General features: G+C 48.8%; 2 protein-coding genes across 3 annotated transcripts; both read right to left on the reverse strand.

Annotated features, from left to right (window-relative positions):
* Positions 1-6648: 6648 nt before the first annotated feature.
* cog8 (component of oligomeric golgi complex 8) lies at positions 6649-20531 on the reverse strand. The gene is made up of 5 exons (XM_079241190.1): positions 20115-20531; positions 13897-14104; positions 8229-9050; positions 7982-8150; positions 6649-7009 (listed from the first exon to the last, which is right to left on the reverse strand). Exons 1-5 carry the CDS (start codon positions 20429-20431, stop codon positions 6747-6749), a joined length of 1779 nt encoding a protein of 592 aa, XP_079097316.1. The 5' UTR covers positions 20432-20531; the 3' UTR covers positions 6649-6746.
* Positions 20532-30686: 10155 nt separating this feature from the next.
* On the reverse strand, positions 30687-37095 carry LOC306754605 (isocitrate dehydrogenase [NAD] subunit alpha, mitochondrial-like). Of its 2 annotated transcripts, none has more exons than XM_079238625.1 (11): positions 37004-37095; positions 36227-36292; positions 35729-35812; positions 35489-35603; positions 35231-35418; positions 34356-34489; positions 33395-33497; positions 33211-33275; positions 33053-33137; positions 31119-31271; positions 30687-31048 (listed from the first exon to the last, which is right to left on the reverse strand). In XM_079238625.1, the coding sequence occupies exons 1-11, from the start codon at positions 37031-37033 to the stop codon at positions 30965-30967; spliced, it is 1107 nt and encodes a 368-aa protein (XP_079094751.1). In that variant the 5' UTR covers positions 37034-37095; the 3' UTR covers positions 30687-30964. The 2 variants fall into 2 exon arrangements, with proteins under 2 accessions (XP_079094751.1, XP_079094750.1); XM_079238624.1 differs by having other exon boundaries at positions 36977-37043.
* Between the last annotated feature and the right edge of the window lie 34994 nt (positions 37096-72089).

The following is a 72089-nucleotide window of genomic DNA, read 5'->3' on the forward strand; positions in this document are numbered from 1 at the left end:
CCCAGTCCAGGTGTCCCGGTCCAGGTGTTGCAAATTAGGTGTCCCGGTCCAGGTGTCCCAATTTAGGTGTCCCGGTCCAGGTGTTGCAATTTAGGTGTCCCGGTCCAGGTGTCCCAATTCAGGTGTCCCGGTCCAGGTGTTCCAATTTAGGTGTCCTAGTCCAGGTGTTCCAATTTAGGTGTCCTAGTCCAGGTGTTCCAATTTAGGTGTCCCAGTCCAGGTGTTCCAGTCCAGTTTTTCCCAGTCCAGGTGTTCCAATTCAGGTGTCCCGGTCCAGGTGTTGCAAATTAGGTGTCCCGGTCCAGGTGTCCCAATTCAGGTGTCCCGGTCCAGGTTTTCCAATCCAGGTTTCCAAGTCCAGTTTTCCCAGTCCAGGTGTTCCAGTCCAGGTGTCCCAATCTAGGTGTTCCATTCCAGGTGTCCCAATCCACGTGTTCCAATTCAGGTATCCCAGTCCAGGTGTTCCAAGTCAGGTGTCCCAATTCAGGTGTCCCAGTCCAGGTGTTCCAATTTAGGTGTCCCAGTCCAGTTTTTCCCAGTCCAGGTGTTCCAGTCCAGTTTTTCCCAGTCCAGGTGTTCCAATTCAGGTGTCCCAGTCCAGGTGTTCCAATCCAGGTGTTACAATTCAGGTGTCCCAATTTAGGTGTCCCGGTCCAGGTGTTGCAATTTAGGTGTCCCGGTACAGGTGTCCCAATTTAGGTGTCCCGGTCCAGGTGTTCCAATTTAGGTGTCCTAGTCCAGGTGTTCCAATTTAGGTGTCCCAGTCCAGGTGTTCCAGTCCAGTTTTTCCCAGTCCAGGTGTTCCAATTCAGGTGTCCCGGTCCAGGTGTTGCAAATTAGGTGTCCCGGTCCAGGTGTCCCAATTCAGGTGTCCCGGTCCAGGTTTTCCAATCCAGGTGTTGCAATTCAGGTGTACCAGTCCAGGTGTTGCAATTTAGGTGTCCCTGTCCAGGTGTTGCAATTCAGGTGTCCCGGTTCAGGTGTTGCAATTCAGGTGTCCCCGTCCAGGAGTTCCAATCCAGGTGTCCCGGTCCAGGTGTTGCAATTCAGGTGTCCCTGTCCAGGTGTTCCAATTCAGGTGTCCCAGTCCAGTTTTTCTCTGTCCAGGTGTTCCAATTCAGGTATCCCAAACTAGGAGTTTCAGTCCAGGTGTTCCAGTCCAGTTTTTCCTAGTCCAGGTGTTCTAATCCAGGTGTCCCAATTCAGGTGTCCCTGTCCCGGTGTTCCAATTCAGGAGTCCCTGTCCAGGTGTTCCAATCCAGGTTTCCAAGTCCAGTTTTCCCAGTCCAGATGTTCCAATTCAGGTGTCCCTGTCCAGTTTTTCCAGTCCAGGTGTCCCAATCTAGGTGTTCCATTCCAGGTGTCCCAATCCACGTGTTCCAATTCAGGTGTCCCAGTCCAGGTGTTCCAATTCAGGTGTCCCAGTCCAGGTGTTCCAATTTAGGTGTCCCAGTCCAGGTGTTCCAATTTAGGTGTCCCAGTCCAGGTGTTCCAATTTAGGTGTCCTAGTCCAGGTGTTCCAATTTAGGTGTCCTAGTCCAGGTGTTCCAATTTAGGTATCCCCGTCCAGGTGTTCCAGTCCAGTTTTTCCCAGTCCAGGTGTTCCAGTCCAGTTTTTCCCAGTCCAGGTGTTCCAGTCCAGTTTTTCCCAGTCCAGGTGTTCCAGTCCAGTTTTTCCCAGTCCAGGTGTTCCAATTCAGGTGTCCCAGTCCAGGTGTTCCAATTCAGGTGTCCCAATTTAGGTGTCCCGGTCCAGGTGTTGCAGTCCAGTTTTTCCCGGTCCAGGTGTTCCAATTCAGGTGTCCCGGTCCAGGTGTTGCAATTTAGGTGTCCCGGTCCAGGTGTCCCAATTCAGGTGTCCCGGTCCAGGTTTTCCAATCCAGGTGTTGCAATTCAGGTGTCCCTGTCCAGGTGTTGCAATTCAGGTGTCCCAGTCCAGGTGTTGCAATTCAGGTGTCCCGGTCCAGGAGTTCCAATCCAGGTGTCCCGGTCCAGGTGTTGCAATTCAGGTGTCCCTGTCCAGGTGTTCCAATTCAGGTGTCCCTGTCCAGTTTTTGTCAGTCCAGGTGTCCCAATTCAGGTGTCCCAGTCCAGGTGTCCCAATTCAGGTGTCCCAGTCCAGGTGTTCCAATCCAGGTGTCCCAATTCAGGTGTCCCTGTCCCGGTGTTCCAATTCAGGAGTCCCTGTCCAGGTGTTCCAATCCAGGTTTCCAAGTCCAGTTTTCCCAGTCCAGGTGTTCCAATTCAGGTGTCCCTGTCCAGTTTTTCCAGTCCAGGTGTCCCAATCTAGGTGTTCCATTCCAGGTGTCCCAATCCACGTGTTCCAATTCAGGTATCCCAGTCCAGGTGTTCCAATTCAGGTGTCCCAGTCCAGGTGTTCCAATTCAGGTGTCCCAGTCCAGGTGTTCCAATTTAGGTGTCCTAGTCCAGGTGTTCCAATTTAGGTGTCCCAGTCCAGGTGTTCCAGTCCAGTTTTTCCCAGTCCAGGTGTTCCAGTCCGGGTGTCCCGGTCAAGGTGTCCCAATCCAGGTGTCCCGGTCCAGGTGTCGCAATTCAGGTGTCCCGGTCCAGGTGTTCCAATTTAGGTGTCCCAGTCCAGGTGTTCCAATTTAGGTGTCCTAGTCCAGGTGTTCCAATTTAGGTGTCCCAGTCCAGGTGTTCCAGTCCAGTTTTTCCCAGTCCAGGTGTTCCAATTCAGGTGTCCCAATTTAGTTGTCCCAATTCAGGTGTCCCAATTCAGGTGTCCCAGTCCAGGTGTTCCAATCCAGGTGTCCCTGTCCCGGTGTTCCAATTTAGGTGTCCTAGTCCAGGTGTTCCAATTTAGGTGTCCCAGTCCAGGTGTTCCAGTCCAGTTTTTCCCAGTCCAGGTGTTCCAATTCAGGTGTCCCGGTCCAGGTGTTGCAATTTAGGGTTCCCTGTCCAGGTGTTCCAATTCAGGTGTCCCTGTCCAGTTTTTCTCAGTCCAGGTGTCCCAATTCAGGTGTCCCAGTCCAGGTGTTCCAATCCAGGTGTCCCAATTCAGGTGTCCCTGTCCCGGTGTTCCAATTCAGGAGTCCCTGTCCAGGTGTTCCAATCCAGGTTTCCAAGTCCAGTTTTCCCAGTCCAGGTGTTCCAATTCAGGTGTCCCTGTCCAGTTTTTCCAGTCCAGGTGTCCCAATCTAGGTGTTCCAATCCAGGTGTCCCAATCCACGTGTTCCAATTCAGGTATCCCAGTCCAGGTGTTCCAATTCAGGTGTCCCAGTCCAGGTGTTCCAATTCAGGTGTCCCAGTCCAGGTGTTCCAATTCAGGTGTCCCAGTCCAGGTGTTCCAATTTAGGTGTCCTAGTCCAGGTGTTCCAATTTAGGTGTCCCAGTCCAGTTTTTCCCAGTCCAGGTGTTCCAATTCAGGTGTCCCAATTTAGGTGTCCCAATTTAGGTGTCCCGGTCCAGGTGTCCCGGTCCAGGTGTTCCAATTTAGGTGTCCCAGTCCAGGTGTTCCAATTTAGGTGTCCTAGTCCAGGTGTTCCAATTTAGGTGTCCTAGTCCAGGTGTTCCAATTTAGGTGTCCCAGTCCAGGTGTTCCAGTCCAGTTTTTCCCAGTCCAGGTGTTCCAGTCCAGGTGTTCCAATTCAGGTGTCCCAATTTAGGTGTCCCGGTCCAGCTGTCCCAATTCAGGTGTCCCGGTCCAGGTGTCGCAATTCAGGTGTCCCGGTCCAGGTGTTCCAATTTAGGTGTCCTAGTCCAGGTGTTCCAATTTAGGTGTCCCAGTCCAGGTGTTCCAGTCCAGTTTTTCCCAGTCCAGGTGTTCCAATTCAGGTGTCCCGGTCCAGGTGTTGCAATTTAGGGTTCCCGGTCCAGGTGTTGCAATTTAGGGTTCCCGGTCCAGGTGTTGCAATTTAGGGTTCCCGGTCCAGGTGTTCCAGTCCAGTTTTTCCCAGTCCAGGTGTTCCAGTCCAGTTTTTCCCAGTCCAGGTGTTCCAGTCCAGTTTTTCCCAGTCCAGGTGTTCCAATCCAGGTGTCCCTGTCCCGGTGTTCCAATTCAGGTGTCCCGGTCCAGGTGTTCCAATCCAGGTGTTCCAATTCAGGTGTTCCAATCCAGGTGTTGCAATTCAGGTGTCCCGGTCCAGGTGTTCCAATCCAGGTGTTCCAATTCAGGTGTCCCAATTCAGGTGTCGCAATTCAGGTGTCCCGGTCCAGGTGTTGCAATTCAGGTGTCCCGGTCCAGGAGTTCCAATCCAGGTGTCCCGGTCCAGGTGTTGCAATTCAGGTGTCCCTGTCCAGGTGTTCCAATTCAGGTGTCCCAGTCCAGTTTTTCTCAGTCCAGGTGTTCCAATTCAGGTATCCCAAACTAGGAGTTTCAGTCCAGGTGTTCCAGTCCAGTTTTTCCCAGTCCAGGTGTTCTAATTCAGGTGTCCCAGTCCAGGTGTCCCAATTCAGGTGTCCCAGTCCAGGTGTCCCAATTCAGGAGTCCCTGTCCCGGTTTTCCAATTCAGGAGTCCCTGTCCCGGTGTTCCAATTCAGGAGTCCCTGTCCAGGTGTTCCAATCCAGGTTCCCAAGTCCAGTTTTCCCAGTCCAGGTGTTCCAATTCAGGTGTCCCTGTCCAGTTTTTCCAGTCCAGGTGTCCCAATCTAGGTGTTCCATTCCAGGTGTCCCAATCCACGTGTTCCATTCCAGGTGTCCCAATCCACGTGTTCCAATTCAGGTATCCCAGTCCAGGTGTTCCAATTCAGGTGTCCCAGTCCAGGTGTTCCAATTCAGGTGTCCCAGTCCAGGTGTTCCAATTCAGGTGTCCCAGTCCAGGTGTCGCAATTCAGGTGTCCCGGTCCAGGTGTTCCAATTTAGGTGTCCTAGTCCAGGTGTTCCAATTTAGGTGTCCCAGTCCAGGTGTTCCAGTCCAGTTTTTCCCAGTCCAGGTGTTCCAATTCAGGTGTTCCAATCCAGGTGTCCTAGTCCAGGTGTTCCAATTCAGGTGTCCCAGTCCAGGTGTCCCAGTCCAGGTGTCCTAATTCAGGTGTCCCAGTCCAGGTGTCCTAATTCAGGTGTCCCAGTCAAGGTCCTAATTCAGCTGTCCCAGTCCAGGTGTCCTAATTCAGCTGTCCCAGTCCAGGTGTCGCAATTCAGCTGTCCCAGTCCAGGTGTCGCAATTCAGGTGTCCCAGTCCAGGTGTCGCAATTCAGGTGTCCCAGTCCAGGTGTCGCAATTCATGTGTCCTAGTCCAGGTGTCGCAATTCAGGTGTCCCAGTCCAGGTTTTCCAATCCAGGTGTCCCAATTCAGGTGTACCAGTCCAGGTGTTGCAATTCAGGTGTCCCAGTCCAGGTTTTCCAATCCAGATGTTGCAATTCAGGTGTACCAGTCCAGGTGTTGCAATTTAGGTGTCCCTGTCCAGGTGTTGCAATTCAGGTGTCCCTGTCCAGGTGTTGCAATTCAGGTGTCCCCGTCCAGGTGTTGCAATTCAGGTGTCCCCGTCCAGGTGTTGCAATTCAGGTGTCCCGGTCCAGGTGTTGCAATTCAGGTGTCCCGGTCCAGGAGTTCCAATCCAGGTGTCCCGGTCCAGGTGTTGCAATTCAGGTGTCCCTGTCCAGGTGTTGCAATTTAGGTGTCCCAGTCCAGGTGTTGCAATTTAGGTGTCCCAGTCCAGGTGTTGCAATTTAGGTGTCCCAGTCCAGGTGTTCCAATTTAAGTGTCCTGGTCCAGGTGTTCCAGTCCAGTTATTCCCAATCCAGGTGTTCCAAATTCAGGTGTTCCAATCCAGGAGTTCCAGTCCAGGTGTCCCAATTCAGGTGTCCCAGTCCAGGTGTCCCAATTTAAGTGTCCTGGTCCAGGTGTTCCAGTCCAGTTATTCCCTATCCAGGTGTTCCAAATTCAGGTGTTCCAATCCAGGTGTCCCAGTCCAGTTTTTCCCAATCCAGTTGTTCCAGTCTAGTTGTTCCAGGCCAGGTGTTCCAATCCAGGTGTCCCAGTCCAGGTGTTCTAATTCAGGTGTCCTTGTCCAGTTTTTCCAGTCCAGGTGTTCCAATTCAGGTGTCCCAGTCCAGTTTTTCTCAGTCCAGGTGTTCCAATTCAGGTATCCCAAACTAGGAGTTTCAGTCCAGGTGTTCCAGTCCAGTTTTTCCCAGTCCAGGTGTTCCAATTCAGGTGTCCCAGTCCAGGTGTCCCAATTCAGGTGTCCCTGTCCCGGTGTTCCAATTCAGGAGTCCCTGTCCAGGTGTTCCAATCCAGGTTTCCAAGTCCAGTTTTCCCAGTCCAGGTGTTCCAATTCAGGTGTCCCTGTCCAGGTGTTCCAATTTAGGTGTCCTAGTCCAGGTGTTCCAATTTAGGTATCCCAATCCCGATGTCCTAGGCGGTTCAGAAAACAACCGACTGATCACAGTTAAGTAGTTCCAGGAATGATCTGTATGATCCTTTGTCCTCGGACCTTCCCAACAGCCGATCAGGACAGAAACTGGGAGAGAACTGGGTATAATGGGTGGAGAACATGCCAAACTCTTGATCAGTGGGTTACGAGCAGAGTTTACCATCAAGCTCCGCACAAGTCTGCTCATTAAGTCAGACGTGTTGCAGCACCCCCCCCCCCCCCGGTCTCAGAACCTCCAGAATCGCTACAGAACAATATGCAGGACATAGAAGGAATTATTTAACCTTTTATTCAGCATGGTTTATGGTGGTCCCAGTCTGGGTCACAGACAAGTCAGAACCAGAACTCAGACGTAGAGACCTGTCATCCAGTTCAGTCCAACCAGAACCATGGAACCGGTCCTCTAGTCTTCATTCCTCCAGTCTCATCCCTTCATCGGGTCTTGGCTCTCTCAGACTGGGATGGGTGGACTCAGGTTCTGGATCAGTTGCTAGTTCTGGATCCGGATCAGTGGCTGGCTCTGGGAGAGTTGGGTTGGTTTGGAGGCGGCCCAGCTCGGCTGTGATGTCCAACGTGTCCCTCTGAGGCAGCAGGAAGTCCAAAGGCTCCAGAACCGCAGCCACGTCGATGCGACCCAAACTGTGGTACCGGTGCAGCTGAGAGGCTGGAACACCTGCAGACAAGTCACATGATCACCAAGTGGCCAATCAGGATGCAGCATCTTCCAACATAAACAGACTTCAGAACCACCGCCCAGACCATCAGAACCCCATCAGAACCGGTCCATCAGGTACGTCTTCTCTAGGACTAAAAAACTTCTGGTACAGATGGACCTGGTAGACCTGGAGGGCCTGGAGGACCAGCTTGACCTGGAGGACCTGAAGGACCAGCTAGACCTGGAGGACCTGAAGGACCAGCTAGACCTGGAGGACCTGAAGGATCTGCTTGACCTGGAGGACCTGAAGGACCAGAAGGACCAGCTAGACCTGGAGGACCTGAAGGACCAGCTAGACCTGGAGGACCTGAAGGATCTGCTTGACCTGGAGGACCTGAAGGACCAGCTAGACCTGGAGGACCTGAAGGATCTGCTTGACCTGGAGGACCTGAAGGACCAGAAGGACCAGCTAGACCTGGAGGACCTGAAGGACCAGCTAGACCTGGAGGACCTGAAGGATCTGCTTGACCTGGAGGACCTGAAGGACCAGCTAGACCTGGAGGACCTGAAGGACCAGCTAGACCTGGAGGACCTGAAGGATCTGCTTGACCTGGAGGACCTGAAGGACCAGAAGGACCAGCTAGACCTGGAGGACCTGAAGGACCAGCTAGACCTGGAGGACCTGAAGGATCTGCTTGACCTGGAGGACCTGAAGGACCAGAAGGACCAGCTTGACCTGGAGGACCTGAAGGACCAGCTAGACCTGGAGGACCTGAAGGACCAGCTAGACCTGGAGGAACTGAAGGACCAGCTAGACCTGGAGGACCAGTTAGACCTGGAGGACCTAAAGGACCTGGAGAACCTGAAGGACCAGGGTCTCAGAAGCGGATTCTCAGGCTTGGAACCTGGTTCTCCAGTAGGATGTTTGGCTCCCCCTGCAGGAACTCTGGTGGTTCTGATCCGAGAAGAGGAAGTGGGTCGGGTTCTTACCCAGAAGGAGTGCAAGCTGAGCCGGAGGAAACAGGACCTGCAGGCAGCGGTTCAGGAAGGGGATCAGGTCTTCAGCGAAGCAGCAGCAGAACCGGAGGAACAAGTCCTTCTCCCTGGCACTGAAGACGGTCTCTTCGGCCCGGTGGAAGACCAGAACAAGATGGGTCACCTGACAGAACCAACAGATATTCAGAACCAGAACCTGAGCTAGGACCAGGACCTAAGTTAGGCGGCGTGGCGTCCTCACCGTCTTCAGAGCGTCCTCCAGGGACGCCGTTACGTCCTCCACCAGGCCGAGCGGACAGCAGAGACGAAGCTCGTTGAAGCCGGTCAGGACGTTGTTCAGGAAGCAGGCGAGGGGCTGGAAGTCCAGCAGGGTCATGGGGGGCTGCAGGGTCCCGGGCTGGGCGCCGGGGAGCGCGGCGGTGACCGACCCCCCCAGCACCGCGGGCAGGGCGATCAGTGTGTACATGTTCATGTCCTCCTGGAACTTGCCCACCGCCTCCTGCAGAGCGCGGCAGAAGGCGTCCGCCGATACGCGCTGGAACATGGCGACCAGCTGGCCACGAAAGTCCGCCCCCACCCTGCTGAAGGACAGGCCGAAGTACATGCACTGCCCCAGCAGGGAGTCCAGCCGCCCCCCCACGCCGCGCTGCAGGTCTCTGTCCAATGTCTGCAGGAACTCCGCCACCTTCTGCACCACCCAGCCATGGAAGATGGCGCTCTCGTTGATGGCCTGGCCTGCGGCGGCGGGTAGCGGCGGCTCGTCGTCGGAGAAGATGGCGCGGTACTGCGTGATGATGTCGAACAGGTGGACCCGACACGCTTCGATGGTCTTTGTGATGTGGAAGTACGGGTCATCCTCAGAGATGCCAGCCAGGATGGAGGTCAGCCAGGCGCCACGAGCCTGCAGGAACTTGACCCGAAGCTCCGCCTCCGTGAACACGTCCATCCGCCGCAGGTAGCCAATCACGCGCAGGCACATAGGAAGCTGCGCGTTGCTGCGCAGCTGCTGCAGCAGCTGGTTAAGCATCAGCTGAGTCGACTGGCGCACCTCATGCACGATATCCTGCAGGGGTCAGAGGTCACAGTACGGTTACACCAGAGTAATCAGATTACTGCAATCTGATTAACGTCATCACATCAAGCTTGTTTACTTTCAGGCATGCGGTCATGGCGTTAGCCGCTAATGTGAGGGCTGTGAGCAAGCAGCAACATGCAGCGGTTAAAAGTGAATCCAAAAACTGCAGTTCCTCCTTCATCCACTAGGGGCTCCACACAGCAAATCCCCATAGACTCCCATGTTAAAAAAGATCAACTTTACAGCAGGAATAAACATGTTTACTGCAGGAATAAACATGTTTACAGCCTGGTATAAAAATCCATTTAAGGTTTAATAGGTCAGGTTTACCTTCATGACAACTGTGGGGGGAGTGAATTTTTTTTCTAACTCTCCCGTTTAAAAGTAATTTAATCTCCAAATTTGGCATATTTAGGGGCGTGTCCTTTTGATTGACAGGTACCCGATCTCCCGCTTCAAGTCAGAAAAAACGTAGAACGTAGGGGAGGTGCGCAGGTAAGTGAGAGAGGCGCAGGTAAGTGATGTGGCAGTGACGTAAATTTTGCGAGACGGCAGATTTAGTCAAGGCGCGTTAAAACAAATATTCATTTTACATCATATTCTTGCCAATATAATCTTAAAACTGTTTCTGGAAGCAAATAATTAAAAAGTCTTGTTTAAGGTAAACTCTGGAGCAAAGCGAGGAGGATCTCACCAGCTTGTCGGAGTTTACTGACGAGTGTTTCAACCGCATCGTCATGGGCAAGACAAGCCAAACACCGACTCCGTCTGCGCCCAGATCCGCTTCAACCTCCAAGAGAAGCCGGAAAGAAGACTCGCCCGGAGCGACGTCCTCTAACGGGGACGACACCTCGGACATCCTGATGTCCATTGACAAAAATCTCTCCAGCTTCGACGCTCGTCTGGGCCTGTTGGAAGTTCTCCACCGGGAGTTTCAGTCGCTGCGGGAGTCGCTGGAATTCAGCCAAAAGCAGGTGGAGTCTCTGGCCGCAGAGAACGCCAGCCTCAGGGAGACGGTGACTTCTCTCAACGAGGGAATGACTCGACTCACAGAGGAAAATAAAAAAATAAAGGAAACGGTGATCGATCTCCAGGCGCGCAGCATGAGGGACAACCTGGTCTTCGCAACAAGAAGAGGATCCAGAGCAAACAATCAGATCCTTTATCCAAACCAAGCTGAAGCTACCCGAAGACGCGGTGAGGAACATCTCATTTCACCGAGTTCATCGCTTAGGTGGGAAAAGACCGGACAGCCGCAGACCCAGACCGATTGTAGCCAAGTTCGTGAGCTACAAGCAGAAAGAGCAGGTGAGGGATCGAGGTCCGGAACTCCGCGGGACCGATTTTAGTGTAAATAATCAGTTTCCCAAAGAGATTCTGGAGAGACGCAGGGTCCTGTTTCCCATCCGAAAAAAGCTCAGAGACGAAGGATCCCGTGCAGTCATTGCGGTGGACAAATTGTTCGTCAATGGACAGCTTTACCGTGACATAAATACCCCCCCCCCCGGCTCTACTAACCTCAGGTAATATCTATCACTCATACAGCTAATTATTGTTCAATTTACATGTTAATCTGCTATAAGCACATTAATTATGGTCATCCAGAACTGTACATTTACTGCCAGTCTTTGTAAATTTGCTGTTGTTGTTGCTTTCGTTTTGTTCTGTTTTTGTTTTTTGGCCTTTTTTTCCCTGAGGTTTGTTACGTGGAATATACGAGGAGCTGGTTCCAGGGAGAAGAGGTTGAAGGTGTTTAGCAGATTGAATGATCTACAGGCAGACATTGTCCTGCTACAGGAGACTCATTTATTAAAAACAACAGCTAACGTACTCTCTACAGTACAGTTCCCTCACGTGTACTCGGCCTGCTTCAACTCAAGACAAAGAGGAGTAGCCATTCTGATAAACAGGAAAATTCATTTTACTGCTCATTATATAATTTTAGACCCAGGTGGAAGATTCATAATAATGACATTATCTATCCTAAACATGAAGTTATGCATTGCAAATATTTATGGCCCAAACACTGATGACCCCTCCTTTTTTCACTCCTTCTTCTCCTTACTATATGATCACCTTGATAATACACTTATCATTGGGGGCGACCTCAACATGACCTTAAACTCTGGGATGGACAAGGGGGGCGGAGCAGGGAAACACAGGGTCTGGCAGTCAGCAAGAGTTGTTAAACAATATATGGAGGATTTTGGTCTTTGTGATGTCTGGCGCTCACAACACCTCACTGCTAGAGAGTACACTTACTTTTCATCTGTCCACCACTCATACTCCAGAATAGACGACTTCCTCACTAACAGCTCTATGATGAACAATATCTCAGAAACTAAAATCCATTCCATCACTTTCCTCACTTTCCTCCAGACTTAAATCCCTCAACCCCTCTTCCTCCCCGCCCCCCACCACACACAGGCAGGGTATTGGGAGGTGTGCACGTGGCGCTGGGTGGTGAGAAAGGCCATCAAGGTGGTCTTGATCGCTGCACCCAGCCTCGGCTCACCTCCCAGTTTTAATTACACTTAGACATCAAAACACCAAAACACTGACGACTCACATGATTGGGGGGGGGGCGTGCGGTGTATGGTGGGCGGGGCTGCTTAGGTGGTCCCTCTCCCAACACCGCGTGGCACTTCCCTCAGTTTTAATTGCAACTAATACACACTTCACAATCAGTCATAAGGGGGGGGGGGGGGGGCGAGGCGATAGGGTCCTCTCATGCCCCTATTCTCGGGGCTTTACTGGGGGGGGGGGGGCGATAGGGTCCTCTCATGCCCCTATTCTCGGGGCTTTACTGGGGGGGGGGGGGGGGGGGGTACAGGTGGGGGAAGAGTGCCATCCATTAGACCTGAGTCTAGGCTGGCCTGGCTGTAGGGGGGTTGTCGCCGGCCCTGGGGGGGTGCTGGGTCAGCTGCATCTGTGGAGTGGTGGGGGGGACGCTGGGAGTGGTGGGCGGTAATTATGGGGGCCCTGATCGGGGCCATCCTGTCCTCTGCCCCCTCTGGGGCATCTCACATGGGACATGATGGAGGGGGGAGGTGAGGATGTGTGGGAGCGGGTGTATGGGGTTACAGATGGATGGTGGGATGGTTGGGCACCTCCTTCGCCACCTCCTGGGCAGATGCATGGCTGGCTCTGGAGTGGGGGGGTTGGGGTCTGTGCCTGGGGGTGACTGTCGGTTACCCGGGTCTCTGGGTTCTCCTGGCCTTCCTCTAGCTGTAGGCGGGCGGGGTCACATTGGCATGATCACGCTTCTCTGAACACGTTCCACTCTAAATGTTCTGCATGAATGTTCTGCATGTGTCACAGTCACTGAGTCATCCAGCAAGTTTATTCACTAACAGCAGGTACCTCTCTTTCTGTCTTTCTGATTTAACTTGCTAGTTTCTGGTCCTCATGATTGTCAGTGGTTTTGTTCTCCACAGGGACCATGAATCTAGAGTTGGCTTGTGTGGGTGGGTATGTGTGTGTATGCATATATATATATATGTATATATGTGTGTATGCATGTGTATGTATGTGTATATGTATGTATGTATGTATATATGTATATATATAATGTATGTGCGAGTGTATATACATGTATATGTAGGTGGGTATGTATGTGCATATACATGTATGCACTGATCTCTTTCTTTTGTTTTTTATGTTCTCTTTTCTGTTCTCTTTCTGCCCCTTTCCTGTCCTTTCCGGTCCAGCAGCATAAACTCTGTAATACCAACTATTATCCAAAGCAAATAGAAAAATAGAATAAGAATCAAGAAATACAAGGGGATCATTACATCTATAAAAGTTCCCCTTGGCAAAATAAATTTGCTCAGCAGAACATTAGTCTGCTGCTTAAATGCTGGACAAGACAAAAAAAAAATGTAGAACAACCGCGGTTTTTAGCCGGTTAACAACGTGATTTAGCTTTAGCCCGCTTACCTCCGTTAGCTGGTTAGCTCCTGTTATCTCAGAGTTCGCTCGATGTCAATCATCCACCATGACGCTCACAGCCCCCCTCTCAGCTCCACCTCTTTGCCCATATTTGTATTTTCCGGGCGAGACGACACGCATGCCCCTGCCAAGATGGTGATGGTAGGAACCGCCCACCGAGCTTCAATTCAGCTCTTCAGAAAACTACGGGAGACGTCACGAAGGCTCCGCCCATCTTTTATATACAGTCTATGGTTGTGAGGCTGATTTCAGGGTCCATGGTGATGACCAGGAATGCTTGGTCGTTGGCACAACGAACTTTCTCAGCTGGACGGTTTGGGTATTTCTGTGCCGTTAAAATATTCTACCAAAGGCCAACGCCTAGCGTTACCATGACTACGTGGAACTAAATCAGCAGCCAGACTCTTTTCCTCTGTTGTTCCACGATGGTGGAACGGCCTGCCGACCTCTGTCCGACCTGTAGAGTCCTGCTTTAAGCTGCAATTCTGCACATAGTTTAACTCTCCTGCTGGTCGGAATGAGTTGGAAAGATTCATCCAGATCTTCGACACAAAGAAGCAGTGAATCCACCGTTGTTGGAGGAGATCATCAGAAATGTGACTCGAACAAACAACTCACAAGTCGGATCCATAATCATCTCAGCTAAATAAGAAAAGGTGCGGATTTCCCAGGTAACTTCATTCCTCTATGACTAGGAAGAACTGAGAAACTATTTGGCTGATTGGGTTTAAATTGCCCCCGACCCCCGGCCACCACACTCCCATATCTAACCGAAGAGGCTCTGGTAGGGAGGGAATAAAACAAGCCATGCCTCCAGTCCCCCCTCAATCTGACGAGCCTTTCTGGTCCCGTTGGAACGGAATGGGACAGGAACTGGACCTACCTGGATGACAGGAAGGGACCAGTGCTTCTTCTCCAGTCTCTTGACGTACGTTGCGAGCTCCAGGGCCTCCTCGTAATACCCGTTCCGGACACAGGTGTCCATGAGCTGCGGGATCTCCAGGATCTCCAGGATCTCCGTGTGGCGGTTCAGCGTCAGACTGTTCATCCGGCGACTCGTGCCAATCTGCTCCGCCTCCTTCATGAAGGCCCTGAAGTCACAAAAAGACCCAAGAACATAATTATAGGGGAGGACACAGAAGACATGGCTCCTGCACTTCTACTGTCCAAAAACAATGTTTTGCTGTCGTAGTCCAGCGCTGGAACCAGGCTGAAGCCCGGTTCCTTTAGTTTGGACCGCCCACAAGCTCCTCCATTGGTTGTCACTCACCTTGCTTACACCCCTAATTTCTGTTGTAAACATGTTTATTTCTGCTGTAGACATGTTTTCTGTCATAAACATGTTTATTCCTGCCGTAAACGTGTTTATTTCTGCTGTGAAGTTGGTTTTTTTAACATGAGAGTTGCTGTTTGGAGCCCCTAGTGGATGAGGGGGGAATTGCAAGTTTTGGCTGATAATTGGATGGTGTCCATGTGGGTATGTTAGGCAATTAGATGCAATCAGGACGTCTAAATAAAGAAAAGTGAACATGAGAAAGTTCTCTAATAGTAAAAGTGTAAAGACACGTAAAGCAGCACGTCCTCCTCATCATTTCATCACATCAACTGTTTTCTGTTCACATCGTGTGGGCGGGGTCACATTGGCATGATCACTCTTCTCTGAACACGTTCCACTCTAAATGTTCTGCATGAATGTTCTGCATGTGTCACAGTCACTGAGTCATCCAGCAAGTTTATTCATTAACAGCAGGAAGCTCTCGTTCTGTCTTTCTGATTTAACTTGCTAGTTTCTGGTCCTCCTGATTGTCAGTGGTTTTGTTCTCCACAGGGACCATGACTCTAGAGTTGGCCTGTGTGGGTGTATATATTTATGTGTGTGTGTGTACATATGTATGTAAGTGGGTATGTGTGTGTATATACGTCAGGGGTCGGCAACTCCGGTCCTCGAGTGCGACAGTCCTGCAAATGTTAGGAGTTTCCCTGCTGCAACACACCTGATTCAGATCAATGGCTAATTAGTAGACTTGTGCAGTTTGATGTCAAGCTCTGTACAAGTCTGCTGATCAGGTCTGGTGTGTTGAAGCAGAGAAACTCTTCACACCTGCAGGACTGTGGCACTCGAGGAGCGGAGTTGCCAACCCCTGATATACGTGTTGGCATTGATCTCTGTCTCTTATTTTCTCTTTTCTGTTCTCTTTCTGTCGCTCTTCTGTCCCCTCCAGTCCAGCAGCATAAACTCTGTAATATGAACAATTATCCAAAACAAATTAAATAAAATAACATAAGAAACCTGACATACAAGGGGATCATTATAACTATAAAAGCAAAATAAATGTAAGCAGCAGAACATCAGTCTGCTGCTTACATGCTGGAAGAGACTATTTAAAAACATGGATTTTGTTCTAAAAACAGGAAATAAAACATTTAAAACTCATTTTTATGCATCGTCCCTCCGTCCTGCTCCTGCATCCACACGGGGGAAGGAGGTGCAGCAGGAGGAGGAGATGGAGAAGCAGGAGGAGGAGGTGCAGCAGGAGGAGGAGATGGAGAAGCAGGAGGAGGAGGTGCAGCAGGAGGAGGAGATGGAGAAGCAGGAGGAGGAGGTGCAGCAGGAGGAGGAGATGGAGAAGCAGGAGGAGGAGGTGCAGCAGGAGGAGGAGATGGAGAAGCAGGAGGAGGAGGTGCAGCAGGAGGAGGAGATGGAGAAGCAGGAGGAGGAGGTGCAGCAGGAGGAGCAGGTGCAGCAGGAGGGGGAGATGGAGAAACAGGAGGAGGAGGTGCAGCAGGAGGAGGAGATGGAGAAGCAGGAGGAGCAGGTGCAGCAGGAGGAGGAGATGGAGAAGCAGGAGGAGGAGGTGCAGCAGGAGGAGGAGATGGAGAAGCAGGAGGAGGAGGTGCAGCAGGAGGAGGAGATGGAGAAGCAGGAGGAGGAGGTGCAGCAGGAGGAGGAGATGGAGAAGCAGGAGGAGGAGGTGCAGCAGGAGGAGGAGATGGAGAAGCAGGAGGAGGAGGTGCAGCAGGAGGAGGAGATGGAGAAGCAGGAGGAGCAGGTGCAGCAGGAGGAGGAGATGGAGAAGCAGGAGGAGGAGGTGCAGCAGGAGGAGGAGATGGAGAAGCAGGAGGAGGAGGTGCAGCAGGAGGAGGAGATGGAGAAGCAGGAGGAGCAGGTGCAGCAGGAGGAGATGGAGAAGCAGGAGGAGGAGGTGCAGCAGGAGGAGGAGATGGAGAAGCAGGAGGAGCAGGTGCAGCAGGAGGAGGAGATGGAGAAGCAGGAGGAGGAGGTGCAGCAGGAGGAGGAGATGGAGAAGCAGGAGGAGGAGGTGCAGCAGGAGGAGGAGATGGAGAAGCAGGAGGAGGAGGTGCAGCAGGAGGAGGAGATGGAGAAGCAGGAGGAGCAGGTGCAGCAGGAGGAGGAGGTGCAGCAGGAGGAGGAGATGGAGAAGCAGGAGGAGGAGGTGCAGCAGGAGGAGGAGATGGAGAAGCAGGAGGAGCAGGTGCAGCAGGAGGAGGAGATGGAGAAGCAGGAGGAGCAGGTGCAGCAGGAGGAGGAGATGGAGGAGCAGGAGGAGGAGATGGAGAAGCAGGAGGAGCAGGTGCAGCAGGAGGAGGAGATGGAGAAGCAGGAGGAGGAGGTGCAGCAGGAGGAGGAGATGGAGAAGCAGGAGGAGGAGGTGCAGCAGGAGGAGGAGATGGAGAAGCAGGAGGAGGAGGTGCAGCAGGAGGAGCAGGTGCAGCAGGAGGAGGAGATGGAGAAGCAGGAGGAGGAGGTGCAGCAGGAGGAGGAGATGGAGAAGCAGGAGGAGGAGATGGAGAAGCAGGAGGAGGAGGTGCAGCAGGAGGAGCAGGTGCAGCAGGAGGAGGAGATGGAGAAGCAGGAGGAGCAGGTGCAGCAGGAGGAGGAGATGGAGAAGCAGGAGGAGCAGGTGCAGCAGGAGGAGGAGATGGAGAAGCAGGAGGAGCAGGTGCAGCAGGAGGAGGAGATGGAGAAGCAGGAGGAGCAGGTGCAGCAGCAGGAGGAGATGGAGAAGCAGGAGGAGGAGGTGCAGCAGGAGGAGGAGATGGAGGAGCAGGAGGAGGAGATGGAGGAGCAGGAGGAGGAGATGGAGAAGCAGGAGGAGGAGATGGAGGAGCAGGAGGAGGAGGTGCAGCAGGAGGAGGAGATGGAGAAGCAGGAGGAGGAGATGGAGAAGCAGGAGGAGGAGATGGAGGAGCAGGAGGAGGAGATGGAGGAGCAGGAGGAGGAGATGGAGAAGCAGGAGGAGGAGATGGAGGAGCAGGAGGAGGAGGTGCAGCAGGAGGAGGAGATGGAGAAGCAGGAGGAGGAGATGGAGAAGCAGGAGGAGCAGGTGCAGCAGGAGGAGGAGATGGAGAAGCAGGAGGAGGAGATGGAGGAGCAGGAGGAGGAGGTGCAGCAGGAGGAGGAGATGGAGAAGCAGGAGGAGGAGATGGAGGAGCAGGAGGAGGAGATGGAGGAGCAGGAGGAGGAGGTGCAGCAGGAGGAGGAGATGGAGAAGCAGGAGGAGGAGATGGAGAAGCAGGAGGAGGAGATGGAGGAGCAGGAGGAGGAGGTGCAGCAGGAGGAGGAGATGGAGAAGCAGGAGGAGCAGGTGCAGCAGGAGGAGGAGATGGAGAAGCAGGAGGAGGAGATGGAGAAGCAGGAGGAGGAGATGGAGGAGCAGGAGGAGGAGGTGCAGCAGGAGGAGGAGATGGAGAAGCAGGAGGAGGAGATGCAGCAGGAGGAGGAGATGGAGAAGCAGGAGGAGGAGATGGAGGAGCAGGAGGAGGAGATGGAGAAGCAGGAGGAGGAGATGGAGGAGCAGGAGGAGGAGATGGAGAAGCAGGAGGAGGAGATGGAGAAGCAGGAGGAGGAGATGGAGGAGCAGGAGGAGGAGATGGAGAAGCAGGAGGAGGAGATGGAGGAGCAGGAGGAGGAGATGGAGAAGCAGGAGGAGGAGATGGAGAAGCAGGAGGAGGAGATGGAGAAGCAGGAGGAGGAGATGGAGAAGCAGGAGGAGGAGATGGAGGAGCAGGAGGAGGAGATGGAGGAGCAGGAGGAGGAGATGGAGAAGCAGGAGGAGGAGCAGGAGGAGGAGATGGAGGAGCAGGAGGAGGAGATGGAGAAGCAGGAGGAGGAGATGGAGAAGCAGGAGGAGGAGATGGAGGAGCAGGAGGAGGAGATGGAGAAGCAGGAGGAGCAGGTGCAGCAGGAGGAGGAGATGGAGAAGCAGGAGGAGGAGATGGAGAAGCAGGAGGAGGAGATGGAGGAGCAGGAGGAGGAGATGGAGGAGCAGGAGGAGGAGGTGCAGCAGGAGGAGGAGATGGAGGAGCAGGAGGAGGAGATGGAGGAGCAGGAGGAGGAGATGGAGGAGCAGGAGATGGAGAAGCAGGAGGAGGAGATGGAGAAGCAGGAGGAGCAGGTGCAGCAGGAGGAGGAGATGGAGAAGCAGGAGGAGGAGATGGAGAAGCAGGAGGAGGAGATGGAGGAGCAGGAGGAGGAGATGGAGGAGCAGGAGGAGGAGGTGCAGCAGGAGGAGGAGATGGAGAAGCAGGAGGAGGAGATGGAGAAGCAGGAGGAGGAGATGCAGCAGGAGGAGGAGATGGAGGAGCAGGAGGAGGAGGTGCAGCAGGAGGAGGAGATGGAGAAGCAGGAGGAGGAGATGCAGCAGGAGGAGGAGATGCAGCAGGAGGAGGAGATGGAGGAGCAGGAGGAGGAGATGGAGAAGCAGGAGGAGGAGATGGAGGAGCAGGAGGAGGAGATGGAGAAGCAGGAGGAGGAGATGGAGGAGCAGGAGGAGGAGATGGAGAAGCAGGAGGAGGAGATGGAGAAGCAGGAGGAGGAGATGGAGAAGCAGGAGGAGGAGATGGAGGAGCAGGAGGAGGAGATGGAGGAGCAGGAGGAGGAGATGGAGGAGCAGGAGGAGGAGGTGCAGCAGGAGGAGGAGATGGAGAAGCAGGAGGAGGAGATGGAGGAGCAGGAGGAGGAGGTGCAGCAGGAGGAGGAGATGGAGGAGCAGGAGGAGATGGAGGAGCAGGAGGAGGAGATGGAGAAGCAGGAGGAGCAGGTGCAGCAGGAGGAGGAGATGGAGAAGCAGGAGGAGGAGATGGAGAAGCAGGAGGAGGAGATGGAGGAGCAGGAGGAGGAGATGGAGGAGCAGGAGGAGGAGATGGAGGAGCAGGAGGAGGAGGTGCAGCAGGAGGAGGAGATGGAGAAGCAGGAGGAGGAGATGGAGGAGCAGGAGGAGGAGGTGCAGCAGGAGGAGGAGATGGAGGAGCAGGAGGAGATGGAGGAGCAGGAGGAGGAGATGGAGAAGCAGGAGGAGCAGGTGCAGCAGGAGGAGGAGATGGAGAAGCAGGAGGAGGAGATGGAGAAGCAGGAGGAGGAGATGGAGGAGCAGGAGGAGGAGATGGAGGAGCAGGAGGAGGAGGTGCAGCAGGAGGAGGAGATGGAGAAGCAGGAGGAGGAGATGCAGCAGGAGGAGGAGATGCAGCAGGAGGAGGAGATGGAGGAGCAGGAGGAGGAGATGGAGAAGCAGGAGGAGGAGATGGAGGAGCAGGAGGAGGAGATGGAGAAGCAGGAGGAGGAGATGGAGGAGCAGGAGGAGGAGATGGAGAAGCAGGAGGAGGAGATGGAGAAGCAGGAGGAGGAGATGGAGGAGCAGGAGGAGGAGATGGAGAAGCAGGAGGAGGAGATGGAGGAGCAGGAGGAGGAGGTGCAGCAGGAGGAGGAGATGGAGAAGCAGGAGGAGGAGATGGAGGAGCAGGAGGAGGAGGTGCAGCAGGAGGAGGAGATGGAGAAGCAGGAGGAGGAGATGGAGAAGCAGGAGGAGGAGATGGAGGAGCAGGAGGAGGAGATGGAGGAGCAGGAGGAGGAGATGCAGCAGGAGGAGGAGATGGAGAAGCAGGAGGAGGAGATGGAGGAGCAGGAGGAGGAGATGGAGGAGCAGGAGGAGGAGGTGCAGCAGGAGGAGGAGATGGAGAAGCAGGAGGAGGAGATGGAGGAGCAGGAGGAGGAGATGGAGGAGCAGGAGGAGGAGATGGAGAAGAAGAGGTGAAAAGTGTTTTAAAACCAGTAAACCCGCTCTAACCGGTACCGGTACCGACCTGCACCGCTCTCCGAACCGGGGCAGCTTGAGCAGCAGGGCGGACACGCTGGTCTCCACGCGGCGGAAGTCCCGGTAGATGGTCTGGGTGCAGTCTGCGGTCCGGATGAATGTCTGGTGGTTCCGGAAGGCCAGCTCGCGGGTCTGCTGCAGGATCTGCGCACGCTCCTCCGCCACGCGCTCAGGTTCCCGGATCAGCTGATCCAGGTGGAGCGCGCTCAGCTCGGACAGGTAAACCGCGGAGTCCGGGCTGCTCCTCCAGCTGTCCGGGAACAAGGAGGCCAGGAGGAGCTGCTCCTCCACGTCCAGCGCCGCCATGCTGCTCCGGTTCGGTTCCACACGGTCTGAAGAGTCCCGGTTCGGTTCTCAGAGTTCCGTTTCGGTTCTGGCAGAAAACAGGAAGCTGACTTCTTCTGCCTCTAAGCTACCAGCTTCCGGTCTGACGCTGCAGTACGGAAGCCGGGAGGACTTGTTTACATGTTTTACACGTTTGCACCATAGACATAATATACATAGACGCCGCATAGTATCGCGCCGCCATCTTGGATGGGTCTCCATGGCCTCCAATCCATTTATCTGTAAGGTGTAGGTCCAACCACAACAATAACTTCACCAATTTTCGCCTGATTTTTCTCACAGTTTGGTTTGTTACAAAGGACAGATGTTATGATACAGATTACTGTCAAACATTAAAAACTACGTGCTTTTACTCTAAAATATTTTAAGGCAGCTGCAATATTTCTTTTTAAAAAAATGTATAAATGAATTTTATACTAACATGTTTGATTGCTTATTAATGTATTTGTATTTATTTTTATCTGGTCAAATAAATTATTATTCAACCTTGTGAAATGTAATTCCACACAATCTGCTTTCAATATTTCGCCGGTTATTGCAACCGTATGCTGAACAAAATACAGGAATAGTTGCTGCTTTCTCTTGACTACAGTTGACTCTTTCTTTTATTTACATTTATTAATTTATCAATATAGAGATACAGTTGTACAAAGTCTGAAAATAAAGTATTGTAACAAAACTGTGTAATTCAGAAGTCACCCAGAAAACCACTCGGAGAGCGCAAACCTCCGCCAAGGCCTTTAAAAAGTTCCTGGATCCAAACGGTGATCCGGATCGCCACTAAAAGTAAATCCGTTCTTCCTTTTCATTTTTCCAACAATTCCTGAAAATTTCATGAAAATCCGTCCAGATCTTTAGTTATCTTGAACAGATAAAGCGGTAAAAACATGACCTCCTTGGTGGAGGTAATTATGCTACCATGTAAAACTCTCTTTGTGAAACATCAATATCATATTTTTACATAAACACCTTGTGATGCGAGTTAAAATGTGTCTGGTCTGTTGGACTCCACTAGGAGGCGCTGGTGACTTTCATGTTAATTATCATTGCTTGTTTACAGTGGTAGTAACAACTTTACAGCAGACAAAATGTGTTACGTTAATGTCGACTTCGGTCCGCTGGTGTTTCGCTAAACCTGTTAATAAACAGCGGTTAAAAACTACTTCCATGAATTCGTGAATCCATGACATGGTGTCAGAAGTCGCTCTTTCGCCCTGCAGTGAAGACTGAAGCAACGAGATGGCCAGGTTTCAATCTCCTGAGTCGTTTGACTTCGCCCAGCCCTCGGCGTGGCCGACCTGGAGACGGCGTTTTTCACGCTTTCGGATAGCAACCAAGCTAAATCAAGAGGAGGAGGATGTACAGGTGAATACGCTGTTATTTGCGATGGGGAAAGAGTCTGAACCGATTTTTAGCACCTTTACGTTTCCAGAGGATGTTCGGGGCTACTATGACGAAGTTTTGAAGAAGCTTGACGAACATTTTGTACCAAAGCGGAACACCATATGTGAACGGGCCTGTTTCCATAGACGCTCGCAGCTCCAAGGGGAGAGCGTGGAGGCGTTTGTGAGAGAGTTATATAAGCTTGCAGAGCACTGCGATTTTGGAGCGGCAGAAGACGAACAGATAAGGGACCGCATTGTGATCGGCATCGCTGATGGGGACGTATCACAAAAGTTACAACTTGAACCAGACTTGACGTTGGAAAATGCCATTGGTATTGCACGGCAGTCAGAGCTGATTAAAGCACAAAATGCCGGCGCCAGAGCAGCAAACGTTGAGGTGAGTGCTGTTAACGCACACAAAAACAGGCAGTCCAGGCAGTACGACAAGAGACGTGCTACAAATAAAGACTATGAACAACACAAGAATGAAACACGGCAAGCAAGGAAAATGTGCTCCAGATGTGGGAGACAGCACGAGTATGGTGCATGTCCAGCTACAGGCAAACGCTGCCGCAAATGCAATAAAACGGGGCATTTTGAAGCAATGTGCAAAACCAGGAATGTGAATGCACTCAGAGCTATTGACTGTGACAGTGATGAGGGCAGTGCATGGTTTCTTGGAGCTGTTGCTGATGGCAAGGAAAATGACGAGGACAAATGGTATGAAGACCTACAAATCAACGACACTACCGTTACGTTCCGGATCAATACAGGCGCAGCTGTAACAGTGATTCCAGAAGAGACATATTTTAAATTGCAGCAGCGCCCCCTCCTGGTGAAGACAAATTCAACCTTCACAAGCCCAGGTGGAAATTTAGTGTGTAAAGGCAAATTTATGACACTCTGCAAAAGACAAGGAGTTTCCCCTTCTGGATATATGTTATGTCCAGTCCATTCACAACAAACCTACTTGGACGCAGAACTGCAATCAAAATGGGACTAGTGCGCAGAGTAAATGGCCTTGAGTAATACAATGTCGTTTTTTGGGACATGGGACTGTTACAATGTAAACCGGTCAAAATAGAACTCAGGCCGGATGCCAAGCCATATAGCATTGCAACCCCACGGCGCATCCCATTTCCAATCCTACCTCAAGTAGAGGAGGAGCTGAAACGAATGCAGTCTCTTGGCATCATCGAAGAAGTAAGCGAAGCTACAGACTGGTGTGCACCCATGGTGCCAGTGATTAAAAAGAACAAGAAGCCTCGGATCTGTGTCGATCTAACCAAACTGAACAAAGCAGTGAGGAGAGAAAGGTTTATCTGGCCCACACTTGAAAACATTGCTCCAAAGCTCTCAGGGGCAACCGTCTTCTCCACAGTGGATGCTTCGAGTGGCTTTTGGCAGATCCCGCTCGATGAGAGCAGCAGGAAACTTACAACCTTCATTACGCCTGTGGGCCGCTTCTGTTTCTGTCGCCTTCCCTTTGGCATTACATCTGCTCCGGAAATATTTCAGCAGAAAATGAGCTCACTTCTGAGAGACCACACAGGCACAGTTATAGTCATGGATGACATTTTAATATACGGCAAGGACAAGGAAGACCATGACCGGAACCTGCAGGCTGTGATGCAGACAATCAGAGCTTCAGGATTGAAATTAAACAAGGAAAAATGTCAGTTCAGGAAGTCTGAGATTCATTATTTCGGACACATCATCGGAATGGATGCCATTAAACCGGACACTGAGAAAGTCAGAGCCATCACAGAGCTCACCAGCCTAACAAACGTGACTGAACTGCGGCAAAGGATCGGTATGATAAACTACTTAGGAAAATTCCTTCCTGATCTCTCCACTGTCATGAACCCAATAAACAGTCTTCTGAGGAGCGACACGGCATGGACATGGGGAGAAGCACAAGAGGAAGACTTCAAAAAAATAAAAGCCATGTTAACTTCAGCACCCGTACTGGCATACTATGACACAACTAAGCCAACTGTTGTAAGCGCAGACGCTAGCAGTTACGGCTTAGGGGGCGCACTCTACCAGGAGCACAGTGATGGACTCCGACCAGTCGCCTTTTGTTCAAGGACATTAACAGAGACTGAGAGTAAGTACTCCCAGATAGAAGAATGCCTTGCTAGTGTTTGGGCATGCGAGCGCTTCAGGAAATATTTACAGGGCATGGACAAATTTGTGCTAGAGACTGACCACAAACCTCTGGTTCCGCTCATCAACAGCTATGACCTGGACAAAGCACCCGTTAGGTGTCAGAGATTATTGATGCGTCTTATGAGGTTTAATGCAGAAGCTGTTCATGTACCTAAACACCTCGTCGTCACAGACACTCTTTCTCGAAATCCCCTGCAGGACTGTACTGTGTCGGACACTGAACAGGATGTAAGAGCTTATCTTCAGGCAGTGATTGAGACTAACCCAATCACCAAAGACAAACTGAATGCGTTGAGAGAGGCCACAAGCGCCGACAACACTCTCCAAATGGTTAGTCATTACACCAGGAAAGGCTGGCCCCGAGATTTGTCGTATCTGTCACACAACCTGCTCAAGTTTCATGCAGCTAGAGCCCACTTATCTGAAACCCATGGACTCATACTGTATGATGATCGCATTGTTGTTCCCCCTTCAATGCAAAAGACTGTATTGTCACAATTACACACAAGTCATCAGGGACTCACAAAGTGCCGCAGAAGGGCCAACATGTCAGTGTGGTGGCCAGGCATTGGGCGAGACATTGCTGAGCTTGTTAAGGCATGTGGATTTTGCATCAAGAATAAGCCCGCTCACAGAAAGGAGCCACTGCTCACAACACCACTGCCACTAGGAGCTTGGCAGAAGATAGCCACCGATTTGTGTGAGCTGGAAGGTAAACATTATTTGGTAGCAACAGACTATTATTCACGCTACATTGAGATTTCTCATCTGCCCTCCACAAACAGCAACCAGGTCATCTCTTGTCTGAAGTGCATGTTTGCCAGATGGGGGATCCCGTTGGAGGTGGTTACAGACAATGGCCCTCAGTTTGCAGAGTTTCATCGGTTCAGTGAGGAGTACAATTTTGAGCACACAACATCAAGCCCTCACTACCCTCAAGCAAACGGTGCAGCTGAGAGGAGTGTCGCCATTGCAAAAAGGATCCTTCGCCAACCGGATCCACAACTCGCTTTGCTGAGCTATAGAGCCACGCCCAATACTGCAACAGACCAGAGCCCTGCTCAGCTCATGATTGGACGGGAAATCAGGACAACTGTCCCTGTGCTGCAACACCAGCTGTGTCCGACAGCGGTTGACCACCAAGCGGTAAGATTAAAAGACCAACAGACCAAAGCTGCCTACCGTTTTTATTACAACAGGCGTCACTCAACCAGGCCTCTGTCTCCGCTGCAGCCGGGCCAGAGTGTTGCTGTTAAGCTGGATGGGGAAAAGTGCTGGAAAACCCCAGCAAAAGTAATTGCTAGAGCTCCAGAGCCTAGACCCTATTTTATCCAAACCGGTCAGGGAGCTGTCGCCCGCAGGAACAGGAGGCATTTGCAGGAAGTGCCGGAGCAAACACCCCAAAGTGCTGGACAAGAGACTAGTAGTGACTGTGACATTGCAAACCAGGGTGATACGCTCACTCCTGTCAGTGCTACCTGTCCTCCAACTGGTAGCCAGAGTTCTGGCTCCTCTCCCAAGAGAACATTAGCTGGGAGACCTATTAAACCACCTGCCAGGTTTAAGGACTATGTTTGAAAACAGTGTTTCTGGTTTTGTATTCTAACCTGTGTTTAAAGTGAAAAGGAAATAACATATATATATATATACTGCGATGGACTGGCGAGCTGTCCAGGGTGTACCCTGCCTGTCGCCCAAAAGCCGGCTGGGATAGGCTCCAGCTTCCCCGCGACCCTGGATTGGAATAAGCGGTTCGGAAAATGAATGAATGAATGAATATATATATATATATATATATATATATATATATATATATATATATATATATATATATATATATATATATATATATTGCTTTAGCAACCTTGTTTATTTGAAGGCAACTTCCCATATTCAGCTAAGGATATTGAACAGAATGATTGATTTGATAAAAGTAAACCTAACCACAATGGAATCATACTATCTAGAAGTTAACTAAAGAGGGGAGATGTGATGCGAGTTAAAATGTGTGTGTTCTGTTGGACTCCACTAGGAGGCGCTGGTGACTTTCATGTTAATTATCATTGCTTGTTTACAGTGGTAGTAACAACTTTACGGCAGACAAAATGTGTTACGTTAATGTCGACTTTGGTCCGCTGGTGTTTCGCTAAACCTGTTAATAAACAACGGTTAAAAACTACTTCCATGAATTCGTGAATCCATGACACACTTCACAGGAGTAAAATTCATCATTTATTAGATTATTCACTGTGTTAACATTATTTATCAACCAGTTATGTAGAAAAGTGTTTTGTTTGTGTGTAATATATATGCGTTGTTCCACAGAAAACAGTTATGTGGGGAAATTACGTTGATCTGCAGCAAGACTCGAAATCAGAGACCCATCCAATATGGCAGTGACCCATCCAATATGGCGGTGACCCATCCAATATGGCGGTGACCCATCCAATATGGCAGTGACCCATCCAATATGGCGGAGACTCATCCAATATGGTGGAGACCCATCCAATATGGCGGAGACTCATCCAATATGGTGGAGACCCATCCAATATGGCGGAGACCCATCCAATATGGCGGAGACCCATCCAATATGGCAGTGACCCATCCAATATGGCGGTGACCCATCCAATATGGCGGTGACCCATCCAATATGGCAGTGACCCATCCAATATGACGGAGACCCATCCAATATGGCGGAGACTCATCCAATATGGCGGAGACCCATCCAATATGGCGGAGACTCATCCAATATGGTGGAGACCCATCCAATATGGCGGAGACCCATCCAATATGGCGGAGACCCATATTGATTGGTGAATGAGAGCAGAGTTTCTATTGGTTGGTTCCACCTGGCTTTGTCACCAGCTGCGCCTTCTGCATTTCACCCGTTTCTCTCCTGCTGTCCTGCAGCAGTTCTCCAGACTAATACGGCGCATTTCCACATGAAGTTAATAAGCTACTATCATGTCAACCTGCTGCTGAGAGTCATGTAGGCCTGGACAGGTTGTGTGTTTCAGAAGGAAAGGCAGAGGGGAAACAGGAGGGGAGATCAACTCGCAACTGCAGAAGTTGTTCGCAGGTTCGTCTCACTCGCGGAGGAAAAGCGAGGAGGGGAGCCGGGGGGTTAGACTGAACTCTGACTAACTAAAACAATAACTAATAACTAACTGAACAAGAATAAACAAAGCACTGTTTCCATCCTGGGAGAGGAGGTGGAGGTGGTGGAGGAATACAAGTATCTTGGAGTTCAGCTGGACAACAAACTGGACTGGAAATGCAACACTGACTACATCTACAAGAAAGGTCAGAGCAGACTGTACTTCTTAAGGAAGCTGAGATGGTTTAACGTCTGCACCAAGATGTTGCATATCTTCTAGAAGTCTGTTGTGGAGAGTGCAGTCAGCTTTGCAGCATCTGCTGGGGTAGTAGCATCAGAACCAGAGACTTGAAGAGAATCAACAAACTGATCCAGAAAGCTGCTTCTGTGCTTGGAGTAACTCTGGAGCCGCTGGTGCTGATTGTCCAAAGAAGAATGCTGCACAAGCTGATGAAGATGATGGAGGGTTCTTCACACCCTCTCCACAACACAGTGAAGAAACAACAAAGTGTGTTCAGTGAGAGGCTTCTTCAGGTCCGATGTAAGACTGAAAGATACAGAAGATCATTCCTGCCAGCAGCCATCAGCCTCCAGAACAAGACCTCCTCTAGTTATTATTATATACTACAATATTTCCCTTTGGGGATTAATAAAGTAGTTTTCATTTCATTTTTGAGTTTGTTTTCTTTACAGTTTGGGTTGACAGGCTGCTCTGTTACCTGCAGGCCCGTCTCCAGGCTGTGGAACCAGGTTTTTATTGGTGTTTTTAAAGAGTTTTAGGCACTTGGTTGTATGTTAAACATTGTTTTTGATGTGAGACCTACAATCCCCGTCCAGGGCTTTTATTGAACTTGGCCTTGTTGCCTGATGACTCGGGGGTTATCCCTAGTTGGGTTGTCAGGACTCAGTCTTCTCCTCCACCCTTGCCACATACATAATTAGACTTAGACTTTATTGTCCCCAAAGGGAAATTCTTTTTCACGTACACAGCACATGTTTGACAACAAAAAGGACAAAGACAACAGACCACAGAAACAACATACAAATACAATGAACAGAGTACACTCAGCGCCCCCTGCTGGTTAGGTTTTAGTTCTAACCCGTATTTATTCATGTGAGCTGCAACCAGATCAGCGCCTTGCTCCGTAAACACAGCCGTACAACGGAGCTAAACCAGGCATCATCTCTTACTGAGAAATATGTTGATTTAATTTTCTTTCAGAAAACCTGGAATGAAGAATTATTAGTGTTTCTATATTAGTTTTATCATTAAGAAATCATATAGTATGAAACTGTTCAATTTTTCTCTAAAACACCTGAATACGAAGGTAAAATGTTGATTTGATGTTATTTCTGGAGTTTTACTGTCAGGGACCAGGTCACTCTTATGTTCTTTTACTGCCAAATGTTTTGTAACGAAAAAAAACTTTATTGTGCCAGTATTAAAATAATTTCCCCCAAATCCTCCATTCTCTGAGTGCCTTCTGTAAATAAGATGAAAGATACAATCACGCATAAAACTAAAAGTGAACACATCCATAAAATATCACTCCTGTGGAACTGCTGAGAAATTTATTGTCAGGCCAATAATAACCTACGATGTCTTTCCCGTCTCTTCCTTCTTCTCCCTGCATCAACACACATGGAACTTTACTCCATATGAAGTCAACCGTTTTTATAGAAATCAGTTTATCACTGTGACTAACTTAAAGGAAATACTTTCATATTTGCTCTACATGAAGTTCATTTATAATACTTTAATAACAGCTTACTTACTGAGTTGTGTGAGGATTGCTGGCAGGAAGCTGCGGCAGGGAAGTTGGAACAAGTGTGACCCTGAAGGTGTGAAAAATTCTTTTATCTGGGGACAGTTCAGGAACGGTAATGAAGAAACTGATGTGTTCTGCGTGACAAATATCAGTGCTGTCTGGGAATGGCAATGGATTACTGCAAAAGTACACAGTAAAAGTACTGAAAAGTGAGAATTTAGTCCAGAACTGTACAGATTTGTTGGAGTAACTATTGAGGAAATTCATTTTGTTGCACTTAGAACATTTTAACAACAAATTTTAGTTTCTATATTTAGTTTTATTATATTTGACAAAATTGTCGCTATTAGGATATTAAAACGACTGCTAGACAGGGATGGAATAAAATCTCTGAGATCTCTCTAAATGGACCATCTAATAAAGCTTCTGTGCTTTATTTTGAAATCCAAAGTGATTGTTGGGAGCTTGGCTTTACCATGAAGTGGAGGCTGGTCTGACCGCAGTCAGCCTCCGGCGGTTAAAAGTGAAGCCAATACGAAGTACAGAAACCTGCAGTTCCCCCTTCATCCACTAGGGGCTGCAAAACAGAGCGAATCCCCATAGACTCCCATGTTAAAAAGACCAACTTCACAGCAGAAATAAACATGTTAACGGCAGGAATAAACGTGTTAACGGCAGGAATAAACGTGTTAACGGCAGGAATAAACGTGTTAACGGCAGGAATAAACGTGTTAACGGCAGGAATAAACGTGTTTACGGCAGGAATAAACGTGTTTACGGCAGGAATAAACATGTTTACGGCAGGAATAAACATGTTAACGGCAGGAATAAACATGTTAACGGCAGGAATAAACATGTTAACGGCAGGAATAAACATGTTTACGGCAGGAATAAACATGTTTGCGGCAGAAATAAACATGTTTGCGGCAGGAATAAACATGTTTACGGCAGGAATAAACATGTTTACGGCAGGAATAAACATGTTCACGGCAGAAATAAACATGTTCACGGCAGAAATAAACATGTTCACGGCAGAAATAAACATGTTTACAGCAGGAATAAACATGTTTACAGCAGAAATAAACATGTTTACAGCAGGAATAAACATGTTTACAGCAGGAATAAACATGTTTACAGCAGGAATAAACATGTTTACAGCAGGAATAAACATGTTTACAGCAGGAATAAACATGTTTACAGCAGGAATAAACATGTTTACAGCAGGAATAAACATGTTTACAGCCTGGTACAAAAATCCATTTTCGGTTTAATAGGTCAGGTTTACATTCATGACGTCACGGAGGCTCCGCCCATCTTTTATACAGTCTACGGTCTGGATGAACCGGTGATAGATTCGATTTATGATGAAAGCCATTCGATCAATCACCCTGATTTTTCCTGATGAAAAACATTCAGTAATTTTTCGTTAAATGATCGCCCCCTTCTGGACGGAAGAGGTACTACGGCCAGATACCTGGAGACGACTGTGAAGACGACAACGATGAAGGTAAACTATGAATCCAGACATGAAGAGTCACATGATGCTCGGTTTGTTGATAATGACACAGGAAATAATGTCTACAGGACGTAAAGATGTTTGTGTTTCTTTACTATGTTTACCGATGTAACTGCTGTTGGTCACTTTGGGAAACTTGCAGTAAATGTCTGGTACAAATAAAGTTGAGCTTAAATGTTAAATGGATGATTTTTAATGTGGAACTGAATAAAATACTGGACTTCCCCAGAGATGCTGACCCGGTTCTGATCCAGTAAGAACACAGGAGACCCGTTGGTTCTGGAAAGTTCTATATTTATGTTGCAGGAAAGATGGCAGGCACAGGAAGTAGAAACAATAAATAAGTCTGAGCTACGGTCACATGACCAGTTAGAAAATATTAACTACACACTACAGAACCAGCTGGTATCGTTCCTGAGGTTCTGCTTCCATTAGAACCTCTTCTGCTCACATTGGTGGAACACATCATGTTTGCTGCAGAAGCCTGCCCACTCCAGTAGCAGGTCCAGTCCAGTCCGGTCCGGTCCGCGTGAGAAGGAATCCGCCTGTCAGTCCTCAGTCCAGATCCTGGATCCGACGGCAGATCTCCGCTGTAAACTCGGAGCATTTGGAAGATCCTCTCAGATCCTTCGTCAGAACCTGGAACAAAAACCACCATTACCATGACGACTGCACCGTTTCCAAGGCGACTGTCCCACAATCGTGTCACCTTCTTGTCTCTGATGGTGTCGAAGCAGGCTGTCTGGATCTTGTTGCCGTAATCATGGAAACCCATGTGGCGCAGCATCATGACAGCGCTCAGCAGTAGCGCCGTTGGGTTGGCCAGGTCCAAACCGGCAATGTCGGGGGCGGTCCCGTGCACCTGCAGCATCGCATCAGATGTTCAGAACCTCGACCAGTTTATGATTCCATCACAATCCTGTCACTTAAGTAATCCCAGAGAACTGTAGTAAACAGAACCTGACACACCTGGATCATAATAAAACCCTGCTCTGCATTCATGGCCCATCGTCAGACCATGCACACTGAATATAACCTGCTAACGCGGAAGCCCGCCATCTTGGCAATTAGTTGCGAAGAAGAGTGTGGTCTCAGCGCTAGCGGTTCCGTCTTACACTGAACTGTGAAGGTAGGTGTGGCTTTCTTCTCGTGAACGTGCACAACCAAAGATGACCAATCAAACTCTCTAAAACCAGTTGTTTTCAGCATCGTGGAACCCGAATGTAGAGACATGCTGGAAGTCAAACGTGTTGATGGGATAAAAACCGGCGCCGCTCGCTTGTCTGATGAGTATTTAACACTGTAACAATATAGAAACTCAGAAAACTCCATGTAGCATGATAGGGCCGCTGTAAAGTGATCTAAACATCCATCCATCTTCTGCCGCTTATCCGGGGTCGGGTCGTGGGGGCAGCAGCCTAAGCAGGGAAGCCCAGACTTCCCTCTCCCCAGCCACATTTGCCAACTCTGCGGGGGGATCCCGAGGCGTTCCCAGGCCAGCCGAGAGATATAATCCCTCCAGCGTGTCCTGGGTCTTCCCCGGGGTCTCCTCCCAGAGGGACGGGCCTGGAACACCTCACCAGGGAGGTCCAGGAGGCATCCTGACCAGATGCCCGAGCCACCTCAACTGGTTCCTCTCGATGCGGAGGAGCAGCGGCTCTACTCTGATCTCCTCCCGGATGACCGAGCTCCTCACCCTATCTCTAAGGGAGAGCCCGGCCACCCTGCGGAGGAAACTCATTTCAGCCGCCTGTATACGAGATTTGGTTCTTTCGGTCACGACCCACAGCTCATGACCATAGGTGAGGGAAGGAACGTAGATCGACTGGTAAATCAATCCGGGATTCGACTACCCGGCGGACCCTCCTCTCCAGGACCCCTGAATAGACCTTACCAGGGAGGCTGAGGAGTGTGATTCCCCTGTAATTGGAACACACCCTCCGGTCCCCCTTCTTAAAAAGGGGGACCACCACCCCAGTCTGCCAGTCCAGCGGTACTGTCCCCGATGTCCACGCGATGCTGCAGAGGCGTGTCAGCCAGGACAGCCCCACAGCATCCAGAGCCTTAAGGAACTCCGGGCGGATCTCATCCACCCCCGGAGTACGAGCACAGAAGTCCAATAACAAAACACCATTTGGGTTCAGAGGGGGGGGACCATGCCTCCCAATCACTCCCCTCCAGGTCTCACTGTCATTGCCCACGTGAGCATTGAAGTCCCCCAGCAGAACAATGGAGTCCCCAGAAGGAGCACCCTCCAGCACTCCCTCCAAGGACTCCAGAAAGGGTGGGTACTCTGAACTGCTGTTCGGTGCATAAGCACAGACAACAGTCAGGACCCGTCCCCCCACCCGGAAGCGGAGGGAAACTACCCTTTCATCCACCGGGGTAAACCCCAACGTGCAGGCACCAAGCTGGGGGCTGATGAGAATGCCCACACCTTTTTGCCAATGGTCGTCCTCATCATGATCTTTATTTCTCATAGCAGGATGTTTTTATTAAAAAAAAACAAAACATAAAAACGGCTTGGGGGCAGAGCCCCACTGGTTACTAAGGTTACTGGTTACTAAGTTAGTCTCCATGGTGATAAGCAGTAAAAGTTAACGACTAACTAAAATTAGACCTGACCGCTTCGTGGTCTGTTACCGATTCAAAGATGGCGACTCCGTTGGCTCCGATGTTCCCGCTGGGAGTAACTCCAAGTCCTCCAATCAGACCGGCACACAGGTCACTGAAACAGGTCACATGACTTCAGAGTCACACGCTGGCCTCCGATTGGCTGAAACCTGTTTCTGAGGACTCACCTGAGGATGTCTCCGTACAGGTTGGGCATCACCAGCACGTCAAACTGGGTCGGATCCTGAACCATCTGAAAACAGAGAACCAGTCAGGTGTCTTTCCCAGAATAATCTGCAGTCATACCAGAAGCGCCTCCCCGCCACACATCTCCAGAATCTGGTTCTGGTCCGGTTCTGGTTCTCCACTTACGTTGAGGCAGACCGTGTCCAGGTACATCTCAGTGAACTTTATATCTTTGTAGTTCTCAGCTACTTCTCGACATTTCCTCAGAAACAGACCATCCGACATTCTCCTGCAGACACAGAACCCAGTTAGATCCTCGTCAGAATCCGGTCAGAACCCGGTGAGAACCTTGTCAGAACCTGGTGAGAACCTGGTCAGAACCTGGTGAGAACCTGGTGAGAACCTGGTGAGAACCTGGTCAGAACCTGGTCAGAACCTGGTGAGAACCTGGTCAGAACCTGGTGAGAACCTGGTGAGAACCTGGTGAGAACCTGGTCAGAACCTGGTCAGAACCTGGTCAGAACCTGGTCAGAACCTGGTGAGAACCTGGTGAGAACCTGGTGAGAACCTGGTCAGAACCTGGTCAGAACCTGGTCAGAACCTGGTGAGAACCTGGTGAGAACCTGGTGAGAACCTGGTCAGAACCTGGTCAGAACCTGGTCAGAACCTGGTCAGAACCTGGTCAGAACCTGGTGAGAACCTGGTCAGAACCTGGTGAGAACCTGGTGAGAACCTGGTGAGAACCTGGTCAGAACCTGGTCAGAACCTGGTCAGAACCTGGTCAGAACCTGGTCAGAACCTGGTGAGAACCTGGTCAGAACCTGGTGAGAACCTGGTGAGAACCTGGTCAGAACCTGGTGAGAACCTGGTCAGAACCTGGTCAGAACCTGGTGAGAACCTGGTGAGAACCTGGTCAGAACCTGGTCAGAACCTGGTGAGAACCTGGTGAGAACCTGGTCAGAACCTGGTCAGAACCTGGTGAGAACCTGGTCAGAACCTGGTCAGAACCTGGTCAGAACCTGGTGAGAATACTGTCAGAATCTCATCTGATCATGGCAAACACCTTCAGGTCAGTTTGTTATAAAACATGTAAATAAGTTGGTCTCGGTCCAGAACACCTGATCCGGGTCTTCGGTCTGGAACTCACATGATGTTGGCCTTGTGGACCGCCGTCACGCTGCTCCTCTTGTTGTTCCTGGCGTACTCGAAGGCGTACTCTGCGATGCGGCGGCTGGCGTTCTCCGTAATCAGCTTGATACTCTGAACCACACCGTCTACGATCTGAAACCACACCAGACCGGATCAGGGTCACAGAACCAGACCAGGTTCACAGCAGAACCAAAAATCTCAAAGGAACTGAGGAGAAACCATGATGGAAGACAAACATCACACTCCCTAAGGGTCATCAGATACAGGTTCTGCTGAACCTTCAGAACTAAACACATAGACCGGGACGGACATAACAGGGGCGGAGCATGTTGACAGGTTCAGGTGTGGATGAGGGCGGGGCATGTGGACGAGGGCGGGGCACGTGGATGAGGGCGGGGCACGTGGATGAGGGCGGGGCACGTGGATGAGGGCGGGGCACGTGGACGAGGGCGGGGCATGTGGATGAGGGCGGGGCACGTGGATGAGGGCGGGGCACGTGGATGAGGGCGGGGCATGTTTACAGGTGAAGGAGGTCCAGCTGTATTCAGTAAACCGACGTCGCAGTTTTCTCATCAAGACATTTGTAGCAGGTCAACACTGACCGACCCACCAAGACCTGCAGCAGGACCAGGTTCTGGACCAGGCCTCAGGGTGCCGGTCGGGGAATTTAATGAATACGATGCTGGAGCTGCTTCCTCCATCTTACCAGGAGACGAGGAGACGAGGAGCACAGTGCTCCTGCAGCCTCTAGCTGACCTGCAGGTGAGGAGGATTGCTGTCATCACACCTGCTGAATGACATCATCACTGACATCATCTCTCCTCCTGCCCTGAATGAAAACGTGGACTTTCTTTTCAGGCCCCACCCACTCACCACGTGCTCGATGCCGCTGTATTCGCCCTCCGTGTTCTCCCGAATGGTGACCAGGTCCACGTCTGTGTACGGTGTCTTGTAGCCCTCGATGGAAATGCAGGGACGCACGTTGGCGTACAGATCAAAGGTCTTCCTGAGCAGCAGGTTCATGGACGGGTGTCCGGCGGCAATGGGTGTCTTCAGGGGCCCTGGGGGACAAAAAGGTCACATGGTCATGTGGTCACATGACAAACACGGCGTGCCCAAAAAGACACCGACCTTTCAGGCCAATCTTGCTGCGGTCCATGGACTCTTTGGCATCAGGAGGAATCATCCAGCGTCCACCTGGACCTCTGATGGCCGTCACGTTCCGCTCCTCCCATCTGATGGGAGCCTGGAGAGGTTAACTAAGTTAGCTAAACCAGGCTAAATTGGGCTAAACCATGCAAAACCAGGTTAAACCAGGCTAAACCAAGTTAAACCAGGCTAAACTAGGTTAATTAACTCATGCCGACTCACGTTAGCTGCATCAAAGATCTTCATGACTGCCATGGAGATCTCTGGACCGATTCCATCACCAGGGATCAGAGTGACGGTCTGTATCTGCAAGTGCGCGCGCGCACACACACGCACACGCACACGCACACACACACACACACACACACACACAGTGAGTCCTGCTTTCCTACAGGTGACTGATACGTTAGCTGACAGCGTGTTGTACCGCTAGCAACCCGCCTGTACCGAACGTCTGACTGTCCTGTTGGAGTCTGGAGGACCACGAGCTGCTGTTTTAGATTTTACACATCGATCAGATGAAACGCCAACATGTTACCAACGAACGTTGGGTAAATAGTGCTAATGCTACCTTAGCGAATGAGGACTAGCTAGCTTCACCAGCAGTTCTAGTGGGGCTTATTACTGGTAGGTGGACCACCGCCCCTCACTGCCACTGGACAACTGGTCTGTCTGGGACGGTGGAGGACCGAGTAGTGGACTGGGATGCTGCCTACTTACCCCTCTGGAGAAGGACATGGAGGACAGCGCAGGTGTCCTCGCTGTCCGTCCCATCACCTGGCTCACCTGCGGGACACAACATGAGGGTCACGTGTGGTCCGACTGAAACAGCGGCCCTGAACACATCTCCTGCATCGAACAGCGGATCACCTTCACTTCAACGTGTAAAAACATTGAAAATATTTTATGTCAATGATTTCAGGTCATTATTGTTCATTTATTCTCCAAACAGATGATTTTTAGTCACATTTTAAATGTGATTTAAAACATACTTATTATAAATGGGTTTAATTAAAACCGAAGGGACACCTAAGTTGTAATAAATCTATTTATTGGTTTGTTTTAAGTAATTTATTGGGCTAAATCTGAAAAAATAACTTTAAATACTCAGTTTATGGAAGGAAGTTTGGTTTAGTGTCTGCAGCCACCTGAGATCAAACTTAGCATCAGATTTTATTTTATACACAGAAGTACAGATCCCCCCCCCCCAAGTCACGAATAAATCAATCAGAAACAAAGTTTAGGTCAGATTTACAAAGTCTGAGCTGCTGGTCTCCCCACCTGAAGGACACAGGTTAGCAGCTAGCAGCTCACCAGCTAGCAGCTCACCAGCTAGCAGCTCACCAGCTAGCTGCTAACGGGAAATTAAAACATCAGTTATATGGAAAATAAAGCCAAACGCGTATGTGTTCAAACTTAAACACTCATAAAGCTTCACTGATCTCAGATCAGCGCTGTTAGCGGATTTACTTCGCTGTTAGCTATCCTGCTTCTCACCAGTGACCTCCACGCGTTTCCTGCTGCCATTCTGCCGAAGAAGAACTCACAAAGATTTACTGACTGCGAGATGTGTCACTACATTCCTACCGAGGAACAGCCTGGGGAAGGACAGAAGGAAGATGACTAACTCTGACACACGCGCGCGCGCGCGCGCACAAACACCCACACACACATACACACACACACACACACACACAGATAAAATAAGATAAAAAACTACAATACTACTGGTTGAATGTTTATTTATTTGAATTAATTTGACATGGACATAACATTTAAACCAGAAAATGCCATGGAAATGTGCCAGATTTAGCTAAAAGGCTAGTTTTCCTGCATTGGCCCTGACCAGATCTTACAGGTCCCTCTGGAATACAGGAGTGAGAAAATCTAGAAATACGTACAGATGTACTCATATTTATTTATATTTTTTGTTATCACAATATGTTGCTTTCCAAGCATGAATTGTTATGTAACTAAATACATCAAAGAAGAACTAATACACTTACCTAAACAAAACGTGTGTGCTTTAGGGCGATTACTTTGAACATTTTGCTTTATTTCAAAGATTATGGGGAAAAAACCACATTATTCATACCCCTAATGATAACACTTCGTAATAATCGATGGCATAGCCCTTATTTGCAATCACAGATTCAAGATGTCTTCTGTAGTTCACTACCAAGTTTCGGCATGTTTCCACCGAGATTTTGGCCCATTCCTTTGAAATTCTCTCTAAATCTTTCCGATTGCTTGGTTTTCTCGCTCTGGCCCTAACCTTAAGCTCCTTCCACTAATATGGGGGTCAGAGCTTTGACTTGGCCACTTCAAGACATTGATGGCATTGTTCTCAAACCATTTCTTAACTACTTTGGAGGTATGTTTGGGGTCATTATCTTGTTGGAAGACCCAGTGTGACCCCAAGCCCAGTTTTGCAGCAGATTTCCGGATGTTCTCTCAGAGGATCTTGACGTACTGTTCCTTCTTCACGATGCCATCCACCTTAACACGGTTCCCAGTCCCACTTGCAGAGAAACAGCACTATACTTCCTCCTCCATGCTTGACGGTTGTGTTCTTTGGTTTAAAGGCCTCACCCTTCTTTTGCCAAACATAGGCAACACCTCTGTGTCCAAAGAGCTCTGTCTTCATCTCATCTGACCATGAAACTGACGACCAGTAGGCCTCATCATCATCCAGGGGACCTTTGGCAAAGTCCAGACATGCTCTTGTTTCGGGTTGAAGGAGTGGAGTCTTTCGTAGCCAACGTCCATTCAGTCCTGCCCTGTTCATTGTCCGCTGAAGTGTTTACCTCCAGATGGAAGTTCCTCGTCACCGAGATCCTGCAGCATCTCCTTAGTGGTCATACATGGTTTGATGGTGGCCGTACCAATTTTCTTTCAAGCCTGGCTCAGATTTTTTGCTTTCCTCCTGGTCTTTTAAGATTTTTCATTGTGTTGAACTTTTTGTACTTCTTGACGATGCTCTACACTGTGGCTACATGGACTTGAAAACGGTTTGACATTGCTTTGTAGCCCAAACCATTCACAATACGCAACCTCAGGTCCTCACTCAGCTTTACCGTTGTGTAGACTTTGGTGCTAGCAAGCATCTGGTTGTGATCTCAACAAAGCCCCTCAATTTATAGGGCTGATTGATTAATTGAAAACCAACCTGGCTTGTAATTGATGCATGGCATTACAGGGTTTGATTGGACAGGTGGTTTGCATGTGGGAAAGTAACTGAACAATGGAACAATTTAGCAGAGTACTTGGGGGGTATAAATACTTCTGAACAGGGCGGACACTTATACAGCAACAAAAATAACATGAATCTTGAGCACTTAATGTCAGATGTGCCCTGGGTTGCTGTGTGACACCCCTGCCTCCCAAAGTTTAGGTGTATTTAGAAAAATGAAGCTTGATTGTGGGAGAAAATTAAAAATTGACACATTTTTCAAGAGGGTATGAATAATTATGGGCACAACTGTATCGGTAATGAAATACAAAGAAATCATAACGTAATTAAAATCAGCCCAGCTGAGACAAAACCACTAAACCACAAATCAAGACAACTTCCCAGAAAAATGGGTCACTGCGGTGGGGAGGGGTCATTGCAACGGCCATGTTGGCACTTTGTGCCGTGAACCAGGGAGTTTCCATGGCGGTGATGTTTGGAGGTTTTGTCCTCATGCTTCTATCGGTCATGGTTTCTGCTCCTATCCAGCCGCCCTCTTTCCGGCCTGATGGCGGATTGTCCTCACCTGTTCTGGCCTCTACGTAAACACCAGGTCTGGATCTGCTCGGCGCGACATCGTGTTCTTTTCCATGCCTTGTCTTCAGCCAGTGGGACCAGTAGCAGTACACTGGACACTGTGGTGGAATTGTTGGCTTTTTATGTATATTTAGTTTTACGTCCAACCTGCTGGTGTTCGGACGCATGGGCCCCTGGGCCCGTAAGATAATCCGGCCTTGATCTGGATCCAGGAATCTTAATCTGGATCACCGTTTGGATCCGGGAATCTTGATCTGGATCACCATTTGGATCCAGGAATCTTGATCCGGATCACTTTTTGGATCCTTGAATCTTGATCCGGATCACTGTTTGGATCCAGGAATCTTGATCCGGATCACCGTTCTGATCTGGGAATCTCGATCTGGATCACCGTTTGGATCCGGGAATCTCGATCCGGATCACCGTTCGGATCCAGGAATCTCGATCTGGATCACCGTTTGGTTCTGGGAATCTTAATCTGGATCACCATTTGGATCTGGGAATCTTAATCTGGATCACCATTCGGATCCGGGAACCTTGATCCGGATCACCTTTCTGATCTGGGAATCTTGATCTGGATCACCGTTCGGATCCGGGAATCTTGATCCGGATCACCGTTCGGATCCGGGAATCTCGATCCGGATCACCATTTGGATCCGGAAATCTCGATCTGGATCACCGTTCGGATCCAGTAATTGCAATAAGGATCACCGTTCGGTTCCGGGAATCTTGATCCGGATTACCGTTTGGAAATGGGAATCTCGATCCGGATCAACGCTCGGATCTGGGAATCTCGATCCGGATCACCGCTCGGATCCGTGAATCTTGATCCGGATCACCGTTTGGATCCAGGAATCTTGATCTGGATCACCGTTTGGGTCTGGGAATCTTGATCTGGATCACCGTTCGGATCCGGAAATTTTGAACAGGATCACTGTTCGGATCCGGGAATCTTGATCTGGATTACTGTTTGGATCTGGAAATCTTGATCTGGATCACAGGTCGGATCCAGGAATCTCGATCCAGATCACCGTTCGGATCCGGGAATCTCGATCCGGATGACCATTTGGATCCGGAAATCTCGATCTGGATCACCGTTTGGATCCGGAAATCTCGATCTGGATCACCGTTTGGATCCGGGAATCTTGATACGGATCACCATTTGGATCCAGGAATCTTGATCCGGATCACTTTTTGGATCCTTGAATCTTGATCCGGATCACTGTTTGGATCCAGGAATCTTGATCCGGATCACCGTTCTGATCTGGGAATCTCGATCTGGATCACCGTTTGGATCCGGGAATCTCGATCCGGATCACCGTTCGGATCCAGGAATCTTGATCTGGATCACCGTTCGGTTCCGGGAATCTTGATCTTAATCTCCGTTTGGATCCAGGAATCTTGATCCAGATCACCGTTTGGATCTGGGAATCTTGATCTGGATCACCTTTCTGATCTGGGAATCTTGATCCGGATCACCGTTCGGATCCAGGAATCATAATCCGGATCACCGTTCGGATCCGGGAATCTTAATCTGGATCACCGTTCGGACACGGGAATCCTGATCTGGATTAATGTTTGGATCTGGGAATCTTGATCTGGATCACAGTTCGGATCCAGGAATCTCGATCCGGATCACCGTTCGGAATCCAGGAATGTATATCCGGATCACGGTTCTGATCCAGGAATCTCGATCCGGTCACTGTTCGGATCCGGGAATCTCGATCCGGATCTCTATTTGGATCTGGAAATCTCGATCTGGATCACTGTTCGGATCCGGTAATTTCGAACAGGATCACCGTTCGGTTCCGGGAATCTTGATCCGGATTACCATTTGGATATGGGAATCTTGATCCGGATCACAGTTTGGATATGGGAATCTTGATCTGGATCACCGTTTGGATCCGGAAATCTCGATCTAGATCACCGTTCGGACCTGGGAATCTCAATCCGGATCACCGTTTGGTTCTGGGAATCTTACTCTGGATCACCATTTGGATCTGGGAATCTTAATCTGGATCACCATTTGGATCTGGGAATCTTGATCTGGATAACCGTTCGGATCCGGTAATTTTGGACAGTATCACAGTTCGGTTCCGGGAATCTCGATCCGGATCATTGTTGGGATTTGGGAATCTTGATCTTAATCACGGTTTGGATCCTGGAATCTTGATTCAGATCACCGTTTGGATCCGGGAATCTTGATCCGGATCACCTTTCTGATCTGGGAATCTTGATCTGGATCATCGTTCGGATCCAGGAATCTTGATGCAGATCACCGTTCGGATCTGGAAATCTTAATCTGAATCACCGTTCAGATCCAGGAATCTTGATCTGGATCACCATTTGGATCCAGAAAACTTTATCCGGATCACTGTTTGGATACATGATTCTTGATCCGGATCACTGTTTGGATTAGGCAATCTTGATCTGGATCACCGTTCTGTTATGGGAATCTTGATCCGGATCACCGTTCTGATCCAGGAATCTTGATCTGGATCACCGTTCGGATCGGGAAATCTCGATCTGGATCACTGTTCGGATCCGGAAATTTCGAACAGGATCACCATTCGGTTCCAGGAATCTACATCCGGATCACCGTTCGAACCTGGGAATCTCGATCCGGATTACCGTTTGGTTCTGGGAATCTTAATCTGGATCACCATTTGGATCTGGGAATCTTAATCTGGATCACCATTTGGATCTGGGAATCTTAATCTGGATCACCATTTGGATCTGGGAATCTTGATCTGGATAACCGTTCGGATCCGGTAATTTTGGACAGGATCACAGTTCGGTTCCGGGAATCTCGATCCGGATCACCGTTGGGATTTGGGAATCTTGATCTTAATCACGGTTTGGATCCTGGAATCTTGATTCAGATCCCAGTTTGGTTCCGGGAATCTTGATCCGGATCACCATTTGGATCCAGAAATCTCAATCTGGATCACCGTTCGGATCCGGTAATTGTGAACAAGATCACCGTTCGGTTCCGGGAATCTTGATCCGGATTACCGTTTGGATATGGGAATCTTGATCCGGATCAACGCTCGGATCTGGGAATCTCGATCCGGATCACCGCTCGGATCCGTGAATCTTGATCCGGATCACCGTTCTGACCTGGGAATCTCGATCTGGATCACCGTTCGGATCCGGGAATCTCGATCCGGATCACCGTTTGGATCCAGGAATCTTGATCTGGATCACCGTTCGGTTCCGGGAAGCTTGATCTTAATCTCCATTTGGATCCAGGAATCTTGATCCAGATCACCGTTTGGATCTGGGAATCTTGATCTGGATCACCTTTCTGATCTGGGAATCTTGATCCGGATCACCGTTCGGATCCAGGAATCTCGATCCTTTCACCGTTCGGATCCGGGAATCTCGATCCGGGAATCTCGATCTGGATCACCATTTGGATCGGGAAATCTCGATCTGGATCACTGTTCGGATCCGGAAATTTCGAACAGGATCACCATTCGGTTCCAGGAATCTAGATCCGGATTACCGTTCGAACCTGGGAATCTCGATCCGGATTACCGTTTGGTTCTGGGAATCTTAATCTGGATCACCATTTGGATCTGGGAATCTTAATCTGGATCACCATTTGGATCTGGGAATCTTAATCTGGATCACCATTTGGATCTGGGAATCTTGATCTGGATAACCGTTCGGATCCGGTAATTTTGGACAGGATCACATTTCGGTTCCGGGAATCTCGATCCGGATCACCGTTGGGATTTGGGAATCTTGATCTTAATCACGGTTTGGATCCTGGAATCTTGATTCAGATCCCAGTTTGGTTCCGGGAATCTTGATCCGGATCACCATTTGGATCCAGAAATCTCGATCTGGATCACCGTTCGGATCCGGTAATTGCGAACAAGATCACCGTTCGGTTCTGGGAATCTTGATCCGGATTACCGTTTGGATATGGGAATCTTGATCCGGATCAACGCTCGGATCTGGGAAACTCGATCCGGATCACCGCTCGGATCCGTGAATCTTGATCCGGATCACCGTTTGGATCCAGGAATCTTGATCTGGATCACCGTTTGGGTCTGGGAATCTTGATCTGGATCACCGTTCGGATCCGGAAATTTTGAACAGGATCACCGTTCGGATCCGGGAATCTTGATCCAGATCACCGTTTGGATCTGGGAATCTTGATCTGGATCACCTTTCTGATCTGGGAATCTTGATCTTGATCAACGTTCAGATCCGTGAATCTTGATCTGGATCACCGTTCAGATCCGTGAATCTTGATCCGGATCACCATTTGGATCCGGAAATTTCGAACAGGATCACCGTTCGGATCCGGGAATCTTGATCTGGATTAATGTTTGGATCTGGGAATCTTGATCTGGATCACAGTTCGGACCTGGGAATCTTGATCCGGATCACTTTTCTGATCTCAGAATCTTGATCCGGATCACCTTTTTGATCTGGGAATCTTGATCCGGATGACCGTTCGGATCCAGGAATCTTGATACGGATCACCGTTCAGATCCGGGAATCTTAATCTGGATCACCGTTCAGATCCGGGAATCTTTATCTGGATCACCGTTTGGATCCAGGAATCTTGATCCGGATCACCGTTCTGATCCGTGAATCGTAAACTGGATTACCGTTCAGATCCGTGAATCTTGATCCGGATCACCGTTTGGATCCAGGAATCTTGATCTGGATCACCGTTTGGATCTGGGAATCTTGATCCGGATCACCGTTCGGATCCGGAAATTTTGAACCGGATCACCGTTCGGATCCGGGAATCTTGATCTGGATTACTGTTTGGATCTGGAAATCTTGATCTGGATCACAGTTCGGATACAGGAATCTCGATCCGGATCACCGTTTGGATCCAAAAATCTCGATATAGATCACCGTTCGGACCTGGGAATCTCGATCCGGATCACCGTTTGGTTCTGGGAATCTTAATCTGGATCACCATTTGGATCTGGGAATCTTAATCTGGATCACCATTTGGATCTGGGAATCTTGATCTGGATCACCGTTCGTATCCGGGAATCTTGATCTGGATTACTGTTTGGATCTGGAAATCTTGATCTGGATCACAGTTCAGATCCAGGAATCTCGATCCGTTCACCGTTCAGATCCGGGAATCTTGATCCGGAAATCTCGATCCGGATCACCATTTGGATCCGGAAATCTCGATCTGGATCACTGTTCGGATCCGGTAATTTCGAACAGGATCACCATTCGGTTCCAGGAATCTAGATCCGGATTACCGTTCGAACCTGGGAATCTCAATCCGGATTACCGTTTGGTTCTGGGAATCTTAATCTGGATCACCATTTGGATCTGGGAATCTTAATCTGGATCACCATTTGGATCTGGGAATCTTGATCTGGATAACCGTTCGGATCCGGTAATTTTGGACAGTATCACAGTTCGGTTCCGGGAATCTCGATCCGGATCACCGTTCGGATCTGGGAATCTTGATCTTAATCACGGTTTGGATCCTGGAATCTTGATTCAGATCACCGTTTGGATCCGGGAATCTTGATCCGGATCACCTTTCTGATCTGGGAATCTTGATCTGGATCATCATTCGGATCCAGGAATCTTGATGCGGATCACCGTTCGGATCTGGGAATCTTAATATGAATCACCGTTCAGATCCAGGAATCTTGATCTGGATCACCATTTGGATCCAGAAAACTTTATCCGGATCACTGTTTGGATACATGAATCTTGATCCGGATCACTGTTTGGATTAGGGAATCTTGATCCGGATCACCGTTCTGATATGGGAATCTTGATCCGGATCACCGTTCTGATCCAGGAATCTTGATCTGGATCACCGTTCGAAACCGGGAATCCCCATCTGGATCACCGTTCGGATCTGGGAATCTTGATGCGGATCACGGTTTTGATCTGGGAATCTTGATCCGGATAACCGTTCTGATCTGGGAATCTTGATCTGGATCACCGTTTGGATCTGGGAATCTTGATCCGGATCACCTTTCTGATCTGGGAATCTTGATCTGGATCACCGTTCGGATCTGGAAATCTTGATCTGGATTAATGTTTGGATCTGGGAATCTTGATCTGGATCACAGTTCGGATCCAGGAATCTCGATCCGGATCACCGTTCGGAATCCAGGAATGTATATCCGGATCACGGTTCTGATCCAGGAATCTCGATCCGGTCACTGTTCGGATCCGGGAATCTCGATCCGGATCTCTATTTGGATCTGGAAATCTCGATCTGGATCACTGTTCGGATCCGGTGATTTCGAACAGGATCGCCGTTCGGTTTCCGGGAATCTTGATCCGGATTACCATTTGGATATGGGAATCTTGATCCGGATCACAGTTTGGATATGGGAATCTTGATCTGGATCACCGTTTGGATCCGGAAATCTCGATCTAGATCACCGTTCGGACCTGGGAATCTCAATCCGGATCACCATTTGGTTCTGGGAATCTTACTCTGGATCACCATTTGGATCTGGGAATCTTGATCTGGATCACCGTTCAGATCCGGAAATTTCGAACAGGATCATCGTTCGGATCTGGGAATCTTGATCTGGATTACTGTTTGGATCTGGGAATCTTGATCTTAATCAACGTTTGGATCCAGGAATCTTGATCAAGATCACTGTTTGGATCCGGGAATCTTGATCCGCATCACCTTTCTGCTCTGGGAATCTTGATCCGGATCACCGTTCGGATCCAGGAATCTTGATCCGGATCACCGTTCAGATCCGGGAATCTTAATCTGGATCACCGTTCAGATCCGGGAATCTTTATCTGGATCACCGTTTGGATCCAGGAATCTTGATCTGGATCACCGTTCTGATCCGTGAATCTTAATCTGGATCACCGTTCAGATCCGTGAATCTTTATCTGGATCACCGTTTGGATCCAGGAATCTTGATCTGGATCACCGTTCTGATCCGTGAATCTTAAACTGGATCACCGTTCAGATCCGTGAATCTTGATCCGGATCACCATTTGGATCCAGGAATCTTGATCTGGATTACCGTTTGGATGTGGGAATCTTGATCTGGATCACCGTTCGGATCCGGAAATTTTGAACTGGATCCCCGTTCGGATCCGGGAATCTTGATCTGGATTACTTTTTGGATCTGGAAATCTTGATCTGGATCACAGTTCGGATACAGGAATCTAGATCCGGATCACCGTTTGGATCCAAAAATCTCGATATAGATCACCGTTCGGACCTGGGAATCTCGATCCGGATCACCGTTTGGTTCTGAGAATCTTAATCTGGATCACCATTTGGATCTGGGAATCTTAATCTGGATCACCATTTGGATCTGGGAATCTTAATCTGGATCACCATTTGGATCTGGGAATCTTGATCCGGATCACCTTTCTGATCTGGGAATCTTGATCTGGATCACCGTTTGGATCCAGGAATCTTGATCCGGATCACCGTTCGTATCCGGGAATCTTGATCCGGGAATCTTGATCCGGATCACCATTTGGATCCGGAAATCTCGATCTGGATCACTGTTCGGATCCGGAAATTTCGAACAGGATCACCATTCGGTTCCAGGAATCTAGATCCGGATTACCGTTCGAACCTGGGAATCTCGATCCGGATTACCGTTTGGTTCTGGGAATCTTAATCTGGATCACCATTTGGATCTGGGAATCTTGATCTGGATAACCGTTCGGATCCTGTAATTTTGGACAGAATCACAGTTCGGTTCCGGGAATCTCGATCCGGATCATCGTTGGGATTTGGGAATCTTGATCTTAATCACAGTTTGGATCCTGGAATCTTGATTCAGATCACAGTTTGGATCCGGGAATCTTGATCCGGATCACCTTTCTGATCTGGGAATCTTGATCTGCATCATCGTTCGGATCCAGGAATCTTGATGCGGATCACCGTTCGGATCCGGGAATCTTAATCTGAATCACCGTTCAGATCCAGGAATCTTGATCTGGATCACCATTTGGATCCAGAAAACTTTATCCAGATCACTGTTTGGATACATGAATCTTGATCCGGATCACTGTTTGGATTAGGGAATCGTGATCCGGATCACCGTTCTGATATGGGAATCTTGATCCGGATCACCGTTCTGATCCAGGAATCTTGATCTGGATCACCGTTCGAAACCGGGAATCCCCATCTGGATCACCGTTCGGATCTGGGAATCTTGATGCGGATCACGGTTTTGATCTGGGAATCTTGATGCGGATCACCGTTCTGATCTGGGAATCTTGATCTGGATCACAGTTCGGATACAGGAATCTAGATCCGGATCACCGTTTGGATCCAAAAATCTCGATATAGATCACCGTTTGGACCTGGGAATCTCGATCCGGATCACCGTTTGGTTCTGGGAATCTTAATCTGGATCACCATTTGGATCTGGGAATCTTAATCTGGATCACCATTTGGATCTGGGAATCTTGATCTGGATCACCTTTCTGATCTGGGAATCTTGATCTGGATCACCTTTCTGATCTGGGAATCTTGATCTGGATCACCGTTCGGATCCAGGAATCTCGATATAGATCACCGTTTGGACCTGGGAATCTCGATCCGGATCACCGTTTGGTTCTGGGAATCTTAATCTGGATCACCATTTGGATCTGGGAATCTTAATCTGGATCACCATTTGGATCTGGGAATCTTGATCTGGATCACCTTTCTGATCTGGGAATCTTGATCTGGATCACCTTTCTGATCTGGGAATCTTGATCTGGATCACCGTTCGGATCCAGGAATCTTGATCCGGATCACCGTTCGTATCCGGGAATCTTGATCCGGGAATCTCGATCCGGATCACCATTTGGATCCGGAAATCTCGATCTGGATCACTGTTCGGATCCGGTAATTTCGAGCAGGATCACCATTCGGTTCCAGGAATCTCGATCCGGATTACCGTTTGGTTCTGGGAATCTTAATCTGGATCACCATTTGGATCTGGGAATTTTAATCTGGATAACCGTTCGGATCCGGTAATTTTGGACAGGATCACAGTTCGGTTCCGGGAATCTCGATCCGGATCACCGTTGGGATTTGGGAATCTTGATCTTAATCACGGTTTGGATCCTGGAATCTTGATTCAGATCACAGTTTGGTTCCGGGAATCTTGATCCGGATCACCTTTCTGATCTGGGAATCTTGATCTGGATCACCGTTTGGATCCGGGAATCTTGATCTGGATTAATGTTTGGATCTGGGAATCTTGATCTGGATCACAGTTCGGATCCAGGAATCTCGATCCGGATCACCGTTCGGAATCCAGGAATGTATATCCGGATAACGGTTCTGATCCGGGAATCTCGATCCGGATCACCATTTGGATCTGGGAATCTTGATCTGGATCACCTTTCTGATCTGGGAATCTTGATCTGGATCACCGTTTGGATCTGGGAATCTTGATCCGGGAATCTTGATCCAGATCACCATTTGGATCCGGAAATCTCGATCTGGATCACTGTTCGGATCCGGTAATTTCGAACAGGATCACCATTCGGTTCCAGGAATCTAGATCCGGATTACCGTTCGAACCTGGGAATCTCGATCCGGATTACCGTTTGGTTCTGGGAATCTTAATCTGGATCACCATTTGGATCTGGGAATCTTGATCTGGATAACCGTTCGGATCCTGTAATTTTGGACAGTATCACAGTTCGGTTCCGGGAATCTTGATGCGGATCACCGTTCGGATCTGGGAATCTTAATCTGAATCACCGTTCAGATCCAGGAATCTTGATCTGGATCACCATTTGGATCCAGAAAACTTTATCCAGATCACTGTTTGGATACATGAATCTTGATCCGGATCACTGTTTGGATTAGGGAATCTTGATCCGGATCACCGTTCTGATATGGGAATCTTGATCCGGATCACCGTTCTGATCCAGGAATCTTGATCTGGATCACCGTTCGAAACCGGGAATCCCCATCTGGATCACCGTTCGGATCTGGGAATCTTGATGCGGATCACGGTTTTGATCTGGGAATCTTGATCCGGATAACCGTTCTGATCTGGGAATCTTGATCTGGATCACCGTTTGGATCTGGGAATCTTGATCTGGATCACCGTTCGTATCCGGGAATCTTGATCTGGATTACTGTTTGGATCTGGAAATCTTGATCTGGATCACAGTTCGGATCCAGGAATCTCGATACGTTCACCGTTCGGATCCGGGAATCTCGATCCGGGAATCTCGATCCGGATTACCATTTGGATCCGGAAATCTCGATCTGGATGACTGGATCCGGAAATTTCGAACAGGATCACCATTTGGTTCCAGGAATCTAGATCCGGAATACCGTTCGAACCTGGGAATCTCGATCCGGATTGCCGTTTGGTTCTGGGAATCTTAATCTGGATCACCATTTGGATCTGGGAAACTCGATCCGGATTGCCGTTTGGTTCTGGGAATCTTAATCTGGATCACCATTTGGATCTGGGAATCTTAATCTGGATCACCGTTCGGATCCGGAAATTTTGAACCGGATCCCCGTTCGGATCCGGGAATCTTGATCTGGATTACTGTTTGGATCCGGGAATCTTGATCTTAATCAACGTTTGGATCCAGGAATCTTGATCCAGATCACTGTTCGTATCCGGGAATCTTGATCCGGAAATCTCGATCCGGATCACCATTTGGATCCGGAAATGTCGATCTGGATCACTGTTTGGATCCGGTAATTTCGAACAGGATCACCATTCGGTTCCAGGAATCTAGATCCGGATTACCGTTCGAACCTGGGAATCTCGATCCGGATTACCGTTTGGTTCTGGGAATCTTAATCTGGATCACCATTTGGATCTGGGAATCTTAATCTGGGTCACCATTTGGATCTGGGAATCTTAATCTGGATCACCATTTGGAATCCAGGAATGTATATCCGGATCACGGTTCTGATCCAGGAATCTCGATCCGGTAACCGTTCGGATCCAGCAATCTCGATCCGTATCTCTATTTGGATCTGGAAATCTCGAACTGGACCACTGTTCGGATCCGGTAATTTCAAACAGGATCACTGTTCGGTTCCGGGAATCTTGATCCTGATTACCATTTGGATATGGGAATCTTGATCCGGATCACAGTTTGGATATGAGAATCTCAATCCGGATCACCGTTTGGTTCTGGGAATCTTACTCTGGATCACCATTTGGATCTGGGAATCTTGATCTGGATCACCGTTCAGATCCGGAAATTTCGAACAGGATCACCGTTCGGATCTGGGAATCTTGATCTGGATTACTGTTTGGATCCGGGAATCTTGATCTTAATCAACGTTTGGATCCAGGAATCTTGATCCAGATCACTGTTTGGATCCGGGAATCTTGATCCGGATCACCTTTCTGCTCTGGGAATCTTGATCCGGATCACCGTTCGGATCCAGGAATCTTGATCCGGATCACCGTTCAGATCCGGGAATCTTGATCTGGATTACCGTTCGGATCCGGAAATTTTGAACCTGATTACCGTTCGGATCCGGGAATCTCGATCCGGATCACCGTTCGGAATCCAGGAATGTATATCCGGATCACGGTTCTGATCCAGGAATCTCGATCCGGTCACTGTTCGGATCCGGGAATCTCGATCCGGATCTCTATTTGGATCTGGAAATCTCGATCTGGATCACTGTTCGGATCCGGTAATTTCGAACAGGATCACCGTTCGGTTCCGGGAATCTTGATCCGGATTACCATTTGGATATGGGAATCTTGATCCGGATCACAGTTTGGATATGGGAATCTTGATCTGGATCACCGTTAGGATCCGGTAATCTCGATCTAGATCACCGTTCGGACCTGGGAATCTCAATCCGAATCAACGTTTGGTTCTGGGAATCTTACTCTGGATCAACATTTGGATCTGGGAATCTTGATCTGGATCACCGTTCAGATCCGGAAATTTCAAACAGGATCATCGTTCGGATCTGGGAATCTTGATCTGGATTACTGTTTGGATCTGGGAATCTTGATCTTAATCAACGTTTGGATCCAGGAATCTTGATCCAGATCACTGTTTGGATCCGGGAATCTTGATCCGGATCACCTTTCTGCTCTGGGAATCTTGATCCGGATCACCGTTCGGATCCAGGAATCTTGATCCGGATCACCGTTCAGATCCGGGAATCTTAATCTGGATCACCGTTTGGATCCAGGAATCTTGATCTGGATCACCGTTCAGATCCGGGAATTTTGAACCGGATCCCCGTTCGGATCCGGGAATCTTGATCCGGATCACAGTTCGGATATGGGAATCTAGATCCGGATCACCGTTTGGACCCAAAAATCTCGATATCGATCACCGTTCGGACCTGGGAATCTCGATCCGGATCACCGTTTGGTTCTGGGAATCTTAATCTGGATCACCATTTGGATCTGGGAATCTTAATCTGGATCACCATTTGGATCTGGGAATCTTAATCTGGATCACCATTTGGATCTGGGAATCTTGATCTGGATAACCGTTCGGATCCGGTAATTTTGGACAGGATCACAGTTCGGTTCCGGGAATCTCGATCCGGATCACCGTTGGGATTTGGGAATCTTGATCTTAATCACGGTTTGGATCCTGGAATCTTGATTCAGATCACAGTTTGGTTCCGGGAATCTTGATCTGATCACCTTTCTGATCTGGGAATCTTGATCTGGATCACCATTCGGATCCAGGAATCTTGATCCGGATCACCGTTTGGATCCGAAAATTTCGGACAGGATCACCGTTCGGATCCAGGAATCTTGATCTGGATCACCGTTTGGATCTGGGAATCTTGATCTGGATCACCGTTCGGATCCGGAAATTTTGAACCGGATCACCGTTCGGATCCGGGAATCTTGATCTGGATTACTGTTTGGATCTGGAAATCTTGATCTGGATCACAGTTCGGATACAGGAATCTAGATCCGGATCACCGTTTGGATCCAAAAATCTCAATATAGATTACCGTTCGGACCTGGGAATCTCGATCCGGATCACCATTTGGTTCTGGGAATCTTAATCTGGATCACCATTTGGATCTGGGAATCTTGATCTGGATCACCTTTCTGATCTGGGAATCTTGATCTGGATCACCGTTCGGATCCAGGAATCTCGATCCGTTCACCGTTCGGATCCAGGAATCTCGATCCGGGAATCTCGATCCGGATCACCATTTGGATCCGGAAATCTCGATCTGGATCACTGTTTGGATCCGGAAATTTCGAACAGGATCACCATTTGGTTTCAGGAATCTAGATCCAGAATACCGTTCGAACCTGGGAATCTCGATCCGGATTGCTGTTTGGTTCTGGGAATCTTAATCTGGATCACCATTTGGATCTGGGAATCTTAATCTGGATCACCATTTGGATCTGGGAATCTTAACCTGGATCACCATTTGGATCTGGGAATCTTGATCTGGATAACCGTTCGGATCCGGTAATTTTGGACAGGATCACATTTCGGTTCCGGGAATCTCGATCCGGATCACCGTTGGGATTTGGGAATCTTGATCTTAATCACGGTTTGGATCCTGGAATCTTGATTCAGATCACGGTTTGGATCCGGGAATCTTGATCCGGATTACCTTTCTGATCTGGGAATCTTGATCTGGATCACCGTTCGGATCCAGGAATCTTGATCCGGATCACCGTTCAGATCCGGGAATCTTGATCTTGATTACCGTTCGGATCCGGAAATTTTGAACCGGATCACCGTTCGGATCCGGGAATCTCGATCCGGATCACCGTTCGGAATCCAGGAATGTATATCCGGATCACGGTTCTGATCCAGGAATCTCGATCCGGTCACTGTTCGGATCCGGGAATCTCGATCCGGATCTCTATTTGGATCTGGAAATCTCGATCTGGATCACTGTTCGGATCCGGTAATTTCGAACAGGATCACCGTTCGGTTCCGGGAATCTTGATCCGGATTACCATTTGGATATGGGAATCTTGATCCGGATCACAGTTTGGATATGGGAATCTTGATCTGGATCACCGTTAGGATCCGGAAATCTCGATCTAGATCACCGTTCGGACCTGGGAATCTCAATCCGAATCAACGTTTGGTTCTGGGAATCTTACTCTGGATCACCATTTGGATCTGGGAATCTTGATCTGGATCACCGTTCAGATCCGGAAATTTCAAACAGGATCATCGTTCGGATCTGGGAATCTTGATCTGGATTACTGTTTGGATCTGGGAATCTTGATCTTAATCAACGTTTGGATCCAGGAATCTTGATCCAGATCACTGTTTGGATCCGGGAATCTTGATCCGGATCACCTTTCTGCTCTGGGAATCTTGATCCGGATCACCGTTCGGATCCAGGAATCTTGATCCGGATCACCGTTCAGATCCGGGAATCTTAATCTGGATCACCGTTCAGATCCGGGAATCTTTATCTGGATCACCGTTTGGATCCAGGAATCTTGATCTGGATCACCGTTCAGATTCGGGAATTTTGAACCGGATCCCCGTTCGGATCCGGGAATCTTGATCCGGATTACTGTTTGGATCTGGAAATCTTGATCCGGATCACAGTTCGGATACAGGAATCTAGATCCGGATCACCGTTTGGACCCAAAAATCTCGATATAGATCACCGTTCGGACCTGGGAATCTCGATCCGGATCACCGTTTGGTTCTGGGAATCTTAATCTGGATCACCATTTGGATCTGGGAATCTTAATCTGGATCACCATTTGGATCTGGGAATCTTAATCTGGATCACCATTTGGATCTGGGAATCTTGATCTGGATAACCGTTCGGATCCGGTAATTTTGGACAGGATCACAGTTCGGTTCCGGGAATCTCGATCCGGATCACCGTTGGGATTTGGGAATCTTGATCTTAATCACGGTTTGGATCCTGGAATCTTGATTCAGATCACAGTTTGGTTCCGGGAATCTTGATCTGATCACCTTTCTGATCTGGGAATCTTGATCTGGATCACCATTCGGATCCAGGAATCTTGATCCGGATCACCGTTTGGATCCGAAAATTTCGGACAGGATCACCGTTCGGATCCAGGAATCTTGATCTGGATCACCGTTTGGATCTGGGAATCTTGATCTGGATCACCGTTCGGATCCGGAAATTTTGAACCGGATCACCGTTCGGATCCGGGAATCTTGATCTGGATTACTGTTTGGATCTGGAAATCTTGATCTGGATCACAGTTCGGATACAGGAATCTATATCCGGATCACCGTTTGGATCCAAAAATCTCAATATAGATTACCGTTCGGACCTGGGAATCTCGATCCGGATGACCGTTTGGATCTTGGAATCTTAATCTGGATCACCATTTGGATCTGGGAATCTTGATCTGGATCACCTTTCTGATCTGGGAATCTTGATCTGGATCACCGTTCGGATCCAGGAATCTCGATCCGTTCACCGTTCGGATCCGGGAATCTCGATCCGGGAACCTCGATCCGGATCACCATTTGGATCCGGAAATCTCGATCTGGATCACTGTTTGGATCCGGAAATTTCGAACAGGATCACCATTTGGTTTCAGGAATCTAGATCCAGAATACCGTTCGAACCTGGGAATCTCGATCCGGATTGCTGTTTGGTTCTGGGAATCTTAATCTGGATCACCATTTGGATCTGGGAATCTTAATCTGGATCACCATTTGGATCTGGGAATCTTAACCTGGATCACCATTTGGATCTGGGAATCTTGATCTGGATAACCGTTCGGATCCGGTAATTTTGGACAGGATCACATTTCGGTTCCGGGAATCTCGATCCGGATCACCGTTGGGATTTGGGAATCTTGATCTTAATCACGGTTTGGATCCTGGAATCTTGATTCAGATCACGGTTTGATTCCGGGAATCTTGATCCGGATCACCTTTCTGATCTGGGAATCTTGATCTGGATCACCGTTCGCATCCAGGAATCTTGATCTGGATCACTGTTTGGATCTGGAAATTTCGAACAGGATCACCGTTCGGATCCGGGAATCTTGATCTGGATTAATGTTTGGATCTGGGAATCTTGATCTGGATCACAGTTCGGATCCAGGAATCTCGATCCGTTCACCGTTCGGATCCGGGAATCTCGATCCGGGAATCTGAATCCGGATCACCATTTGGATCCGGAAATCTCGATCTGGATCACCATGCGGTTCCAGGAATCTAGATCCGGATTATCGTTCGAACCTGGGAATCTCGATCCGGATTGCCGTTTGGTTCTGGGAATCTTAATCTGGATCACCATTTGGATCTGGGAATCTTAATCTGGATCACCATTTGGATCTGGGAATCTTGATCTGGATAACCATTCGGATCCGGTAATTTTGGACAGTATCACAGTTCGGTTCCGGGAATCTCGATCCGGATCACCGTTGGGATTTGGGAATCTTGATCTTAATCACGGTTTGGATCCTGGAATCTTGATTCAGATCACCGTTTGGATCCGGGAATCTTGATCTGGATCACCGTTCGGATCTGGGAATCTTGATCTGGATCACCGTTCTGATCTGGGAATCTTGATCCGGATCACCGTTCTGATCCGGGAATCTTGATCTGGATCACCGTTTGGATCTTGGAATCTTGATCCGGATCACCGTTCGTGTCCGGGAATCTTGATCTGGATTACTGTTTGGATCTGGAAATCTTGATCTGGATCACAGTTCGGATCCAGGAATCTCGATCCGTTCACCGTTCGGATCCGGGAATCTCGATCCGGAAATCTCGATCCGGATCACCATTTGGATCCGGAAATCTCGATCTGGATCACTGTTCGGATCCGGTAATTTCGAACAGGACCACCGTTCTGTTCCAGGAATCTAAATCCGGATTACCGTTCGAACTTGGGAATCTCGATCCGGATCACCGTTTGGTTCTGGGAATCTTAATCTGGATCACCATTTGGATCTGGGAATCTTGATCTGGATAACCGTTCGGATCCGGTAATTTTGGACAGGATCACAGTTCGGTTCCGGGAATCTCGATCCGGATCACCGTTGGGATTTGGGAATCTTGATCTTAATCACGGTTTGGATCCCGGAATCTTGATTCAGATCACCGTTCGGATCCAGGAACCTTGATCCAGATAACCGTTCTGATCCGGGAATCTTGATCCGGATCACCGTTCGGATCCAGGAATCTTGATCCGGATCACCATTCGGATGAGGAAATTTCAAACAGGATCCTCGTTTGGATCTGGGATTCTTGATCTGGACCACAGTTCGTATCCAGGAATCTCGATGTGGATCACCGTTCTGATCCGGAAATCTTGATCCGCATCACTTTTCAGATCCTGGAATCTTTATCCGGATCACCGTTCGGATCCGGGACTCTTGAACTGGATCACCGTTTGGATCCAGGAATCTTGATCCAGATGACCGTTCTGATCTGGCAATCTTGATCCAGATCACTGTTCAGATCCGGAAATTTTGATCTGGATCACCGTTTGGATTCGGGAATGTTGATCTGGATTACTGTTTGGATCTGGGAATCTTGATCTGGATCACAGTTCGGATCCAGGAATCTATATCCGGATCACGGTTCTGATCCAGGAATCTCGATCTGGATTACTGTTCGGATCCGGTAATTTCGAACAGGATCACCCTTCGGTTCCGGGAATCTTGATCCGGATCACCGTTTGGTTCTGGGAATCTTGATCTGGTTTACCGTTTGGATCTGGGAATCTTGATCTGGATCACTGTTCAGATCCGGTAATTTCGAACAGGATCACCGTTCGGTTCCGGGAATCTTGATCCGGATCACCGTTTGGATATGGGAATCTTGATCCAGATCACCGTTCGGATCCAGGAATCTTGATACGGATCACCGTTCGGATCCAGGAATCTTGATCCGGATCACCGTTCTGATCCGGGAATCTTGATCCGGATCAACGTTTGGTTCTGGGAATCTTGATCTGGATTACCGTTTGGATCCAGGAATTTTGATCTGGATCACCGTTCGGACCTGGGTATCTCGATCCGGATCACCGTTTGGTTCTGGGAATCTTGATCTGGATCACCGTTTGGATCCGGTAATTTCGAACAGGATCACAGTTGGGATCCAGGAATCTATATCCGGATCACGGTTTTGATCTAGGAATCTTGATCCAGATCACCGTTCGGATCCGGGAAACTCGATCCGGATCACAATTTGGATCCGGAAATCTCGATCTGGATCACCGTTCCGTTCCGGGAATCTTGATCCAGATCACTGTTCAGATCCGATAATCTTGATCCGGATCACCGTTAGGATCTGGGAATCTCGATCCGGATCACCGTTTTGATCTGGGAATCTTGATCTGGATCACCCTTCAGATCTGGTAGTTTTGAACGGGATCACCGTTCGGTTCCAGGAATTTTGATCCGGATCACCGTTTGGATATGGAAATCTTGATCTTAATCACAGTTTGGATCCAGGTATCTTGATCCAGATCACCGTTTCGATCCGGAAATTTCGAACAGGATGACCGTTCGGTTCCGGGAATCTTGATCCGGATCACCCTTTGGATATGGGAATCTTGATCCGGATCACCGTTCGGATCTGTTCTGATCCGGGAATCTTGATCCGGATCACCGTTCGGATCCAGGAATCTTGATCCGGATCAACGTTTGGTTCTGGGAATCTTGATCTGGATTACAGTTTGGATCCAGGAATTTTGATCTGGATTACCGTTCGGACCTGGGTATCTCGATCCAGATCACCATTTGGTTCTGGGAATCTTGATCTGGATTACCGTTTGGATCTGGGAATCTTGATCTGGATCACCGTTTGGATCGGGTAATTTCGAACAGGATCACAGTTGGGATCCAGGAATCTCGATCCGGATCACCGTTCGGAATCCAGGAATCTATATCCGGATCACGGTTCTGATCCAGGAATCTCGATCCAGATCACCGTTCGGATCCGGGAATCTCGATCTGGATCACCATTTGGATCCGGAAAACTCGATCTGGATCACTGTTCGGATCCGGTAATTTCGAACAGGGTCACCGTTTGGTTCCGGGAATCTTGATCCGGATCACCGTTTGAATATGGGAATCTTGATCTGGATCACCGTTTGGGTCCGGAAATCTCGATCTGGATTACCGTTCGGACCTGGGAATCTCGTTCCGGATCACCGTTTAGTTTTGGGAATCTTAATCTGGATCACCGTTTGGATCTGGGAATCTTGATCTGGATCACCGTTCGGATCCGCTAATTTTGAACAGGATCCCCATTTGGATCCGGAAATATCGATCTGGATCACTGTTCGGATCCGGTAATTACGAACAGGATTACCATTCGGTTCCGGGAATCTTGATCCAGATCACTGTTCAGATCCGATAATCTTGATCCGGATCACCGTTAGGATCCGGGAATCTCGATCCGGATCACCGTTTGGATCTGGGAATCTTGATCCGGATCACCGTTCTGATCCAGGAATCTCGATCTGGATGATCGTTGTAATCAGGGAATCTTGATCCGGATCACTGTTCAGATCCTGGAATCTTTATCCGGATCACCGTTTGGATCCAGGAATCTTGATCTGGATCACCGTTTGGATCCAGGAATCTTGATCTGGATTACCGTTCTGATCTGGGAATCTTGATCCAGATCACTGTTCATATCCGATAATCTTGATCCGGATCACCGTTCGGATCCGGGAATCTCGATCCGGATCACCGGTTTGATCTGGGAATCTTGATCTGGATCACCGTGCGGATCCGGTAATTTTGAACAGGATCACCATTCTCTTACAGGAATCTTGATCCGGATCACCGTTTCGATCCGGAAATTTTGAACAGGATCCCCATTTGGATCCGGAAATCTCGATCTGGATCACCATTTGGATATGGGAATCTTGATCTTAATTACCGTTTGGATCCAGGTATCTTGATCCAGATCACCGTTTCGATCCGGTAATGTCGAACAGGATTACCGCTCGGTTCCGGGAATCTTGATCCCGATCACCATTCGGATGCGGAAATTTCTAACAGGATCCCCGTTTGGATCTGGGAATCTTAATCTGGATCACAGTTCGTATCCAGGAATCTCTATCCGGATCACCGTTCTGATACGGAAATCTTGATCTGGATCACTTTTCAGATCCTGGAATCTTTATCCGGATCACCGTTTGGATCCAGGAATCTTGATCTGGATCACCGTTCTGATCTGGAAATCTTGATCCAGATCACTGTTCAGATCCGGGAATCTTGATCCGGATCACCTTTCTGATCTGGGAATCTTGATCCGGATCACTGTTCGGATACGGGAATCCTGATCTTGATCAACGTTCAGATCAGTGAATCTTGATCCGGATCACCGTTTGGATCCAGGAATCTTGATCTGGATCACCGTTCTGATCTGGCAATCTTGATCCAGATCACTGTTCAGATCCGGAAATTTTGAACAGGATCACCGTTTGGATCCGGGAATTTCGATCTGGATCACCGTTCGGATCCGTAAATTTCGAACAGGATCATCGTTTGGATCCGGGAATCTTGATATGGATTACTGTTTGGATCTGGGAATCTTGATCTGGTTCACCGTTCGGATCCAGGAATCTCAATCCGGATCACCGTTCTGATCCGGGAATCTTGATCTGGATCACCTTTCTGATCTGGGAATCTTGATCCAGATCACCGTTCGGATCCAGGAATCTTTATCCGGATCACTGTTCTGATCCGGGAATCTTGATCCGGATCACCGTTCGGATACGGGAATCCTGATCTTGATCAACGTTCAGATCAGTGAATCTTGATCTGGATCACCGTTCTGATCTGGCAATCTTGATCCAGATCACTGTTCAGATCCGGAAATTTTTTAACAGGATCACCGTTTGGATCCGGAAATTTCGATCTGGATCACCGTTCGGATCCGGAAATTTCAAACAGGATCATTGTTTGGATCCGGGAATCTTGATATGGATTACTGTTTGGATCTGGGAATCTTGATCTGGATCACAGTTCGGATCCAGGAATCTGGATCCGGATCACCGTTCGGAATCCAGGAATCTATATCCGGATCATGGTTCTGATCCAGGAATCTCGATCCAGATCACCGTTCGGATCCGGGAATCTCGATCCGGATCACCATTTGGATCTGGATATCTCGATCTGGATCACTGTTCGGATCCGGTATTTTCGAACAGGATCACCGTTCGGTTCCGGGAATCTTGATCCGGATTACCATTTGGATATGGGAATCTTGATCCGGATCACCGTTAGAATATGGGAATCTTGATCTGGATCACCGTTTGGGTCCGGAAATCTCGATCTGGATCACTGTTCGGACCTGGGAATCTCGATCCGGATCACCGTTTGGTTTTGAGATTCTTAATCTGGATTACCGTTCGGATCTGGAAATATTGATCTGGATCACCGTTCGGATCCAGTAATTTTGAACAGGATCACCATTCGGTTCCGGGAATCTTGATCCGGATCACCGTTTGGATATGGGAATCTTGATCTGGATCACCGTTTGGATGCGGGCATCTCGATCCGGATCACCGTTCCGATTTGGGAATCTTGATCTTAATCACCGTTTGGATCGAGGTATCTTGATCCAGATCACCGTTTCGATCCGGAAATTTCGAACAGGATCCCCTTTGGATCCGGAAATCTCGATCTGGATCACCGTTCGGATCCGGTCATTTCGAACTGGATTACCGTTCGGTTCCGGGAATCTTGATCCAGATCACCGTTTGGATATGGGAATCTTGATCCGATCAACGTTCAGATCAGTGAATCTTGATCTGGATCACCGTTCTGATCTGGCAATCTTGATCCAGATCACTGTTCAGATCCGGAAATTTTTTAACAGGATCACCGTTTGGATCTGGAAATTTCGATCTGGATCACCGTTCGGATCCGGAAATTTCGATCTGGATCACCGTTCGGATCCGGAAATTTCAAACAGGATCATTGTTTGGATCCGGGAATCTTGATATGGATTACTGTTTGGATCTGGGAATCTTGATCTGGATCACAGTTCGGATCCAGGAATCTCGATCCGGATCACCGTTCGGAATCCAGGAATCTATATCCGGATCATGGTTCTGATCCAGGAATCTCGATCCAGATCACCGTTCGGATCCGGGAATCTCGATCCGGATCACCATTTGGATCTGGATATCTCGATCTGGATCACTGTTCGGATCCGGTATTTTCGAACAGGATCACCGTTCGGTTCCGGGAATCTTGATCCGGATTACCATTTGGATATGGGAATCTTGATCCGGATCACCGTTAGAATATGGGAATCTTGATCTGGATCACCGTTTGGGTCCGGAAATCTCGATCTGGATCACTGTTCGGACCTGGGAATCTCGATCCGGATCACCGTTTGGTTTTGAGATTCTTAATCTGGATTACCGTTCGGATCTGGAAATATTGATCTGGATCACCGTTCGGATCCAGTAATTTTGAACAGGATCACCATTCGGTTCCGGGAATCTTGATCCGGATCACCGTTTGGATATGGGAATCTTGATCTGGATCACCGTTTGGATGCGGGCATCTCGATCCGGATCACCGTTCCGATTTGGGAATCTTGATCTTAATCACCGTTTGGATCGAGGTATCTTGATCCAGATCACCGTTTCGATCCGGAAATTTCGAACAGGATCCCCTTTAGATCCGGAAATCTCGATCTGGATCACCGTTCGGATCCGGTCATTTCGAACTGGATTACCGTTCGGTTCCGGGAATCTTGATCCAGATCACCGTTTGGATATGGGAATCTTGATCCGATCAACGTTCAGATCAGTGAATCTTGATCTGGATCACCGTTCTGATCTGGCAATCTTGATCCAGATCACTGTTCAGATCCGGAAATTTTTTAACAGGATCACCGTTTGGATCTGGAAATTTCGATCTGGATCACCGTTCGGATCCGGAAATTTCAAACAGGATCATTGTTTGGATCCGGGAATCTTGATATGGATTACTGTTTGGATCTGGGAATCTTGATCTGGATCACAGTTCGGATCCAGGAATCTGGATCCGGATCACCGTTCGGAATCCAGGAATCTATATCCGGATCATGGTTCTGATCCAGGAATCTCGATCCAGATCACCGTTCGGATCCGGGAATCTCGATCCGGATCACCATTTGGATCTGGATATCTCGATCTGGATCACTGTTCGGATCCGGTATTTTCGAACAGGATCACCGTTCGGTTCCGGGAATCTTGATCCGGATTACCATTTGGATATGGGAATCTTGATCCGGATCACCGTTAGAATATGGGAATCTTGATCTGGATCACCGTTTGGGTCCGGAAATCTCGATCTGGATCACTGTTCGGACCTGGGAATCTCGATCCGGATCACCGTTTGGTTTTGAGATTCTTAATCTGGATTACCGTTCGGATCTGGAAATATTGATCTGGATCACCGTTCGGATCCAGTAATTTTGAACAGGATCACCATTCGGTTCCGGGAATCTTGATCCGGATCACCGTTTGGATATGGGAATCTTGATCTGGATCACCGTTTGGATGCGGGCATCTCGATCCGGATCACCGTTCCGATTTGGGAATCTTGATCTTAATCACCGTTTGGATCGAGGTATCTTGATCCAGATCACCGTTTCGATCCGGAAATTTCGAACAGGATCCCCTTTGGATCCGGAAATCTCGATCTGGATCACCGTTCGGATCCGGTCATTTCGAACTGGATTACCGTTCGGTTCCGGGAATCTTGATCCAGATCACCGTTTGGATATGGGAATCTTGATCCGATCACTGTTCGGATCCAGGAATCTTGGTCCGGATCACCGTTCGGATGCGGAAGTTTCTAACAGGATCCCCGTTTGGATCTGGGAATCTTAATCTGGATCACAGTTCGTATCCAGGAATCTCGATCCTGATCACCGTTCTGATCCGGAAATCTTGATCTGGATCACTTTTCAGATTCTGGAGTCTTTATCTGGATCACCGTTTGGATCCAGGAATCTTGATCTGGATCACCGTTCTGATCTGGGAATCTTGATCCAGATCACTGTTCAGATCCGGGAATCTTGATCCAGATCACCTTTCTGATCTGGGAATCTTGATCCGGATCACCGTTCGGATCCAGGAATCTTTATCCGGATCACTGTTCTGATCCGGGAATCTTGATCCTGATCACCGTTCGGATACGGGAATCCTGATCTTGATCAACGTTCAGATCAGTGAATCTTGATCTGGATCACCATTCTGATCTGGCAATCTTGATCCAGATCACTGTTCAGATCCGGAAATTTTTTAACAGGATCACCGTTTGGATCCGGGAATTTCGATTTGGATCACCGTTCGGATCCGGAAATTTCGAACAGGATCATCGTTTGGATCCGGGAATCTTGATATGGATTACTGTTTGGATCTGGGAATCTTGATCTGGATCACAGTTCGGATCCAGGAATCTGGATCCGGATCACCGTTCGCAATCCAGGAATCTATATCCGGATCATGGTTCTGATCCAGGAATCTCGATCCAGATCACCGTTCGGATCCAGGAATCTCGAACCCGATCACCATTTGGATCCGGAAATCTCGATCTGGATCACTGTTCGGATCCGGTAATTTCGAACAGGATCACCGTTCGGTTCCGGGAATCTTGATCTGGATCACTTTTGAGATCCTGGAATCTTTATCCGGATCACCGTTTGGATCCAGCAATCTTGATCTGGATCACCGTTCTGATCTGGGAATCTTGATACAGATCACTGTTCAGATCCGGGAATCTTGATCCGGATCACCTTTCTGATCTGGGAATCTTGATCCGGATCACCGTTCGGATCCAAGAATCTTTATCCGGATCACTGTTCTGATCCGGGAATCTTGATCCGGATCACCGTTCGGATACGGGAATCCTGATCTTGATCAACGTTCAGATCAGTGAATCTTGATCCGGATCACCGTTTGGATCCAGGAATCTTGATCTGGATCACCGTTCTGATCTGGCAATCTTGATCCAGATCACTGTTCAGATCCGGAAATTTTGAACAAGATCACCGTTTGGATCCGGGAATCCTGATCTGGATCACCGTTCGGATCCGGAAATTTCGAACAGGATCATCGTTTGGATCCGGGAATCTTGATATGGATTACTGTTTGTATCTGGGAATTTTGATCTGGATCACAGTTCGGATCCAGGAATCTATATCCGGATCACCGTTCGGAATCCCGGAATCTATATCCGGATCACGGTTCTGATCCAGGAATCTCGATCCAGATCACCGTTCGGATCCGGGAATCTCGATCCGGATCACCATTTGGATCCGGAAATGTTGATCTGGATCACTTTTCGGATCCGGTAATTTCGAACAGGATCACCGTTCGGTTCCGGGAATCTTGATCCGGATTACCATTTGGATATGGGAATCTTGATCCGGATCACCATTTGAATGTGGGAATCTTGATCTGGATCACCGTTTGGGTCCGGAAATCTCGATCTGGATCACCGTTTGGGTCCGGAAATCTCGATCTGGATCACCGTTCGGACCTGGGAATCTCGATCTGGATCACCGTTTGGATCTGGGAATCTTGATCTGGATCACCGTTTGGATCCGCTAATTTTGAACAGGATCACCGTTCGGTTCCGGGAATCTCGATCCGGATCACCGTTCGGATCCAGGAATCTATATCCGGATCACCGTTCGGATCCGGAAATTTCGAACAGGATCTCCATTTGGATCCGGAAATATCGATCTGGATCACTGTTCGGATCCGGTCATTTTGAACAGGATTACCGTTCGGTTCCGGGAATCTTGATCTGGATCACCGTTTCGATCTAGGAATCTTGATCTGGATCACCGTTCTGATCTGGGAATCTTGATCCAGATCACTGTTCAGATCCGATAATCTTGATCCGGATCACCGTTCGGATCCAGGAATCTCGATCCGGATCACCGTTTGGTTCTGGGAATCTTGATCTGGATTACCGTTTGGATCCGGTAATTTCGAACAGGATCACCGTATGGTTCCGGGAGTCTTGTTCTGGATCACCGTTTGGATCTGGGAATCTTGATCTGGATCACAGTTTGGATCCGGGCATCTCGATCCGGATCACCGTTCGGATCCAGGAATCTTGATCCGGATGACTGTTCAGATCCGTGAATCTTGATCCGGATCACCGTTTGTATCTGCGAATCTTGATCCGGATCACCGTTCGGAATCCAGGAATCTATATCCAGATCACGGTTCTGATCCAGGAATCTCGATCCAGATCACCGTTCGGATCCGGAATTCTTGATCTGGATCACTGTTCGGATCCGGTAATTTCGAACAGGATCACCGTTCGGTTCCGGGAATCTTGATCCGGATTACCATTTGGATATGGGAATCTTGATCCGGATCACCATTTGAATGTGGGAATCTTGATCTGGATCACCGTTTGGGTCCGGAAATCTCGATCTGGATCACCGTTTGGGTCCGGAAATCTCGATCTGGATCACCGTTCGGACCTGGGAATCTCGATCTGGATCACCGTTTGGATCTGGGAATCTTGATCTGGATCACCGTTTGGATCCGCTAATTTTGAACAGGATCACCGTTCGGTTCCGGGAATCTCGATCCGGATCACCGTTCGGATCCAGGAATCTATATCCGGATCACCGTTCGGATCCGGAAATTTCAAACAGGATCTCCATTTGGATCCGGAAATATCGATCTGGATCACTGTTCGGATCCGGTCATTTTGAACAGGATTACCGTTCGGTTCCGGGAATCTTGATCTGGATCACCGTTTCGATCTAGGAATCTTGATCCGGATCACCGTTCGGATCCAGGAATCTCGATCCGGATCACCGTTTGGTTCTGGGAATCTTGATCTGGATTACCGTTTGGATCCGGTAATTTCGAACAGGATCACCGTATGGTTCCGGGAGTCTTGTTCTGGATCACCGTTTGGATCTGGGAATCTTGATCTGGATCACAGTTTGGATCCGGGCATCTCGATCCGGATCACCGTTCGGATCCAGGAATCTTGATCCGGATGACTGTTCAGATCCGTGAATCTTGATCCGGATCACCGTTTGTATCTGCGAATCTTGATCCGGATCACCGTTCGGAATCCAGGAATCTATATCCGGATCACGGTTCTGATCCAGGAATCTCGATCCAGATCACCGTTCGGATCCGGAATTCTTGATCTGGATCACCATTTGGATCCGGTAATTTCGAACAGGATCACCGTTCGGTTCTAGCAATCTTGATCCGGATTACCGTTTGGATAATGGAATCTTGATCCAGATCACCGTTTGGACCTGGGAATCTCGAACCGGATCACCGTTTGGTTCTGGGTATCTTGATCTGGATCACCGTTTGGATCAAGGAATCTTGATCTGGATCACCGTTCGGATCCTGGAATCTTAATCTGGATCACCGTTCAGATCCGGGAATCTTGATCTGGATCACCGTTTGGATCCAGGAATCTTAATCCGGATCACTGTTTGGATCCTTGAATCTTGATCCGGATCATCGTTCAGATTCGGGAATCCTGATCTGGATCACCGTTTGGATCAAGGAACCTTGATCTGGATCACCGTTCGGATCCGGAAATCCCGATCTGGATCACCGTTCGGTTCCAGGAATCTTCATCCGGATTACCGTTTGGATATGGGAATCTTGATCCGGATCACCGTTCGGAATCCAGGAATCTATATCCGGATCACGGTTCTGATCCAGGAATCTCGATCCAGATCACCGTTCGGATCCGGAATTCTTGATCTGGATCACCATTTGGATCCGGTAATTTCGAACAGGATCACCGTTCGGTTCCAGCAATCTTGATCCGGATTACCGTTTGGATAATGGAATCTTGATCCAGATCACCGTTTGGACCTGGGAATCTCGAACCGGATCACCGTTTGGTTCTGGGTATCTTGATCTGGATCACCGTTTGGATCCAGGAATCTTGATCTGTATCACCGTTCGGATCCGTGAATCTTTATCCAGATCACCGTTTGGACCTGGGAATCTCGATCCGGATCACCGTTTGGTTCTGGGAATCTTAATCTGGATCACCATTCGGATCCTGGAATCTTGATCTGGATCACCGTTCAGATCCGGGAATCTTGATCTGGATCACCGTTTGGATCCAGGAATCTTAATCCGGATCACTGTTTGGATCCTTGAATCTTGATCCGGATCACTGTTTGGATCCGGGAATCTTAATGTGGATCATTGTTCAGATTCAGGAATCCTGATCTTGATCAATGTTCAGATCCAGGAATCTTGATCTGGATCACCATTCAGATCCGTGAATCTTTATCCAGATCACCGTTTGGACCTGGGAATCTCGATCCGGATCACCGTTTGGTTCTGGGAATCTTAATCTGGATCACCATTCGGATCCTGGAATCTTGATCTGGATCACCGTTCAGATCCGGGAATCTTGATCTGGATCACCGTTTGGATCCAGGAATCTTAATCCGGATCACTGTTTGGATCCTTGAATCTTGATCCGGATCACTGTTTGGATCCGGGAATCTTAATGTGGATCATTGTTCAGATTCAGGAATCCTGATCTTGATCAATGTTCAGATCCAGGAATCTTGATCTGGATCACCATTCAGATCCGTGAATCTTTATCCAGATCACCGTTTGGACCTGGGAATCTCGATCCGGATCACCGTTTGGTTCTGGGAATCTTAATCTGGATCACCATTCGGATCCTGGAATCTTGATCTGGATCACCGTTCAGATCCGGGAATCTTGATCTGGATCACCGTTTGGATCCAGGAATCTTAATCCGGATCACTGTTTGGATCCTTGAATCTTGATCCGGATCATCGTTCAGATTCGGGAATCCTGATCTGGATCACCGTTTGGATCAGGGAACCTTGATCTGGATCACCGTTCGGATCCTGGAATCATGATCTGGATCACCATTATGATCTGGGAATCTTGATCCGGATCACCGTTTGGATCCGGAAATCTCGATCTGGATCACCGTTCGGTTCCAGGAATCTTGATCCGGATTACCGTTTGGATATGGGAATCTTGATCCGGATCACCATTCGGAATCCAGGAATCTATATCCGGATCACGGTTCTGATCCGGGAATCTCGATCCAGATTACTGTTCGGATCTGGAAATCTCGATCTGGATCACCGTTTGGATCCAGGAATCTTAATCCGGATCACTGTTTGGATCCTTGAATCTCGATCCGGATCACTGTTTGGATTAGGGAATCTTGATACGGATCACCATTCTGATCTGGGAATCTTGATCCGGATCACCGTTCGGATCCGGGAACCTTGATCTGGATTACCGTTTGGTTCTGGGAATCTTAATCTGGATCACCATTCGGATCCTGGAATCTTGATCTGGATCACCGTTCAGATCCGGGAATCTTGATCTGGATCACCGTTTGGATCCAGGAATCTTAATCCGGATCACTGTTTGGATCCTTGAATCTTGATCCGGATCATCGTTCAGATTCGGGAATCCTGATCTGGATCACCGTTTGGATCAAGGAACCTTGATCTGGATCACCGTTCGGATCCTGGAATCATGATCTGGATCACCATTCTGATCTGGGAATCTTGATCCGGATCACCGTTCGGATCCAGGAATCTTGATACGGATGACTGTTCAGATCCGTGAATCTTGATCCGGATCACTGTTTGTATCTGGGAATCTTGATCTGGATCACAGTTCGGATCCAGGAATCTTGATCTGGATCACCGTTCGGGATCCAGGAATCTTGATCCGGATCACCGTTCTGATCCGGGAATCTCGATCCAGATCACTGTTCGGATCCGGGAATCTCGATCCGGATCACCGTTTGGATCCGGAAATCTCGATCTGGATCACCGTTCGGTTCCAGGAATCTTGATCCGGATTACCGTTTGGATATGGGAATCTTGATCCAGATCACCGTTTGGACCTGGGAATCTCGATCCGGATCACCGTTTGGATCAAGGAATCTTGATCTGGATCACCATTCGGATCCTGGAATCTTTATCTGGATCACCGTTCAGATCCGGGAATCTTGATCTGGTTCACCGTTTGGATCCAGGAATCTTAATCCGGATCACTGTTTGGATCCTTGAATCTTGATCCGGATCACTGTTTGGATTAGGGAATCTTGATATGGATCACCATTGTGATCTGGGAATCTTGATCTGGATTACCGTTTGGATCTGGGAATCTTGATCTGGATCACAGTTCGGATCCAGGAATCTTGATCTTGATCACCGTTCGGATCCAGGAATCTTGATCTTGATCACCGTTTGGATCCAGGAATCTTGATCTGGATCACCGTTCGGATCCGGGAATCTTGATCTGGATCACCGTTCAGATCCGGGAATCTTGATCTTGATCAACGTTCAGATCCGTGAATCTTGATCTGGATCACTGTACGGATTCGGAAATTTTGAACAGGATCACCGTTTGGATCCGGGAATCTTGATCTGGATTACTGTTTGGATCTGAGAATCTTGATCTGGATCACAGTTCGGATCCAGGAATCTCGATCCGGATCACCATTCGGAATCCAGGAATCTATATCCGGATCACGGTTCTGATCCGGGAATCTCGATCCAGATTACCGTTCGGATCTGGAAATCTCGATCTGGATCACCGTTCGGTTCCGGGAATCTTGATCTGGATTACCGTTTGGATATGGGAATCTTGATCCCGATCACCGTTTGGACCTGGGAATCTCGATCCGGATCACCGTTTGGTTCTGGGAATCTTAATCTGGATCACCGTTTGGATCTGGGAATCTTGATCTGGATCACCGTTCAGATCTGGTAATTTTGAACAGGATCACCGTTCGGTTCCGGGAATTTCGATCCGGATCACCGTTAGGATTTGGGAATCTTGATCTTAATCACAGTTTGGATCCAGGAATCTTAATCCGCATCACTGTTTGGATCCTTGAATCTCGATCCGGATCACTGTTTGGATTAGGGAATCTTGATACGGATCACCATTCTGATCTGGGAATCTTGATCCGGATCACCGTTCGGATCCGGGAACCTTGATCTGGATTACCGTTTGGATCTGGGAATCTTGATCTGGATCACAGTTCGGATCCAGGAATCTTGATCCGGATCACCGTTCTGATCCGGGAATCTCGATCCAGATCACTGTTCGGATCCGGGAATCTCGATCCGGATCACCGTTTGGATCCGGAAATCTCGATCTGGATCACCGTTCGGATCCGGGAATCTCGATCCAGATCACCGTTCGGGTTTGAGAATCTTGATCTGGATAACCGTTTGGATCTGGGAATCTTCATCTGGATCATCGTTCCGATCCAGAAATTTCTAACAGGATCCCCGTTTGGATCTGCGAATCTTGATCTGGATCACCTATCTGATCCGGAAATCTTGATCCGGATCACTGCTCAGATCCTGGAATCTTTATCCGGATCACCGTTCGGATCCGGGAATCTTGATCTGAAACACCGTTTGGATCCAGGAATCTAGATCCAGATCACTGTTCAGATCCGGAAATCCTTTTCCGGATCACCGTTCGGATCTGGGAATCTCGATCTGGATCACCGTTCGGATCCGGGAATCTCGATCCGGATCACCGTTCGGATCCGGGAATCTCGATCTGGATCACTTTGGATCCGGGAATATTGACCGGATTTTTTAACCTCGTGGAGGTTTAAGCTCTGCTCTCTGAGTCTCTTCCAGTTTAATGAGCAACTTCGGCAGGTCGTTGACGGGGCGGGGTCCGAGTGTAAACATGGTACTGACGCACCACCTAAGCTTTTATCAAAACAATCCATTTTAGCTGCAACAGGAAAAACGTGGAAGTGACATCTTACCGCGTCCTCCTTTTCTGGTCAGACGCCCACCTCAGACATCTGACCAATCACACTATAGTTCCTGGAGCCCCGTTAGAAAGGTTCGATGGGTCGAACTGTTTTCAAACATGTCCGCCAGAACAAAATGATATTTTCTTCTCGGGATCTCGAACAAGAACAAAGTTGTTCTGGTGGAGGAGGGAACGAACTGAAGCTACCAGGAAGAGGTAGAACCAAACTGGCGTGGAGCTGCTGCTTCTTCCTGTGTCCAGCAGCTTTGCTGTGGTGCTGCTCGGTAACTTTTCTCAGCTGATCCATGTTTTCTTGGTCTCAGTGATCATCCCCATAAAGAAACGAGCTTCAGCTTTTCTCCGATCCTTCAAATATTAAAATAAATCTGTGATTTGGTCCTTACGCCAACCCAAGAACCCGCTCCATGGAAGGCTGGTCTCATCCCTACATGTGAACTTCAGGTAATGTCTGGTAACTAGTTTGACATCCCGATTTGCATTTGGCTCATTCCAGTGAGAATGTCTCATGATGGTCTTGAGATGTTCCTTTTCTCTTTTAACCTCCTTTCTGTTCCTTTTCTGGCTACCAGAGTTAAACTGTGGTCAGATCACCCAGTCATCATGTTAACTTTGATTGTTTCAATCTGAGTTTTCGTGGACAGGGCTGTTCCTGGGAGAACCCAGAACCCTAATTCAGAAACGAGCTCTTTATCACAGGAGGAAAATGGGATTTTACACAAAATAATTCTGACTTTGGGAGGACGAGTCGTGATGAATGACTCAAAACGCAGCTTATAAAACATAACCTGGTGAAAGCAGAATTTCCTCTTCTCTACATGGTGATCAAGGATGTAGGATTTACTGAGCAGCACCTGAAGGCAGCAGACGCCCCTCCCACCCTTCCTCCTCCTGTGAGGCAGCAGAAGCAGATTGTCCTTTGTGCTGCATCCAGCAGTAAAAACCTCTCAGCCGGTTCTGAATCTGGATGTGGAGCTGGACATAGGCCTGGACCTGGACCTGGACCTGGACCTGGACCTGGACCTGGACCTGGACCTGAATGTGGATTGTTGGCATCCCTGATGTGAAGCAGTCTCAGCAACTTCCAGTGTGATGCAGCC

The sequence above is a fragment of the Telmatherina bonti genome (genome assembly GCF_933228915.1).
Source record: "Telmatherina bonti genome assembly, chromosome: 1".
Lineage (NCBI taxonomy): Eukaryota > Metazoa > Chordata > Actinopteri > Atheriniformes > Telmatherinidae > Telmatherina > Telmatherina bonti.

What these genes read in the sequence shown, in the direction of transcription:
- cog8 (XM_079241190.1), bottom strand. Translation starts at nt 20,431, where the DNA reads ATGGCGGCGCTGGACGTGGAGGAGCAGCTCCTCCTGGCCTCCTTGTTC. An exon ending in TGGAGGACGCTCTGAAGACG is followed by an intron (nt 8,151 to 8,228) that starts GTGAGGACGCCA and finishes TGGTTCTGTCAG; the next exon opens with GTGACCCATCTTGTTCTGGT. An exon ending in TCAGCTTGCACTCCTTCTGG is followed by an intron (nt 7,010 to 7,981) that starts GTAAGAACCCGA and finishes ACTTGTCTGCAG; the next exon opens with GTGTTCCAGCCTCTCAGCTG.
- LOC306754605 (XM_079238624.1), bottom strand. Translation starts at nt 37,033, where the DNA reads ATGGCAGCAGGAAACGCGTGGAGGTCACTGGTGAGAAGCAGGATAGCT. An exon ending in ACAGCGGCATCGAGCACGTG is followed by an intron (nt 34,490 to 35,230) that starts GTGAGTGGGTGG and finishes GTGTGGTTTCAG; the next exon opens with ATCGTAGACGGTGTGGTTCA. An exon ending in GAGTCGCCATCTTTGAATCG is followed by an intron (nt 31,272 to 33,052) that starts GTAACAGACCAC and finishes GCGATGCTGCAG; the next exon opens with GTGCACGGGACCGCCCCCGA.